Source organism: Oryza brachyantha, chromosome 2 (genome assembly GCF_000231095.2).
Source record: "Oryza brachyantha chromosome 2, ObraRS2, whole genome shotgun sequence".
NCBI lineage: Eukaryota > Viridiplantae > Streptophyta > Magnoliopsida > Poales > Poaceae > Oryza > Oryza brachyantha.
In genome coordinates this window covers 12,396,489-12,457,436 of record NC_023164.2, presented here as the reverse complement: position 1 = coordinate 12,457,436, position 60,948 = coordinate 12,396,489, and the positions used below count along the sequence as shown (strand labels likewise).

The 60,948-nt window shown below is 38.2% G+C and overlaps 1 protein-coding gene across 1 annotated transcript; it reads left to right on the top strand.

Moving 5' to 3' along the window:
* Nucleotides 1–256: 256 nt before the first annotated feature.
* LOC102707936 lies at nt 257–41,124 on the top strand. Its single transcript, XM_015833747.2, has 65 exons — nt 257–489; nt 2,096–2,177; nt 3,712–3,815; nt 4,564–4,659; nt 4,769–4,816; nt 6,869–6,922; nt 7,641–7,744; nt 7,830–7,947; nt 9,253–9,354; nt 9,432–9,620; nt 9,704–9,861; nt 11,277–11,435; nt 11,525–11,617; nt 13,548–13,899; nt 14,483–14,596; nt 14,796–14,891; nt 15,020–15,087; nt 15,655–15,775; nt 15,843–16,046; nt 16,996–17,223; nt 17,321–17,430; nt 18,122–18,218; nt 19,076–19,174; nt 19,269–19,406; nt 19,552–19,617; nt 21,691–22,158; nt 22,345–22,665; nt 23,147–23,278; nt 24,018–24,131; nt 24,210–24,394; nt 24,760–24,868; nt 24,959–25,102; nt 25,740–26,015; nt 26,130–26,747; nt 26,856–27,071; nt 28,140–28,243; nt 28,347–28,642; nt 28,764–28,848; nt 29,081–29,389; nt 29,512–29,898; nt 29,973–30,291; nt 30,365–30,523; nt 30,613–30,776; nt 30,863–31,043; nt 31,130–31,399; nt 31,475–31,675; nt 31,820–31,874; nt 32,030–32,160; nt 32,279–32,788; nt 32,936–33,748; nt 34,018–34,094; nt 34,667–35,132; nt 35,205–35,291; nt 35,717–35,872; nt 35,971–36,155; nt 36,231–36,764; nt 36,877–37,054; nt 37,371–37,513; nt 37,582–37,708; nt 37,887–38,108; nt 38,209–38,565; nt 38,657–38,815; nt 38,890–39,171; nt 39,652–39,874; nt 40,625–41,124. Exons 1-64 carry the CDS (start codon nt 475–477, stop codon nt 39,733–39,735), a joined length of 12,639 nt encoding a protein of 4,212 aa, XP_015689233.1. The 5' UTR covers nt 257–474; the 3' UTR covers nt 39,736–39,874; nt 40,625–41,124.
* Nucleotides 41,125–60,948: the final 19,824 nt, after the last annotated feature.

Below are 60,948 nucleotides of genomic sequence, written 5' to 3'. Positions count from 1 at the left end.
GTGCGTTCCAAAGAAAGCGGCATCCGCATATACCCCCCTCCCTGCCCCTGGGTCGGTGGCCCCTCCCCCTCGTCGTCCCCGCTCCTCTCTCCACGTGTTGACCAGCGCGTGCGGCCGAAGCGTGGCGCACGATACGGTATAGTACGCTGTTGCGGAGCGGAGGTCGGGCCCGATCGACTCCCGACTCCAACTCCCCAAGCCCCACCACCGCCCCGCAACGCCGGCCCCCACCCCCCCTCCTCCTCCTCCTCGTCGTCGTCTTCTCTCGCCACCGCGCCACGGGCCTCTCTCTCCGCCTCGCCTCGCCTCGCCTCGCCCTAGCCCGGGCCCCGTCGATGAAGGCGCCCCCGAGGGATCGTCGAGGCAGCGGATTCTCGCGCGCGGCGTCGCCGCCCTAGACCACTCCACCCCCTCTCCGGCCACCACCACCCCCGCGCTGGGCCCGGCCCGTCCCGTCGCACCTCCGCCTCCGCCATGTTCGAGGGCCACGTATGATGTCTCTCCGCCCTCTCCCTCTCTCCCCCATTTTTTTTATTTATTTTTGTGGTGGCTTCGAGTAGGGCGCGTTTGATCGAGCGGCGGGGCTGTAGGTGCCCACTTTGGCAGGGTTTCGGTGTGGATGTGTGGGTGCAATTGGTGTTGGATGGAACGACGGGGCATTTCGAGGGCGGGGTCTTGATCAGTTCATGGGCTGCATGTAGATTTTTTGTTTAGTGTGGAACGCCCGGTTATTCTTAAATGAGACTGAAGATAGAGTTGGCGACTGCATTTTTCTTTTTGGTTAAGTTCACATTTCCTAGTTTCCCTTGCTTGTGACTTCTAACGATATTTCACCCATAGTTGATACATTTAGCCTTTGGTACTTGCCTCTGAAGCTATGGAAGGAAATGAGAAAGTTCATGCCTGCAGTTCTGCACTGCATCTTATTTGCTTTCCAAGTTCCCAGCTCCTGTTGATGCGTAAGCTACTATGGTCTATCATTACACATCTTGTTCTCATATGAATGCCCTTTCCACACTAGAAGGCTCTCTTCGATGGATTGAGGCGGGTCTGTATGAGGGGAATTTCTCTCTTGCCCACAACCTGTACAACCCTTTGCCCTAGTGATGCTCAGGAGCCTGTGGGTGTTATTAACTGTTTGGAGGTGGTGTTAGGGTAGTACGACTGTGGTTCATTGCTTTCTTGATGGTGTGTGTAGACGTGTGGTGGCGTGCTTCTCTCCTTTTTCCCTGATTATATATAGCCTTCCAGGGCAGTAGTTGTCTAAATTGTAATCTTTTCCTGCCATATCAATATGAAACTTAACACCGTCTGGTGTGGTTCGTTTAAATACGTTACGTTTAATGCTACATATTACTGACTATTGAGAAATATCAGCTAGCAGAGTCTCATATGCAAATTTTAGTCCGACAACAGGGTAACTGCTGCATTAATCTTGGCCGTTTTTGCTTTTTGAGAAGCATCTCCAGTTGCTCGTTTCATTTGCTTGATGTAATAGTGTGCATGGCTTATGATAGGTTATGTGGTAGCATTGCAGTTCTAATTTTTCGAGCTTTACTTTCATGTCAGCATGTTATTATTTACAAAATGCCTTCCACGGGTAGAAGCTGCTCATAACAAAGGATGAAATGGTACAACCACCTCATCCTCTTTTGTTCAAAGCACACCATTATGACATGCACTGGCAATTGGAGATAGATGTGATCTTTATACCGTAGTGGTGGTTTTTGTGTTCATGTGTTGGGGTGGGGGTGGTGATGACTATAGAATTTATCACGGGTGAATTTCAGGTCAACCAACTGTTTCAGCTCAGATTTCCCACACTTAAACTTTACATTGTTCAATATGGCATTACAAAGTTCTTATACAATATTTTGTTATATTCAATTGGATGACTCTTTAAATCTGCTGAGTAGCAGACCTAGCAATTCTTCCGGAGTAGAGAATAATATAGGCTGCGTCGTACATCCTCACGCTCACAGTTCATTATTTTGATTCTCAATTTCCAAAACTTTATCATTTTATTATTTAATAAATTTATCTTGACAGCATTTTGATTCAGTGGAGTAATAAAATTCAACATTTTTAACTGTAGGTTCTGTATTTGCTTCGCAAGTATTTGGGCGAATATGTTGAAGGGCTCTCTGTTGAAGCACTCCGGATAAGTGTCTGGAAAGGTTCATTTCTTTTTAATTGTCTTTTTTCTCCCATCTCCACCATCATCACCTACCAATATACAATTCTTATGGTAGTTAGTATATAGTGTTAAAATGTACTTCTGTCTTGCCAAGCGTTGAATGTGAACGCCTTAATCCTTATACTTTTTTCCTTGTGACCAAAAGATTAATTCTCAATGGCACTAACCATCATGTTTTTTGATAATTAATCTATGGAATAAAAGACTATTGCATTATTTGACATCAGGTTGATGTAGTAAGACCAATAAGATACTTGGCTTGGGTATGCTATCAATACTTTTCTGTTGTGTGATGGATTCAATCCAACTCTTTCTTCTTGTCCTGTTAAGAAAAAATATATAAATTCTCAATTTTATTCAAGGTGCATCTGTTGTGCTTATTGACAACTAATTTATGGGGCAGTGTTGTAGATGATTGACATTGGCTCAAAGTAGGATCTGGTAGGAGAAACAAAACACTTGATCTGAATGGTGCTGTACCAGTGCATCTTTCTTAAGGAATCAAAATAGTTATTGCCCAAATCCAAATGATATCTATTATTCTGTTAACTAAGATTGTAGAATGTGATATTAATATGCATATGTGCTGTAGACTGTAGTTTTAAATTTGCCATTTTTTTATGATGGTCTTGTATCACATGACCCTGTGCTGTTTGGTATTGCTGTGCATCTCTCTTGGATGGACGTTGGTAATTATTGGTTAAATTGATTTCGAATAATGATATCATCTATTCATTTTTTGCACTCCTTTTACTTTTGGTTCATGTGGTAGGTTTCATCTCTAGACTAACCCAACCCTCCTGGGACTGAAAGTCGATGTTGTTGTTTTGTTGTTGATTCTAAATTGGAGTTGCCAGTCAGTTAACATGAAAAATAATATTGTGGAGATGTTTCCATGAAGTCTTTGATGAAGAGACCATTTTGCTGTTTAAACACTGCAAACAACAATCTTTTACCAGCACAGATGGCTGGTGGAGCCCTTGACATCTTTGTGTGGCCCTCCGTTAGTATGCCATAGTTTGATGTTGCTCATTGCATCCTGAGACTGTACCATTAACAGTGATATCTGTGCCCAGCTATCTGTGCTGCAGCCTAGTGTAGCTTGCTTCGATGACATGCACAGTCCTTGGTGATGCAGTGAGGCTATTGTTCAACAGTTTGGCATGCTAAAATTTGTTTCAGTGGCAGCAGAAGCCATTACATGCCGCATGGCAGTATCAAATCATCTGTAATCCACATGCATCATGTAACCTGTATCAACATGCATAACCCATAACTTCTTACAGTGTCTCATTTAGTGATATTCTATTTCTATTCTGTACTTCTCAAGTAAGCACCTTATGTGTTTTAAATAAACAATTATACACTGGATTACTGGATTTTACCTTTATGTAGGAAAACTCATTAGTTAACTGCTTTTTTTGACATAAAGTTAACTGCGCTTTTACACTGAAGCTTTATTGTTATTTTATATGCGTGATGCATTATTCACCCCTCTTTAATTCCATGAAAAGGTGACGTTGTTCTTAAAGACCTAAAATTGAAGGCTGAAGCATTGAATTCTCTTCGGCTTCCAGTAACAGTGAAAGCTGGGTTTGTTGGCACCATAACTTTAAAGGTACTTGTTATTTTCTGTTTGCACCTGAATACCTGACTTATTTGACTTAAATTTTCTGACTTGGAAAAACTAGTAGAATCACTAGCCAGTATGCAATTTAACTAAACATAGCCACAGACAGTTCCCTAAGCTGCTTGAACTAAACATCAGCAAACATCAATAGGAGGTATATGTGAATATGTGCACAAACAACTGAACCTCTAGCATCTTGGTCTCAATGAAGCAGCATCAATTTTCTCCCTGGTAGTAGCTCCTGAGCAAAGAGCCTCAGTGATGGCAACTACCGAACAGTGAGAACAAATGACAGCAGTAAATTTGTGAGGCTTCCTATGGGAGAAAACACAACTGGAATCCATTAGCATAAAAGTTGCAAATTGGCCAGAAAACCTAATGATTCGCAGCAGCAACCTTACATAGTCAATCACTTCTGTTATATAGTTCAAATGGGCCTCAGACCTTAGTACATCTTTATTTAAGGATGAATAAAAGGAACCATCAGCAACTAGATTTATTGATGAATGTACAGTTATATTCTTTTTATCTAATGGTTACATTGGTAAGTATTTTTAAACAAAAAAAAAATATGGGTGTTGATGTGTTGCTGTTTTAGCAGGATGTCAAATGGTGGCATCCTTTGGTTGAGATGATGAACATGATTTTACTGCCTGCAACTTATAGTATTAAGTTTGGTATTTTTTTATCTCGTACGTGTTAATTGTTCACACACACAAATAATGATTTATGATAGGTTCCATGGAAAAGCTTGGGTAAAGAGCCAGTTATTGTTCTTATTGATCGTCTATTTGTTCTTGCTCATCCTGCACCTGATGGACAGACTCTGAAGGTATGTGAATATATTTATTGTTTTCAATTTTATTGGCTATAGCATCTCTATTCTATGTATGTCTTCTTTGTTCCTTTTTCTTAATATCACTTGTTATTTCTTGTGTTAGGAAGAAGATAGAGAGAAACTTTTTGAAGCGAAACTTCAGCAGATTGAGGTTTGTTTTCAACTTCTCTCATGATTGTTTACCCCCCCCCCCCCCCCCCATGTTTGAATACTCAATAGAATGATCTATTACTAGATACAAATTTAAAATCATATGTTAATGTGAACAAGGAGTCAATACCTCTGAAAGTTCACCATGTCTCTTTTTTGAGGAAAATGAACGTTGGTTTTAATTGCTCTATTTCATAAGGTCCCTTGTAGAGGAGGAGATCCAGAAGTATAATTTTTGGAAATATTTATTTTTCAAAATACAATTATACGAATTTCTTATCACCATGTTAATGAAATAAATAATATGTGGGACATTTTGAATTACTTTAGTCTCTACTTCAGTTCAAGAACCTTCCATAAAATTTTTGGTCTAATAGTTGGGCATGATGGAGCTAAAACTCTGATCTTGCTGTCTTTCCATTTGAGACAGTTTTGTTAATTTGAAATAAGTAACCTTAAATTAGATGCATTGTTGCAAGGATCAGATAGTCATGATAATACTGTATGTTTTTGCAGACACTTGTACTTGGTAGTGTTCTCCTTTTAACTTTTTATGTATTTGATCACCTCATTGAAACCAATGTGCCTAAATGATGTAGCAGAGCAGTATTTTCATCATGATATCCTGTAGTCCCTCTGTCCCAAAATGTAAGCTGTCTGGAGTTGGGCATAGTTATTCAGGAAGTAGGTGAAATAAAATAAGGGAAGGTTGTGATTGGTTGAGAAGAGGAAGTAGGTGGAGAAACTAAATGGGGCATGGTTTGGGTGAGATGAGGGGGTAAGATGGAGAAATACCAACATATTGGACAATATTTGAAGTTAGTAATAGCTACATTTTCGGATGGAGGGAGTATCTGTTAGGTGCGTAATGTATGCTATTTATTTTCTGTTCATTCTTTTGTCGTGAGATCATGTTGTTAGTTGGATAGTTTCACAGTTGTTCAACCTATTTTGAACTTGGTTCCACTTGATCAGTACATTTCTACAGCTTCCCTCAAAAGTCCTTCCAAGTACATTTATAAACCATTGCTTTACAAAATATAACTATGGTAGAATTTATTTGAAGAGAAGGAAACAAGTAGTGCATACAAGAGCATATGCTGACTATTCAGTATTAATAGTAAAATGAACTGCTAATACTACTTTTGGGTGGTGGGTTCATGCTGTCTGCAAAGCTTGAGAATTGCTCATTTAAACCACTGAGCTTGGTTAAGTGGTGCACCCTAGGGTAAAGAACCTACCACATGGCTGAAGCATGTGTTCTGGTTCCTTGTAGTTATTTGTGGTAATGGTTACGTAAGGTCAAAAGCATCCACTGTGGATATGTATTTGCAGAACAGAAAGGAAAAAACATTATATCACATTTATTTTCAATATCAATGGAATAGAGAGAAGACAAAGAGAGAGGAGGGTGAATATGTGAGTGGGTGCATAAAGATATGGGCGAGTCAGTGCTACTTGTTTATTCCATTGCCACAGTAATATTTTGAACTGAATGTTCTGCTTAAAACAGAGCAGTAACTAAAGGGAGCAAATGTCAGAATATATGACCTATGTACCCCCACAGTACTACTTTTTGTACCCATGGCTCAATTTATTCTTTATTTAACATGTTTATGCAAAATTTGCAAGTATAGATATTAAATAACTCCTCTGCAAGTGAGATATTACAATTTTTTCAGCTTCCAGGAGCTGGTACAGTATGATGTTGTTTGTAAAAGTAGTATGCAATGTGTGGTTTATTCAAGGGAAGAGTGTGCATCGTTTAGGTTAATTTAGGTCAGATGGGACTGAGATGAGAGCTGACTTTCAACAGTCAAATGCTTTATTGTAATCTGTAATACAATCATGGGAGAGTCACAACTGTTCCACGTATTTGCATTATATGCTTTGAGAATCATATACGTCATTATAGCTTTATGAGCCAGGTTTCTAGTTTTTATTGTTTCCTTGCTTTTATCTTTTGCTTCACCAATTTTTCTCTGTTTCTCCTCAAAGATAATGCTTACAATCATCTTTATGCAAGCTCAACCTCTAGTGGTCTTATTTGCAGACTGCAGAGGCAGCAACTCTTGAAGCAACAAGTAGGAGCTCAAAAGGGGGACCTGTATGATGTTCTTATCCTGTTTGTTTCATATAGCTTTTCTTGTGTTCTATTTCAATATTTTGGCAAGCAATAGTCTGACAGTAGCGAACAGTTATGACATTTGATAACCACTAGCGTCATGCTTTTGCATTGTGGACACTGAAAAGAATGGTGCTATGAAAGTCTGAAGTTTGAAATGCAAAAATAACTTTGCTAAGATCTGAAAAATGGTATATGGCACTACCTAAGATCAATCAATAACTGCCATATATATGCATTTGCAAAGAATACAAATACTTATTCCATCCGTTCCATATTACAAGATGTTTTTGTTCTACCTAGATTCATCCATGGATCAGTGAATATGTTTTTATATATGCGTTCAGATTCATTAACATCCATATGAATGCAGAGAGGTCTAGAACATCTTATAATGTGAAACAGAAGTAGTACAAAAGATCACACAAATGTCACACCCATGCTACATTTATCAAGCCACAGAAAGTCTTTCTAGTGGGGATTGATGTTGAATACACTAGCACCCCATTTTATGAGAGTAAGGATGATGTCAATGAGTGAAATCATATAACGACAAACTTCTTGAGTCACATTATCAAAGCATTTTTAGGTGCCAATAGATGGATCTCATGCTTCTTAAAGTTGTAATATTACATCGAGTATATGTCAGGTGGATGGCTTTTGATATTGATTTCTTTGGTTGATTTGTTGGATACTGCAGGTACCAGGGGGAAATTCGTGGCTATACAATTTAATATCAACAATTATTGGAAATCTTAAAGTCACCATCAGCAATGTGCATATCAGATATGAAGATTCTGTCAGGTTTGCTTAGTCATATGCACAATTTTTGTAGTTTTTATTTTATCCAAGTATTCTGTCATAATTTTTTTCTTTGTTTTTCTGCTAGCAATTCTGGGCATCCATTTGCTTCTGGCTTCACATTGTCAAGACTTGCAGCCGTTACAGTAGATGAGGATGGTAACGAGACATTTGATGCTGGTGTAGCATTAGATAAGCTGCGGAAGGTGAGAACAAATTTATGTGATATATAACTGTATGTTCTGTTATTTTTTAACCTATCGTGATAGGTATCGCATCCATGCAAAAGGTAGTATGTCAATCGACTCTTGATTACATCTGGTCGTAGCATATGATCAGCTCACGAGTTATGTCTTGACTTTCTCCTGTCCCTAAATTAGTGTGGTTTAGAACTCGTACACCTTTTGACTTTCAACCACCAGTGCACAAACTACACACAACCATTTAGTTAAAACTACTGTTATAAATAGTGACTAACATACCACAATGAATAATAATGATCAGAGCTGCACCTGACTTTGTGAACTGCAGGCAAACTTTAAGTAAATGTGTTGAGCTGATTTTCTAGATCTATGTGAACGAATTTGAGTGGCAAAAATCATGGTGGAATTGGCAAATTGTAGCTACAGCTATGAGAATTTAGGGAAGAAAGCCATGTAAAAAAAGTGAAGAAAGGTAACAATTGTACAGTATGTAAGACCTGGATAAAATAAACTTCTTAATGCACAATCACGTTCACTTTCAGCAAATGAACCCAGTTTAATGTTGCACCACTGTAGTGCATGTTCATGTATTAAATTAGTAACAAGACTGAGGTGGATCATCATGCGTAGATGGTAGAATTGTTAAGAACCATATATCAGGGGTCGGTACATGTAATCATCCTAGATCATTATAGCTTCCAAGATATTGCCACTCTTTTTCTTGGTTCTAATTTCAACTGAAACTCCTCTCGAAAAAACCCCTGAACTTAAACTCCAGCTCTGTTATGGCTAGCTTGTTAATGATCCTGAGATAATTGATTATTTTCTGCCCTTTGCATGTTTTTTATAGAGGGCATCTAGACACATGTTTTGTAACATGAACATGGTGGTGTCAAAATTCAACTGCTGATTCATCAAAGTAAAATAAATGTTGCATAAATTTCATTAACATCAAAGTAAAGCCTGTAATACCTCCTTACATGCGTGGTTCAAGTTCTACAGTGATATGGTGTACGTTGAAACTAAATTTGGTTGACCTTTCACCAGGGTTTATGTTTTTCTTAATCATTATTATTGTGCTCTTGGACCAATTTTTTCTTGTGAATACTTGCTTATGTGAGTACTTGTGATATTAATGTTAGCATTCTGTCATTTTTTTGAGCATGTCTGGATAGATTATATCACACATTAATCAATTGGTTTATAAGATCTGATATTCTTTAGTTTATTCCCCATCTGATTATTTTGCTTTATTATTATCTTTATTTATGACCAATGCATTTATGTTCCTTTTTGGCCCTTATTTAGTCGGTCGAACTGCATAGGCTAGCCATCTACCATGACTCTGACAGCAATTCGTGGAAACCTGCTAAGAAATGGGAAGATCTATATCCTACTGAATGGGGCGAGGTTGTACATGTCTTCCACAACACTTTCATTCTTCAGTACCTGTTCGCTGCTTCTTATCCTAGAATCATGTTTCACAGATATTTCAAGATGGCATCGATGATCATTCTGGCAATTCTGTTTGGGCAATGAATAGGAACTATTTAGTTTCCCCTATAAATGGAACTCTTAACTATAAACGACTCGGAAAGCAGGAAAGAGGGGATCCAGATATCCCTGTGGAGAAAGCATCACTTGTTCTCAGTGATGTTTCACTAACCGTTACGGAGGTACCTTGGAAATTGACCTTTTACATCTGTTAATTTTGAAGTTAACAAAGTACTTAGTCTCTTTACACTATTGCATGCACCAGGCCCAGTATTATGATGGCATTAAGCTATTGGAAACATTTTCAAGGTTCAGGACACGTGTTGACGTGTCCCACTTGCGGCCTATTGTACCAGTTAAAGTGGATTGCCGTTCTTGGTGGCGTTACGCCATGCTGGCTGGTCTGCGGCAGAAAAAATTATGGTATTGATCATATTCTAAATTCCGTTTTCCTTTAAAGTCTGGAAGGATTAGAGCAAAAATCAAGAAGTGGCAAGAGAACATGCTCAACTCACAAGTCGTGTGCAAGAATGAGAAAGAGGGAGATAGTGATGTTCTGACTCTTACGTGCATTCTTGACGGGAGATTAATTCTCCATATTATGTAAACACATAATCTAGGATAACTTGGCCCAAAAGTTGAATGATTAGGCAACATGCTGACTCGGACTCTAAGCTAACAACCTGACTGAACTAACTAGAGAGCTAACCTAGCTGAATTAGCAAAACATGTTTTACCTAATTACTTGAGAAATAAGCAAGAGTTCATCTCACTAATTAAGAAGTCATCTAATTTTGTAATTATTGACCCTGAACACATCTTTCTTGGATTCATTGAAATAAATATAATCCTGCAGATCTGGAAGTAGTATAGCATCCTGAAGAACACTACTGCACTACCCACTTTGACCCACATTTTAAATCACCCATGGCCTATGCCCCTGATCCATGTAACCAGGTACCTAGTAAGCTTGGTTATGGCTAATTATTATTCCCCTACTTCAGCAGGGTGGTCCTAATGCCTAGTTAAGCTTGATGGCTACCTAGTGCCTAGAGACTGGCTTCAAAGACGACACCTAGGGCCTAAGTGTTATTGCCTAGGGGAGCTAGATGGCTGTATTATAGTTGCCTAATGCCACTAGTGGTTGGTGTCAGTCAGCTGACAGCAGGTGCAGCTTGCTGTTCATGGTCCCCAGGTATGTGCAGGCGGCATAACATCTCATGGATGCAGCATAGACATTTCTATTCCATCAAGCATCTGTGCTAATCCACAGATTGTTAGTTCCCAGGCAATCCTGTTGTGCTCATTGTCACGGTCAGCTCATCAGCACATGAATTGGCATTGAGGTAGCACAAGTAGGACTACTGAACTCTTGCCCCGGTTGGGGGGTAGGAGGTTTCACTCATCTTATTGCCCTGGTAGATTTTGCGATTAAGAGTGGAGGTCTGGTTTTTGATATTTTTCTTTTAAAATTTCAGTGGAACCAGATATTATGTTCTGTTTAACAGAATTGGCCCTTGTAAGAATGGATTGGAATTACATTGCAAGCTTGACTTTAGGCTCCTAGCAACACCTGAGAACATTTGCTTTTATGTTTTCTCTACAAGCAGGCTACAATTAGTTCTAACTAGTCAGTTGTTATTCATGGTGCCACATTGATATATTTTTGATAAAATCATGTGATTATACCATCATGGATTGTATTGCATTTTTTCTTGCATCTTGGAGGCAATCACTTGAATTGTGATAATATATGCTGATGCAAAGATATATACGTTGTCAACTTTCTTTACTAATTAGAAATTTTCAGTGTGAAATTTGTATTCTTCTTTTTTCAGCTATTTGTTCTCATGGGAGAGAACTCGGCATCTCTGCCAGCTTCGTCGGCGTTATGTTCACTTGTATGCCACGTTATTGCAACAAGCATCTATTGTTGATATGTCTGAAATTCGTGAGATAGAGAAAATTCTGGACACAAAAGTCATAATACTTTGGAGGTGCGGCGCACAACTTGTACATACATTTATGCTTTCAGTTGAGTAACCCTTCATCTTGTTCTGTTATTACTATAATTACATACTTTCAGGTTGTTGGGACATGCTAAAGTTGAGACTGTGAAATCAAAGGAAACATTACATAAGAAGGGGGCATCAAAGAGAAGATGGTGGACTTTTGGATGGTTTGTCTAATAAGTTGATAACGATCTCTGTACCTTTATTCTTCATTGCTTCTGTTTGTTTTTAATATACTACTACCTCTGTTCCAAACTATAAGGTTTTCTGCATGTTTTTTTTAAAATGTATCTGGACAGAGGGACGTCCAAATGCTTTCTGGAAAGTGCATGAATCAAAATATAAGGTGTATTATGTTTCAGACAAGGCTTTGGCCAAAAATTGCTCTATTATGCTCTCATTTTTGTGATACAAAAGCATAATAAAAAAGTACTTTTGAATACAAATCTAATAACATCAATTGTGTCATAAAAGTTACTTCCTCTCTCCATAAAAAACTAATCCCGCATCCCTAAACAAGCTTAGTTGTGAGTCTGAGAGAAATAACAAAATGCCCCTCATTAATTGGAGAGTAGTATTGGTGAGTGGGTAGGTACGGGTCATTGAAGGGATACAGTTTCTGGATTCATGGGCCGAGTGTAGACAAGAAGGTAGGAATTGATTTATTTTGATTCAAAGCTTGAACTCTAGGAATTGATTTATTATCCTAATAGAATAATCATTTGTCAAAGACATGTCCTAACGAAACCTAATATGCCTTATATTTTGAATGCGGAGAGTACTAGTAATTTTTATTTTTTTAACGGTACCATTCTGTATTATGTTCATTGTGTAGTTTGCTTCTTTTCCTGTACTATTCCTCCTTTCATTTGTACTTGATTTATTATCCTAATAGAATAATCATTTGTCAAAGACGTGTCCTAACGAAACCTAATATGCCTTATATTTTGAATGCGGAGAATACTAATATTTTTTATTTTTTTAACGGTACCATTCTGTATTATGTTCATTTGTGTAGTTTGCTTCTTTTCCTGTACTATTCCTCCTTTCATTTGTACTTATCGCCATAGGCAATTGAAGATTTTATTTTTGACTTTGGTTCCCAATCTTGTTGGTATCTTTTGTGCAACTCAAATGGTTTAGATTGTTAGTGGTAGGACTTATGAAAGTTATAGACCAGAGCTTGCCAGCTTTTTTCATTAGTGTTGCACATGGGAACAACATTTATTTTAAGTTTGTAGGAGAATAAAAGTAACAATATATTGAATAAAATTCTACTCACGCTAGCAAAGTAGCAACCAGTATTTTTTTTGGCTAGTGTCAAGTTGCAGGTTTCAAAGTTGCCTTGCAACAAAACAGTAGTAGCCAACTATGTGTAGGTAATCCTTATACCTGTTGTTAGTTTTAGGTGTATAGCAGTGCCTTTATCTCATATATTATATGGGTATTTGTGTCTTTTTACTTGAAAGCCAATTTTACATACTTTGGCCTATTGCCCTGCTGGAATAAAAGGGCCGTTGAAACACCTGCTACTTGTTGGTCAATGGTACTGCATACTGTACCTAATGCTGTTTCTGCATTTTTTTTGCACCATTAGTTTACTGCAGGTTGCAGAATAACTAGGGTTTGAAACAGTCCTTCTACGAAAAATACTAATTTAATTAAATTCCTGCTTATTGCTCCTCTGCATTTAAGCAGTCGATAAACTATCTTGGTACATACATGAAATGAAAGTACTTCATTGTCATGTTGACAAAGACAACTTTGTCTGTAGGACAGGATATCAATTTCTTTGAAAGCTGTTTCTCATTTAGTTTATAACTTCAACCAATCATCTGTATTATTGAGTGTGATATTATATGTCTCTTGTTTTATGACATTAATATGAGCAAATTCTATAGATGGTCAATATGGCCATTGTTCTCTTTTATCAATACATGATGAGAGAATCCAAGAAATACATGATGACATTTCTTGGAATCGGGCACTTGTCAATGGCATTTCTTGGATTTTCTCATAGCATGGTTTATTTCAACTTCATGAGTGCATGAATCATTTTTTTGTCACATCTTAAGTATGCTTGCTTTCTTTTTTAAGGAACTCGGCTGAGTTACCTTCTGAAGAAAATGCCCTTCTAGAACCACAGTTAGATGATGAGGAGAGACTAACGAAAGAAGAGTGGCAGGCTATAAATAAGCTGCTGAGTTATCAGCCAGAAGATGATATATCTTTTCCCCTTGAAAAAGTTGCCCCAAACACAATCCGATTCTTGGTGGATGTGTCTATTGGCCAAGCTGCTGCAAGGATCATCAATATTGACGAGACAGAGGTTTTGTGTGGTAGATTTGAGAAACTTCAAGTGGTCACGAAATTGTATCCCAAGAGTACGCGATGTGATGTTACTTTGAGATATTGTGGTTTGTCTTCTCCTGAAGGTTCTCTTGCTCAGGTCAGTGAACATGATGCAGTTGTTATGTGAATTCCTTGCTGCAAACCTCCTCAGCATTCTAGTCGGTAACCTGAGAAAACGGCACTTCATCTGTAGCATGAAATATATAGTTTATCTATTGAATGTCAGGTGTCGTCAACCATATTCTTTAATTAACAAACTACATTTGGTTCCACACTAGTACATTATTATACAAGGTTCTAGGTGGCTAGCCATCAAACATTCAAACTAGGTGCAAATCTAAGCTTATAAACATTAAAGAATGTTTTTTATTGGAGGGAGGAAACGAACCTGGGTTGGCTAGCCCACCAACCATGCTACTAGCTGCTAGGTCCCTGTAGTTTCCTCAAACCTAAGCTTAGACATTATCGATATCCACTCAATTACTTAGTATTACTCCTTTGCTTTGATTTTTGTTGTCATACTTATTATTAATCAAGTAATCAGTTTTTGTGTTGCATAAGCTATGATGTTGCAAATAAGGAATATTTTTGCCAGCGTTACATTGCTCAACATTTTTCTGATTCCATGAACGCCTTTTATCCCTTGCGTTTATGTTTTGGAATAATATCCATTTTTGCAGAGTGTTGTTAGTGAGGGAAAGAGTAATGCTCTAGATGTCAGTTTTGTGCGTGCACCTATTGGCATGGACCTGGATTGGCAGCTTGTGGCAAAGATATCACCATGCCATGTTACGGTATGTATCTAAACTTATGTGTTCATCATGCTTGTAAGACTAAATCACTTCATCAAGTCCTATTTTGGTAGGATTTTGAGAAAGCTCGAGATGAGTATTGCTATTCCTTAGTGCACATGCTTTATGACGCTATTTCAATTATGTTTTACACATGTACATGGCATTAACATAATGCTTTTCAATTTGTGTTTTTTGATAGGTTTTAAAGGGAAGCTATGAACGTTTTCTAGAGTTTATTAAACGGAGCAAAGCTGTTAGCCCAACAGTGACAATGGAAACAGCAACCGCTCTACAGGCAAATCTACTTTTGAATTTGGATACTCATGACTATGATGTGGAACATCTTATTTGATGTTTCTTGATACTATTTGGACATAATGGGGGCTGTAGTCATACTGATTGCATATATCTTTCGAACTGCAGATGAAGATAGAGCAGGTCACACGTAGAGCTCAGGAGCAGCTTCAGATGGTACTGGAAGAGCAAAGCAGGTACGTGTAGTCTCATTATGCTATGCTCAATCTTAATGGCCTTGACTTCTGGGGGTCATTGTTTTGCTTTTTCAGGGAAATAGCCAAACGGCATATGTGCAAATGAAAAATAGTTTGTGAATAGAACTTTTATGTACTTGTTCTTAGCGATATAAAAGCAAAGGCTGAAAATAAACTACGATGAAGCCTCCTCCCCCCACCCCCCAAAAAAAAAACTCCAAATTTAAGGTTGAAAATTCAAATTTTGGCTTATAAGCATAAGCAGAAGTGAAATGATGAGGCTGCTATACTCTTGTTTAGTGTGTATGCTCTGTTTGAATGTAAATACGTATGAAGGCAAGAGTATAAAGCAATTTACTTATTGATGAATCGTCATGAATAATTTAGCATTTTTGTTTGTCCCCTAAATTAGTTAACATTATGTTATTTTCATTAAGGTTTCTTTTGTTATCCAAGTTGTTAATTTTTCTTGCAATGTTATTTTATTATGATAAAACAATTTCCATAACTTGCTTGTAGTGTCATGATGTCTTTATGTTGGCTGACTGTCTAGTGTTCTGCTTCTAGGTTTGGGCTTGATATTGATTTGGATGCACCAAAAGTTAGGATTCCCTTAACCACTGGTCAATCTTTTCTTGGCAATGAACATTTTGTTCTGGATCTGGGTCATTTTACATTGCATACAAGGGTAAGTTATCTCATGAATTTCTTGATGTAAATGCTGTTTTCTGTAACCTCATTCCCTTGAATTGTAGGACGGGATGGAAAGACAAAGTTTGTATTCACGGTTTTATATTGCTGGGAGGGATATGGCTGCTTTTCTTGTTTGTGATACAGCTGAAGACATATACTCTGTACCAGAAAATCGGAGTCAGCTTGAGCTGTCAGGCCCCTCTGTTGATGCTAATCAGTTCTGTTCTCTTCTTGATCGTTGTGGAATGTCAGTGATAGTTGATCAGGTATCATAAATGGAAGTGCCTTGAAGTACTGAGGATTTGTGGTTCGAAATATCCAATTATTCCTTGTCTTAATGAAGAGTGGGAGTTGTCATATCATCCTCCCCTTGCATGGTCTTCATGGATCTTTTCTTTTTCTCTTTTTGGAATCTTTTTATTGATTCTCTTTTTTACAACTGGTGTGAGCTAATTTCTTCTTTGTACAAACCTTTACTTGTAGGATGCTCAGTTACGTACCATACGCTATAACATTTACTATAGCTTTGTATGACACTGTTTATATACCATATGCTTGATCAGGTTGTTGTAGACTTGTAGTGGACTAGTGAGCCTCACCTTGCTTCTATAGTTCTATTGACATGCCATAGCTGGTTATTCATAACAACTAGATGGATGTACCCATTGAACTTCAACATCTGGATGGTGGCATGCTAAACTGCACATGATGCATGTAGATTTGGGGTACACATGCAATGTACATTTTAGGTATCTAGTTAGGCCTTGGGCTACAATATATTGGAATTCCAACTCTTATCCAATCTGCCCCTTACTACAGTCATCAATGGCTGAAAGTAAGAGATTATATGGCTTCAGCAAAGAAGAGGAAGCACATTATGTAGTTAGAGGGGCTCACTTGTATATTTTTATAGGATGAGTAATCTACATCAGTATTTTTGTTATTGAGAACTATTTGTTGGAGCAGTGCATCATGGTGTTGTTATAGGAACATTTTTTATATTTTTTATGTTTTGTTCCTTTTTTCCTGAGGAAGTAGTGGGAAAAAACTCCACTGAAATAAATTATGTTAAACTCCACTGAAATAAATTATGTTTGCACTTCATATTTTTAATGCTACATAGACACTTAAGGATGCAGCACTGTTAATGTTTTAGTGATTCTGTATGGATGTTATACAATATACCATTGACTTCTATTCTTTGATGGCTTGAAGATCAAAGTTCCACACCCGAGTTATCCATCAACTCGTGTTTCATTTCAAGTTCCGAATCTGGATATTCACTTCTCACCAAAAAGATACTGCAAGATTATAGAACTACTTGGTGTACTTTGCAAGTTGAAGGGAAGCGATATTGAAGATGGTAATAGCTATGGAAACTGTAACCTGGTGCCTTGGTATCCTGCTGATCTAGCTGGTGATGCTAGAACGTTGGTTTGGAAGGTATTGTCTTGTCTTTATTTGCTTGAGTGTTCTTCTCATATGTTTTGTTTGTTGAGTACAGTAACAGAATATCTGTATATTTTATTTTGGATCCAAGGGGCTTGGTTATTCGCTAGCTGAATGGCATATATGCTATGTTGTATTGTCTGGGATGTATCTGTATATTTTGGAGTCTGAAGTGTCCCAGAGTTACCAAAGGTGTTGTAGGTATGTAAAAGAATCTTTTCATGATTATCTTCATATTGAATGAAGCAATAATATGAAATTTACTGTTCTTCTCAGTCTAAACTATGTGCAACTTCATGTCTGTGCACATAGTTTAGGTGTGGACTATATGACTGACATAGTACTCCGTCCCAAAATGTTGCTATCCTGCATTTAAAATTTCTTCCAAAATATAGGTACCACTCCACCCACTGTCTCATCTCAACCAATCGCAACAATCTCCCATTTAATATCTTCACCTATTCCTCATCTCAAATAATCACAACCATTCGTCATTTTATTTTACCTTTCTCCTTAATACCCATGCCCAACTCTAAATGTCCCAACTCTAAATGTTCTTATGTTAAGGATGGGGGAGTAGTATGTAACATTGTTTCTAGATGTGATCATTTGTTGGTATTGATTTTCTTAATCAACGATGAGATTTTTTTTTTCCGAAGAAAGAGAAAGAAGTCATTTTAAGAGAAGTTCCTAATGAAAAAAATAGAGGTAGTAGGAATAATATATTTCCATAGATGTGGGTTGAATTCTCCTTTTTTGTTTCGGGAAAAGACTGAATATACTGGGATAATTTGAAGCATGTACCTTCTATTGTTATGCTATCAAGTTCATTCCCTTTTCTGCATTTGGGAATACTTGCTATTTATGTATTTTTTGATGTTTGATGTTGCAGCATGGCTGGCCGGCAAGTAATTGAGGTTCCATCTACTAGTGTTGGCGGGTCCCTTTACAGTATCGCTGTGTGTTCTAGAGGTTTGGACATGCAAAAGGTATAACATTTAACCTTCCTGGTATTTGTTGTTGCTTTTCTGTTGCCTATGTAATTTTTTTGGCTACTTTGCAAAATTGTTAAGTAGATTGTACATGCAACAGCAAAGAGGAACTACTTAAAGTTTAGTTGTTGTGTCTCCAATTAGTCATGGAATTCAGACAAATTCAATTTGCCTGATATCTTAGTGGATTGCATGTTAATTGTTTGAAAAAAAATTCTTTGTTGCCATTATATTGGCTATTCCATTGTATACCATTATGAAATATTTGTCATACTGTATATTATACTGATGTCCATCCATCATTAATACTAGGTTGTTAGCTAGGTGTAAAAGGACCAGACTGTCCCTATTCTCTCCTCTCTCCCTTACCCTGATCATTGGGTCCCATTTGTTATACAAATAAAGGAGCCCCTTCTCCATATGATAGCAGATGACCAAGACCATAATTCTGAGGAAATGTTGCATCATCCAATGCATGTGTTCAGTCGATTTTGTGGATGTATAGCATGCCACAACACACACAAACAGAGAGAGAGAGAGAGAGAGAGAGAGAGAGAGAGAGAGAGAGAGGGGGGGGGGGGGAAGAGAGAGAAAGGTGCGATGGGTATGGAGTCTAGAGAAGATGAATGAGGGAGGGAGTTGATGAAAAGGTTGGTTAGCCATGGTGCAATATCTATAATAAAACTGTACGGTGTTACAGCGAGCAGTATGCCTATGGAAATTTAACAGCCAAAGCTTGGTTTGGGTACCACTATCTTCAGAGTTTACTGAAGGAATAGTTAGTTCTTGTGAAATGTTGCCATATAACTAGTTCTTTAATTTCCCTTTTGATCTGAGCATTGTTCCTTTTGCAGGCGCTGGAATCAACTAGCACACTGATAGTTGAATTCCATAATGAAATTGAGAAGACCAATTGGATGAAAGCGCTTGTCCAAGCTACTTATCAAGCTTCTGTAGACCTTTCTTCACTTTGTAATATTTAACATTAACATAGGACCTGACGTTTGTACATAGTTCGTCTTATGGTATTTCTCCACATTCTTGTAGGCCCCTCCTGAAGTGAACATATTAGGAGACCCTGTCAGTACTACAGAACCAAGCACTCCAAGGTTGAGCAGCTTGGGATCAGTGGATCTTCTTGTGAATGGTTCTGTGATTGAAACGAAGCTTTCGCTTTATGGAAAGGTATACTTGTAAATTTTTTTTTGAAATGACATCTCGTGTGTGTGGACTAGCCAGTTCTTTAGATAGTTTGTTGTTAATTGAATTGTCATGTTCTATTGATTGCGATGTTTTGTTGACGTAGCCATTATCTATGCATTTATTTCAGTTGGACAGGAAGAAGAAAGATCCAGAAGAGCTTCTAATGTTAGAACTCCTTGGAAGTGGAGGCAAGGTGATTGCTTGAATCCTACTTTTGTTTGCATGTAACAAAACGGATTGACAAAAGGACTGTACATCATTAATTCTTTACCCCTCCATTTTCACTATGAGTGCAATGCAAACCTAATAGGAGTGTAGAAAAATGAGGGGAATGCTCGAGTAGTTAAACCTGATCTCTGAATAAACTTACTTGGTAACTATAATTCCTATAAAATGGATCTATATCATGAAATATTGGGATATTCGACAGTTGCAATCCAGCCGGGGCTTGGAAGAGTAGGTTCAGTTCCCAGAACAGGTTGTTCCAGCACAAGTTTTGATGTTGTTTTGGTTCAGATACTCGATTGGGTTGAAATAATCTCTGGCACAGCTTTTTTGAATTGAAGATGAAAGAACATGCTGGTTTAGTTTGGAGCCAAAAGTGACCTTACCAATTTTTGCGAATGTCAAACTTTGGCATGGCTAATTTTGGTTAGGGAAAATTGCGAATGAATTGAGGCCAAAATAGTCTAAGTTACTATTGAAGTGGACTATTCTTTCTAGGCTTGCCAAATTTTGGTTTTAGCCGAAATAGACACCAAACAATGTTGAAATTACCAAATATTGGTAAGGCCAATTTAGGCCACAAACCAAATCAATCCAACACGCATGTCTTACTCTCCCCTCCCTTATCTTCTCCTCCAACAGTAGAGTTTCTTCCGCCTTTTCTTTTGTTTTCACCAAAACTAACTAAATGCAGACTAACAAAAGGCTTTGCATTTCAATGCCCTAAAATTAACTGTATTCCCAAGCATGATTTTTTAAAGAATCTGTATAGCTTTTCCGGCGTCTAATATGTGTACTTTGTAGATTTGTTCTCGCTCACATCTTGTTCTGAATTATACACATTCCATTCTTGATAAGTTCTGAATCCCAAACATTTGGATCTCATCTGATATATGTTATTTTCCCCCTTATTTTTCCATTTTAATGTCAAATTGATTAGCTTTGTGGCATATATGATATAATACAGTTTTTGAGCTGAATAGGTGTGCTTTTGTACAATATTTTATGAAGTTGGTTGGCGCAATTTAATACTCCCTCTGTCCCCAAAATGAAGCTATTTCTATCACCAACCCTTTGTCCTAAAATGAAGCTATTTCTCGACCTACCTCATCATTTCGACCAATCACAACCTTTCTTCAATCATTCCCACCTACTTTCTTAATCTCTGTGCCTAGCTCTAGAAATGGTTACATTTTGGGAAGGAGGGAGTACAAGAAGTTGTAAACTGAGCAAATCAGTGGGTTGTGCTTGGTTTGCTGCGATAACTGAGGATGTTTGATGTGGATGTTGCAATCTTCATGTGTGCCTCTTGCCAATGTAGCTTATATGCGCTCATGACACATCTTGTGACTAGAAACATACTACCTCCATTTCACAGTGTAAGACTTTTTATCATTAACTAGATTCGTACGGATGTTAATCAATCCATGCATATATACAAACAATATATCTTGATCAATAGATGAGTCTAACCATAGTTAAAATGTCTTACAATATGAAACAGATGAGTACTTGCCAAGTTTTTCCACCACCTCAGGTTGTAATTTATGTTGTAAATCATACCCAGTCACCAAGAATAAGTACCTGCAGCACATTTTACTCTCTTTTGTTAGTGGATAGTGTCCTAGTGTGCCAAAGCATTCTCAAAAACTGTGGAGTGGGTAAAATTTGGTTCTTTTTGTTAAGGGGTGGACTTATCTGAAGTTTCATCGCTTGCAGTTAGTGTTTAGTTGTGGCATAGCCTTTCAGACACCTGATTATCTCTTTGTTACTGCTTGATTGACATGCAACATTTCTTGGAAGTCTTTGTTGTCAGCTTAAGCTTTTGGTTTGAACTGCCTGGGCTGGCACATGCAACTCAACAGATACAAGATCATACTTATTTTCCTTCTATCAAATGTGTGATGCTTGTTTTCTAGATCTGTGTATTGCTGATAGAGTTTATTTTATAGCCTTTTTTTCAGTGCTTGTTATAGGTCGAGATTTTACTGGGCCTTGTCTTCATTTCTTTTATCCAATACTTATCTTTCATATATTGCAGGTTAATGTTGTCCAATCTTCTCGTGGTTTGAGTGTAAAAACAAAACTGCACTCCTTGAAAATAAAGGATGAGCTGCAGGGTCGTCTCTCGACATCTTCGAATTATTTAGCATGCTCTGTTATCAATGACAATTTGGAGACGGTAGATTCTAGTACACCTGATGAGGAGGGTCACCCAAAGTCCTTTTCTGTTGAGGAAGATTCTTTCATGGATGCATTGGCAGATTTCACTCCCGACCAAAGTCCAAATCTTCATGATTTGGAAATTCCATCTAGCTCAATTTCTGATCCAGATGTGCACACTGAATTGAGTTTAAAAGACAGTTTATACTTTGATGGGGATCAGCAGAAAGTGAAGCCAACGGAAGTATTTTATGAGGCACAAGACAATAGTGTTAACGATTTTGTTGTTCTTACATTTTTGACTAGGACTCCTGATTCTTGTCTTTACGATGGTATAGATTCACAGGTAATTTATTATATTCATCTTTACACATACTTTTACATAGATTTATCTTCAAAGAACTATAGAAGCAATATATGTAGTCTTAAAATCACCAAAAATATATTTTTGTTGATATGTGTATCTTTAACTTCCGAGATTTAAATTACCTCTCTGCACAGTTGGATAATTTGCACATCTTGCTCTTTACAGATGAGTATCCGTATGTCTGCACTGGAATTCTACTGTAACAGACCAACTCTTGTTGCTCTAATTGAGTTTGGATTAGATGTTAGCATGGTTAATTCTGTCCCAAAGGGTGACTCTGATACAACACCTGCAGTACACAATGCCAAACCTACAGGGAAGGAAGACAATGCTCACAATTTTGTTAAAGGTTTGCTAGGTTATGGAAAACGCCGAACTATCTTCAACATGAAAATGGATGTGGATCGGGTATCTATGTTTCTTAACAAGGAAGATGGTTCTCAACTTGCAATGTTTGTGCAGGAGAAATTTCTTTTTGACCTGAAGGTGAGGTTAATATACTTGGACCAACTAATGAAATAAACAAATTAATATACTAGAACATCTATTTGGTGATGGAATCTGTAATTAGTTAATGAAAGGTGCAATATCTACAACATTATTAAAGTAATACAAAAACTATGAAATTCCCTAGAAAGTCTTCCATGAACACATAAATCTAGGATATGATGCTGGAATCTGTAATTGATACTGCTAGAATGTCTATCTGGCGTTGGAATATGTGATTAGTTGATGAAAGGTTCAATTTATAGATTATCGCTGAAGTAATACTACAAGAACTATGAACTTGCCCAAAATCATCCATGAATGCAGCAATCTAGGACCTGATTGCTATATTGTTGCAATTTAAAATTGTAGGTTTACTATTTGCCTGTTAAAATTTTATTGTCCGTGCTTCCATTTTTTCATTGTTAACCTGCATGCATGTGTGCAGTTTATATCATTTCTTCTGATTATTATATACCAGGTTCATCCAGGTTCATTTTCAATTGATGGTATGCTGGGTAATATGAGATTTTGTGATATGTCCCTTGGGCCAGATCATCGTTGGGGTTGGCTTTGTGATATACGGAAACCAGGTGTTGAATCTCTTATAAAGGTATTATTGACATAGGCTTGCAATCTTTTATACAGTGTGTTCATTCCCAGATGATGCTATAGTATATTGTAGGCTGTCAGGTGTGCCATTTTGCTATGTTGATGCTTACTGTTTGTTTTGTAAAAATTGCAAGATCAAGAGTAATCATATTTGGTCTTGCGTTTCAAATAATTGTTTTTGCCCGATTATGAAAGCACCGCTGTTGATACTGTATTTTATGCTTGTTCGTTCCATTATTGTAGAGGTGGAGTTGAAATTGTGACAACAAATTATCCCTATAGTTAAGGTTGTTTTTCGTCATTGATATTGAAAAAGAAAGATTTTTAATTAAGTAACTTCCCATTAAAATATTTCTCTAACATGGAACGTCAAACTAAATTTAATCAATCAGTTTAAATCTTCAAGAAACTTTGTTTTTTATGCAAACTAATTTTGCCATTTTAATCTTCTGAAGTGTTAACTACTAGTACTATCACTGTCCCAAAATTAGCGCAGCCTTCTAGTTCAAATTTTGGAACGGAGGGGTACCTCCATTCCAAAATATAAAGTTTTCTGTGTGTTTTAAAACATGTCTGGACAGAGGGATGTCTAGGTGCATTTTGGAAAGCGTGCACTAATCATTATATTTTGGAACAGAGGGAGTATAATTTATTTGGTCGTGGCAGTCAAACTAAACAAGAGTATCTTGTGTTGTGGCCAATGAAATACTGAAGTCCTAATGTTTCCCTTTCTGTTGCAGTTTGCTTTCCAGTCTTACAGCGCTGAAGATGATGACTATGAAGGTTACAACTACAGTCTGATTGGGCAGCTTTCTGCTGTACGAATTGTATTCCTTTACCGTTTTGTTCAGGAGGTATCTGCTACTGGTGCAAGTTTTTTCTTATTATCCATGACCGTGTCTGTCATTCTTAAAGTGTCTTCTATTTTGCAGTTCACCTCTTACTTCATGGAGCTTGCCACACCTCACACTGAAGAAGCAATCAAGTTCATAGACAAAGTTGGAGGTTTTGAGTGGTTAATTCAGAAATATGAAATAGATGGGGCTTCTGCTATAAAGCTGGATCTTTCACTTGACACACCCATAATTATTGTTCCAAAGAATTCCCAGAGTGAAGAGTATGTCCTTGTTTCAACTTACTAGTACATGCCTTTGATTTTGCTTATATTTAGTTGATTTAACTTTTTAGGATCTGGTAGATAAGAAATCTCCTACTTATAGTCTTTCCTCGAAAACATATATAGTCTAATGCTCTAAATCCACACCATATGATGTAGGTGCACCATTCTGAATTGTAGTAGTGGAAGACACATAATTTTGTACTTTGTATGTGCATTTCTATTTTGTAATTGTGGTGTCTACACATACTAATATGTTCATTTTAGTCTGAACATTGTTTGAATTCTGGGTAAGTTTTCAGTGAAGCATAATGATGATCCAATGATACTAGAAAGTGTAACATCACTTTCATGTCCTGTTTCAGCTATATACAACTGGATTTGGGACAACTGAAAATTAGTAATGATTTTAGCTGGCATGGAGGTGAAGAAAGTGATCCTTCTGCTGTACGCCTTGATATTCTTCATGCTGAGGTATGTATTGGGATGGAAATTATATCACTTTACTAATCTCAGTATACTTATCTGGTTTCTTATTCTTCTGGTTCAATGAAACTGAAATAGATTAATGGAATCAACATGGCGGTTGGAGTCAATGGTATTCTAGGGAAGAGTATGATCAGAGAAGGTCATGGCATCAATATAGAAGTGCGACGTAGTTTGCGGGATGTTTTCAAAAGGGTCCCAATACTCTCCATGAAATTTCAGGTGATTATGCATAACATTTTTTTTTGTGACGGTACTCTTTATACTGTTGATTATCTCACCTATTTCATCACCATTGCTTCGTACTTTAGATCTGTCTTAGTTATCTATGCTATGTTCTTTAGTTATTTGGCAGCCTATGCTTATATGCTACCTATATGTTCATTTTTTCATCACTTCAAAGGCCATGATTTTAAAGCTTGACAAAAATATGGGGAATAGCTTTGAAGTGTAGCATTGATCTACACAAAGGTTTTGTTATTGTTTTAAAGTGGGTTGCCTGTGTAAAAAATCTCAAGGATGAAGATAACTACAAAAAAAAAAATGAGAAAGGTATAAATTAACAGATATTTTATCTCAGAAGCATAAACAGTGGATCTTAACAGTTTTTCATATCGATATGAAAAACGTTGTCGCAAAATTATGGATGTTAATGTAAACTATATTATTTGCATAGTTTATCAGTTTTGTTTGTGCATTAGATCTGAAATGTAAGCTTTTCTCTTGACTACACAAGGAGAACTGAGCTGTTAGATCTGTTCTGCATACTGATGCTTTGGCAGTGGTTACATACTCAACTTATACTAGAAAGTCAATTGTCCTGTGTTTTTCTTATAATTCCATATTTTTTCTTCTGCAGATAGGGTTTCTGCATGGTATCATGTCAGATAAGGAATACAATGTGATCACAAGTTGCATTTCGACAAATCTATCAGAGGCTCCCAATCTCCCCCCAAGTTTTCGTGACAATGTAAATCGGACAAAAGATTCAATTCGTCTACTTGCAGATAAAGTTAACCTCAACAACCATTTATTACTTTCACGTACTGTTGTAGTTATGACTGTAGATGTCCAGTATGCTTTGTTTGAGCTTCGCAATGGCCCAGATGCTGAGTCACCTCTGGCAGAGCTTGCGGTGAGCAATATCTTATGCACTTTTAGAGGAAAATGTTTATGCAATTTGTCGCCTTTTTGTTTGTTAGAATAGAATGTTGGTTATTACTGATACTATATATATATTTTTTGATAGGTGGAAGGTTTATGGGTTTCTTATAGGACAACTTCACTATTTGAGATGGACCTTTACTTGTCTATTCTAAATTTTTCGGTCCATGATATCCGTCCTGATACAAAGTCTGAGATGCGCCTCATGCTTGGATCTTATTCTGAGACTTCTAAGCTGAGTTCTCAGGACCCTTCATCTGATGTGGGGATTTCCAACCTCACCATGCTGATACTGGATTATCGATGGCGTTCTTCCTTTCAGTCATTTGTTATAAGAATCCAGCAACCTCGTATACTTGTTGTCCTGGATTTTCTGCTTCCTGTTGTTGAGTTTTTTGTGCCAAATCTAGGCACAATAACTGGCCGTGAGGAAAGTTTAGACCCTAAGAGTGATCCGCTTATTAAATCAGATGACATCATACTTTGTGAGCCTATTTTCTTCCAGAAAGAGAATTTTATCCAACTCTCTCCTGGGAGACAGCTAATAGTTGATGCTTGTGATATTGATGATTTCACTTATGATGGCTGTGGAGGCACCATATCTTTATGTGATGAATATGACAAGAAGGGCCAGCTATACTCTGGGACTATAATTATTTTAGGGCGGGGTAAAAAACTTCGATTCAAAAATGTTAAAATTGAGGTATGTGCTCAGTGAATTTCTGGTTGGTTTTATGTCCTCTTTCCAGTCTCAATATTATTCTTTAGCCAAACTTACACTTCTGGGTATTTCATGTATGTTTCATAAAAGAACGGTGCATTACTGCGGAGGTGTGTATATTTGAATGCTGGAAGCAGCTACTCAATCTCTGCTGAAGATGGTGTTGAAGTTTCAATATTAGAAAATTTGGTAAATGATAATGAAGATGATCGTGCGGAAGACAAAGAATATAAGGGAACTAATGCTCTTCAGTCTGGTGCAGATACTCCCTCAGCCCAAATGTTGAATTTTACATTTGAGGCTCAGGTACATAACTACTACCTCTGTTCCACATTAAGCTCATTTATTATATTCAAAGGACAAATTACTAGTGAAGGGAAATAGCATATATGACCCTCTCACTAAATGAGGAATTGTTGGGAGTGGAAGGATGGTTGAGGGTAAGATGAGTAATTTGAATGAGAGGTGTTTAGAGTGTAAAGTAGTACTCTAGATTCTAGAAGTGCACTTATTGTGGTGCGGAGGTGGTAGATTTTATACAAGTTCCTCTAATGTATATCTGTAATATATTATGAATGACATAGTTTGCTAAACAGTAAATCATCCTTAAATTTGTGTAATTTTAAGACCCACTTTCTTCTATTTATTTAAGAATTATCAACCTGAAAAAAGTTTAGCAATTCAAACCCATTACCCTGGAAACATAAGCCCGAGTGACCAAGTGTTGATCACTAGCATGGTCCATGGACTATCTGGAAGAGCTGCAGAGTTGTAGAATTTCTATGATACATCGGTATAGTGGGTTTTAGAAAAGCAAGTAATGTTTCTTGTGTTAATTCCTACTCCTTCTGTTTCATAATGTAAAATGTTTGACTTTTTTACTTGCAATGTTTGACCATTTGTCTTATTCAAAAAATTATAGAAATATCATTTATTTTGCTTGTGAATTACTTTATTATCAAAAGAACTTTAAGCACAACTTGTTATTTTTTATATTTATACTAAATTTTTGAAAGACGAATGGTCAAACGTTGCAACCAGTCAAACGTTGCAACCAAAAAAGTCAAACATCTTATATTATGAAACGGATGTAATATTTCACAAGAGTATACAAAAGGCAGCTAAAGAATATAAATTGAACAGTTATCTGTAATGTGCCATGTTGCTTCCTTAGTCCACAAACAAGCATGAACAAGTTTCTTCTGCCCCACCAACTGTTGTGTTCATGGAATAAATTCACTTACATCATGTGCAATTCTTCTTTTACTTAGAAAACGTGCTCTCATTAATTTCAGTTTTATGTGTATTGGTTCCAGTCTTATGCATATTTTATGTTGTTGAATGTCTAACACTTCCCATTTCCGGAATATTCAGGTTATATCCCCAGAATTTACTTTTTATGACTGTTCAAAGTTATCAATGGATGATTCCTTGCACATCGAGAAGCTTCTTCGTGCCAAGATGGATTTCAGTTTCATGTTTGTATTACTTTCGTTACCTCTGCTAAGCCATCAATATTTCCATTTGTTGTTACATGGTGGTTTTCTCTGTTAATTGATAAAACCTTGTGCATTTTAACAGGTATGCCTCAAAAGAAAAAGACATCTGGGCTCGATCGGTTGTTAAAGACCTTACGATTGAAGCTGGTTCTGGTCTTCTTGTTCTTGAACCTGTTGATGTTTCGTGGAAATATACTTCTGTCAGTGAAAAGACAAACATAATACTTGCATCCACTGATGTATTCATCCATCTTTCTCTGAGCGTTGCTTCTCTCTTGCTCAAACTGCAAAATCAAACTCTGGCTGCTTTGCAGTTTGGAAATAATAACCCATTGGTTTCTTGTACCAACTTTAAGCGAGTTTGGACATCACCTAATGGTACTATTTGTAATGGCTTCTATTGCAAGTTAGCTTAGCTGCTTTTGTATTATATAGTTCATTGTTTGCTCTTCCTCAAGTGGGTACATCAATTTTTACCATCTTTGATGAAATAATACAGGTGAGCTTCCTGGTTACAATCTCACCTTTTGGAGGCCACAAGCTCCTTCCAATTATGTTATTTTGGGTGATTGTGTGTCTTCAAGGTAATTTTTGCCCCTTGAGAACTTGTGTTGTATAGTTTTTATTGAGTAATGAGTATTATTTCCAGTTATAAGTGGTCATGTGTACTATGTTTGGAATTCCTGGTAAATTCTAGGGCTTGCATCGAATGGAATGCAAATAGTTTTCAAAGATGCTGCCTTTCCTACTCTGAACTATGTTTCTCTTCTACAATCTTTTTATCCTGCTAAATCTGATTTTTTTTTACCTTGTCAGGTGTGTGCCACCTTCTCAGGTTGTGGTTGCTGTAAGTAATACCTACGGTCGTGTACGGAAACCTCTTGGATTTAGGCTTGTTCATGTATTACCTGTATCAGTAGAGCAAATGAATTCATCTCAGGCAGCTGAGGACAATGAGTGTTCTATCTGGGTTCCTGTTCCGCCACCTGGATACTTAGCTCTAGGATGCGTGGTAAATATTGGAAGGCTACCACCTTCAAATCACATAGTATACTGCCTTCGATCAGACCTTGTGACATCTACAGCATTTTCTGATTGTATTCACACTCTCTCGTCTACTCCTGGGTATGGCATCTTCTTTTATTGTTTGGTTGTGCAATAGTCTTTGTTTTTCTGTTTCCCAGGAATGTTTTAATTATAAACACTGAGACATGTAGTTGGTCATCTTGTTTGAATTCTTTCTGCAGATTAATTTCTGGATTTAGTATCTGGCGCATCGACAATGTGATTGCCTCCTTCCATGCACACAATTCTATTGAACAACCCTCTAGAGCTGAAGCTCTTGATTTACACCATATCCTTCTGAGGAATCCCAACTGCTATATTGTTAAAGATATGAATGTGGATTCTTCTGTTCGGAGTAACCAGACTGCTGATCAGTTAACTCATCGAAAGAGTACTTCTGGTTGGGACGCTGTTAGAAATTTGTCGAGGCCAAGCAGCTATTGCATGTCCACTCCACACTTTGAAAGAATATGGTGGGACAAAGGTGGAGATACAAAAAGACCGTGTTCTATATGGCGGCCATTACCTCGTTTTGGGTTTTCCTCTGTTGGTGACTGTATAACTGAAGGGTAATGATTTCTTTATATACATAAAAAGCTACTTCTTTGTTGTACATTTTTAACATTTTCAATGCTTCTTTCAGGTTTGAACCACCTACTCTTGGCATTCTTTTTAAGTGTGACAATGCAATTGTTTCTGAAAGGCCTACTCAATTTAGGAAAGTAGCACAGATTGATAGAAAAGGCTTTGATGAAATATTCTTCTGGTATCCAGTGCCTCCTCCTGGATATGCTTCTCTTGGATGTGTTGCAACAAAAACAGATGAAATGCCAAACAAAGATTTGGTTTGCTGTCCGAAATTGGGTCTGGTAAATCAAGCTAATATTTCAGAGGATCCTATATCCAGGTCCTCTAGCTCGAAGGGACCTAACTGCTGGAGCATTTGGAAAGTTGAAAACCAGGTAATGCATTATACTTGCAACATTCTAACTTATGTAACTGTATAGTAGTCCAATCAATTTGTTGTGCTTTCAGGGATGCACCTTCCTTGCAACATCTGATATGAAAAAACCACCAGCTCAATTGGCATATAGCATAGCAGATCATGCTAAACCAAAGGCACGTGAGAACATTACTGCTGACCTGAAGCTGGGATGTTTGTCAGTTAGCATTCTTGACAGTTCCTGTGGAATGGTGTGTACGCATGCTAATCTTTTGGACAATGAAGATTTTACATTGTTGAAATATTTCTATTTACTTGTTATGTATTTCCAAAAATTTAGGTCACGCCACTTTTTGACACTACAGTTGCAAATATAAATCTTGCAACATATGGAAAGTTTGAAACAATGAATGCTGTATTGATCTGTTCTATTGCTGCATCAACATTCAATAGACACCTGGAAGCATGGGAACCTTTTGTCGAGCCATTTGATGGGATATTCAAGTAAGTTCTGCTTAATTTAACTTACAGTTGCGTTATCTTCTAGATTCTTATGTCACTGAATTAACTTTGTTTAATCATAATTGAAGGTTTGAAACATATGATACCAGTAAACACCCTCCTTCAAAAGTCGGCAAGAGGATTCGTGTTGCTGCCACAAGTCCTCTAAATATCAACCTGAGTTCTGCGAATCTTGATTTGCTTATAGAAACTTTAATTTCATGGAAACGACAAATCAATCTGGAAAAAAAGTCGTCAATAAGGATTGATGTATCAACTTATCCCTCCAGTTGATTCATGATTTATTTCTACACTTTATTGTGATGATTGATAGCATATGTGTATACATTTCACAGGATACAGTTGACAGTACGAAAAAGGCTGATGATTTGTCCTGCTCTGCTTTGGACGAAGATGATTTCCAGAGAATAGTTTTTGAGAACAAATTAGGATGTGATATTTATATTAAGAAACTCGAAGATGATGAAGACATTATTGAGCTGCTACAGAATGAGAATCAAATCTCATTGTTTATGCCACCTCCCAGGTTTTCTGATAAACTAAGTGTACTGTCCAATTCAATGGAATCAAGATATTATGTTGTCATACAGATCTTTGAATCCAAGGTCATAATCAAGTATGCGCTTTGCTTTTGATCTACATACTTTTGATGTGAACTAACTGTTTTTCTTCTCATGTAGGGCTTGCCTATTATGGATGATGGCAATGATCACAGCTACTTCTGTGCTTTGCGCTTACTTATTGGAAGTGATGTTTCTGACCAGTACAAGGTATTCCCACAGAGTGCTAGGACAAGATGTGTAAAACCTGTGAAAACTTCTGAATCACAGACACATCATGCTAAGTGGAACGAACATTTTATATTTGAAGTTCCAGAGCAGGTAATAAGACCTGCCATCTTTGTTCAGGTCTCATAGTATCATGATTTATTATCCCAGTTTACTCTGTTTTCTACTGGACCATAAATATAGCCATTTTGCACGATTGTTAGCAGCATTGCATTATGCATTGCCTTTCCTTTGCAGGCATCCGCTCATTTAGAGATTGAGGTAACAAATCTTGCGTCAAAGGCCGGGAAAGGTAACTTCTTGAGTTATTACGACCTGAATTATTTAAAGCATATAGCATATAAATTTAGATGTTTTATACTGTAATAATAGTATTTTAAGTTTTCACCTGTAATTGTTGATTCAATATTATTAGGGTTTTTTTAACATCTTCCATTCATGTATAAGGTGAAGTACTTGGTTCATTGTCAATTCCTATTGGACGGGGTGCAACAACATTGAAACGAGCTGCTTCTATGAGGATCATTCAGCAAGCTGCTGACGTCAAGCGTGTGCTAACATGTCCTCTTACAAGGAAGGTATTACTTTTGTTTTCTAAACCGCTAACATACAATGTTGTGAGCAAATATCAATGCTGAATTTTAATGTAACTCTGCTTGTCACTTCATATACTGAGCTCATTGCTTCAACCTCTAGGGTCAAGCACTTAAAGATGGTGATGTGAAACACTGTGGTATGTTAGTACTTTCAAGTTCCTATGTAGAAAGATCTACGCAGACAAACTTCCAGAGCGGGAAAGACAGCTTAAGCAATACACAGAGTGGTTTCTGGATAGGGCTTAGCCCAGATGGTCCATGGGAATGTTTTACTGCAGCTTTGCCATTGTCAACCATCCCGAAATCACTTAACAACAGCCATTTTGCACTTGAGGTCACCATGAGGAATGGAAAGAAGCATGCGAGCTTAAGGGCTCTTGCCATTATTGCTAATGGTTCTGACATAAAACTTGAAGTATCTGTCTGTCCTGTAAGCATGCTTAGTAGCTCTGTGTCAAATGCTGGTTCAACCAGTTCCACAATCATTATTGATGAAGTATTTGAGAATCAGTGGTACCGGCCAATTTCAGGGTGGGGGAGTAACCCTGCTGGTGATCAGGGATGTGATGTAGGGCAATGGAGCACAAAGGACTGCTCTTACTCTTCTAAGGTAACTTCTTTCAGACCAATTTTCCAATGAAATATTTTTTCTGTTTGATTAATAGAAGGCTGTTATTTTTGGCTTAATGTGATGCAAAATATTGTTGAATGTATCATAAATGGTTTCATCCTAAGAAACGTGTGAATTGTTTTGAAGGCATTTTTTGAACCTCGTCTTCCACCTGGCTGGAAATGGATGTCACCATGGAAAATTGAAAAATCTAATTCTGTGGATACTGATGGATGGGCATATGCTGCCAATTTGCAAAACTTGAACTGGCCATCTTCCTGGAAATCTTCCAAATCGCCACATGACCTTGTTAGGAGAAGGCGGTGGGTGCGCTCAAGGCAACCTGTGCAAGAACAAAGTGCAGAAATTCCTAGGAAAATAATTGCTGTTATGGAGCCTCATTCATCTACTGCATTGCCTTGGACAGCAATGATCAAAGATATGGATTTATGTTTGCAGGTTCGCCCTTTTCCTGAAAAATCACTGGAATCATACAGTTGGAGTCAGGTTCTTTCACTAGGATCTGAGAGCCTTCCCAAGCAACAACAATCTTCACTTTCAAGACAAAGCACCTTAAAACAATCATCTGTGCCCTCAAAGAGTTCGGTTCTTAGACTGGCTGATCTTGAGAAAAAGGATATGCTTTCATATTGCTATCCTCCTGTGGGCATTAAACAATATTTCTGGCTTAGTGTTGGAATTGATGCCTCCATTGTTCACACGGACTTAAACATGCCTGTTTATGACTGGAAAATCTGTTTTAATTCAATTCTTAGACTTGAAAATAAGCTTCCATATGAAGCTGAGTATGCTATCTGGGAGAAGTCCACAGAAGGTAGTATGGTTGAAAGGCAGCATGGTATCATCTCATCTGGAGGAAGTGCATTTATTTATTCAGCAGATATCAGGAAACCAATTTATCTAACTATGTTTGTTCAAAATGGCTGGATTCTAGAGAAGGTAATGTATCTTAAGCACTGGAAGTTGCCATGGTGCCTGTTGTCATACTGTACCTAGAGTTCTAGACTCGTGTATGTGATGAATCTGCTGGAATGCGCATTGTGCTTTCCTGCTTTATTAATAGTCAGTTCCCATAAATCATACATGTAATTAAAGAGTGCCTTATCTATATGGAAAGGCTCAACATGTTTTCCTTGGCTCAAATTAAATTTCTCAATGGACAAAAGCGATATTTTTAATCTCTAACATTTATTTCTTATTTCATTTAGGACACTGTATTAATACTGGACTTACTGTCCCTGGAACATGTTACTTCATTCTGGATGGTTCAAAATAGAAGCCAGAGGTTTGTACTCTTTAACAGTAGCCTAATGTTTCATTTGCATAATGCAGTTATCTGAACAATTGATATGAATTTCAATTCAACATGGAAGTTTCTAAACACAACAGAAGAGTGCGAACAGACAACCTAATCTTGTCCAACATATTTACCCATCTCATTTTACTGGCATATTTAGGGATAGAACCTATTGCATTTTGTGATCTGTGGCAGTACCGTGCAACTTCAATCTGAACCATTGTGGTATTTAGTATTCAGTCACCATTTTTTCTTGACTTTTCTCCTTTTTTTTCCTCCATCCCTACACTCTATTTGTATTACCGGTTACTTATCTCCTTCCGCATTTTCCCCTCCGCTCTTTCTTATGTGGTGATTTAAAAATTGGTCCTTTTTCAAAACACTCTTGAAGATATAATTTTAATAGGTGTACGATGGTGATCTTGTATATTTGCTAAGACATGATTTTAAAAAAAAAGAGCATTAGTGCTTGGATCTGCTGTTTCATGTTCTCTTGTTAGATGTGATTAGAGTATTGATCTGTCATAATTTCTAATAGTTTTACTTGTGTCAAATAACAGGAGACTTCGTGTTAGTGTTGAACATGACCTGGGAGCAAGTGATGCTGCAACTAAGACACTGAGATTATTTGTTCCATATTGGATAAAAAATAATTCTTCAGTTCCACTATCTTATCGCATCGTTGAGGTGGAACCAACAGAAAACTCAGATGCAGACACACTTACCAGACCAGACTCACTAAGCAGAGCAGCTAAATCTTCAAAATTTTCCCTCAGATATTCTTCAAAGTCTCTTGTCAGAAGAGGCCCAGTGGCACAGAGAAATGTGCATATATTGGAGGCTATAGATCATTGTAGTACAGACTACGTAATGTTGTCACCACAGGATTACATGAACCGCTCTGCAGGTCGGCGGTTTGAATCTCAGGATAGCAATTTCAGCCCAGCACGAGTTGCAATTTGTGTGGCTGTTGGCAGTTGCAAACAATACAGTGTAGGAGTGTCTCTTTCTGAGCTTGAGAACAAGGTATAGTTTGTGGTTATGCATACGTTTGAATCATTGCTTATCTTCTCTTCAAGTGTCATTCATCTGGTGCAGGAGCATGTTGATGTGAAAGCATTTGCTTCTGATGGGTCATATTACTGGTTCTCTGCTCAGCTGAAGATGACTTCAGACAGAACTAAGGTTTTGATTCTTTGTGTCTTCACATTTCCACTAGTTCATAATTGTTTCTGCATGATTATTTTCACAACTAAGGTTGTTTTGCAATTGAATGTTATCTAAAATAATTTAGTAGATGAAACTAGGTTGCCGTATTACAGTGCTGTTTAAAAAAATTAAAAGACCATATTACTTAGCATTTTGACGAATTTCCAGCAAGTTGCAATGGAAGCAAGTAAAGCAATTAATCCTAATATTGTGTTGTTGGGACGTATTTTCAGAGATAACAAGGGAATGGCTTTCGTACAACACTTTAAATTGTTTGTTAAGACTTAAGAGTATTTAGTGCTTGTTCACTGTGCTTAGTTAATTCTGTTATAACATAAAAAGTTTTCTGATGCGCTGTTGGATATGCATATAACACTTCAGAAAAATGTGACTGGTTGCAGGTTATAAATTTTCTTCCACGAGCACTTTTTATCAATAGAATTGGAAGAAGTATTGTTCTAGCTGAGTGTCATAGCGAGACTGAGGAGCATTTACATCCATGTAATCCGCCAAAAGTGTTTCAATGGCGATCAGAATTTGGGAGCGAACTTTTAAAGGTAACTTTTATACTTTAAATTGCTACTTCCTGCTATAATGTAAATGTTTTAGTTTTTATATTTTCTTCTCAACCTCTGTCAATTCTGTGTGCTTGCAGTTGCGGTTGGAGGGATACAAATGGAGTACACCTTTTAGCATTGATGCTAATGGGGTTATGTGTGTGCTCATGAACAGTACCACAGGAAATGATCAAGCTTTGGTGAGAGTAAACATTAGAAGTGGAACAAAAAGTTCACGTTATGAAGTTGTTTTTCAGCTTGCTTGCTGGTCCAGCCCTTACCGGTAAGCTTACTTCTACATGAGATTTACTTTATCATAAATCATGCACATCTAAAGTAATACAATTCATGTAAGCAGGGTAGAGAATCGCTCCATGTTCTTGCCTGTACGGTTTCGGCAAGTTGGTGGTGATGATTATTCATGGCGTAGTCTGCCTCCAAATTCTTCGGCTTCCTTCTTTTGGGAGGATATTGGCAGAAGGCGTCTATTGGAAGTATTAGTTGATGGAAGTGACCCTACAACTTCCATGACATATGACATTGATGTTGTCATGGATCACCAACCACTAGCTACATCAAGTGGGGTTAAGAAGGCTTTGTGTGTCACTGTTCTTAAGGAGGGAAAGTTCCATGTTACTCAAATTAGCGATTGGCTGCCTGATAATAGAACTCGGGAACAGACAACAGAAAGGTTATTATCACCAATCTTTCAGCCATCAGAGGTCGACAGTGGGCAGTCATCTCCAGAGCTGGATAGTGAATTCCATGTTAGTTTGGAATTAACAGAGCTGGGACTTTCCATAATTGACCATATGCCTGAGGAAATTCTTTACCTCTCAGTGCAGCAGGCAATACTTGCCTACTCGTCTGGAATTGGCTCTGGAATCAATAGGTGACAATCATGTGTTTTTGGTTGTTTGCTGTATTTCTGTTTTCCTCTGCTCAAATCATCTGTTTTCACTTTTTTCCATTATTCTTGAATTGGTTGCTTCTTTTAATGGCAGGCTCAAAATGCAGATGCATTGGATTCAAGTGGACAATCAGTTACCTTTCGTTCTTATGCCTGTCCTCTTTTGTCCTCAAAAGATGGAGAATCAATCAGACTATGTCATCAAGTTTTCTATGACAATGCAGACTAATAATTCTCTTGAGTTTTGTGTTTATCCATATCTTGGTGTGCAGGTGATCTGACTAACATGGGTTATTGAGAAATTTTCTTCCTTTCACATAGATATTTTTTTATAAAAAAAAACCCAAGAGAATTGTGTTTTAAAATAAAGCAAAATACAAAATAGGGGAACCAAAGCCCTCCCACATTTTAGTTATGTTGTTTTTTGAGAATGTCTTTTGAGTAGCATAGCTTAATCAAAAACCCTTGTAGTATGTTCTTTTAAAACTTGGTTTTGCTTGTATTTTGTCCATAATAATTTCTTAGGGGAATTTATCATATAGATGTATTTAAATGTGCGTTCCAGTAAAACTTTCTTAATGCTTGTAGGTTCCTGAGAACTGTGTATTTTTTGTCAATATACATGAGCCAATTATTTGGCGCCTCCATGAGATGATTCAGCACCTCAAATTTGATAGGATATCTACCTCGCAGTCTTCAGCTGTCTCTGTGGACCCTATACTGAAGATTGGGTAGGAAAACTACTGCCTTTCTTTTTCTTACAATTTTCCCTTTGTTGGTACTGAACCTTCTGTTGCAGGCTTCTTAATATCTCCGAAATACGATTTAGAGTATCAATGGCAATGTCCCCTACCCAAAGGCCAAGAGGGGTCCTTGGATTCTGGTCATCTTTGATGACTGCACTGGGAAACATGGAACACATGCCGGTAGGGAATCAGTTAAATTTTGTTGACTTGGTCTTTCATGTTTGCAATCACTCCCTCTATTTGGTTTGCACTACAATTAGCTTAAGCAAATTTTCATGCAATTATGCATGTTGTTGATGTATGCTATTCAAGTTATTTTAAGGCTTTAAGTACTGATTCCTTTATCTTAACAATGAAGGTCCGCATAGCTCAAAGGTACCGAGAAGAATTGTGCATGCGACAAAGTGCACTAGTGAGTTCTGCTATATCTAACATTCAAAAAGATATTCTTAGCCAACCACTTCAACTACTTTCTGGCGTTGACATTCTTGGCAATGCAAGTAGCGCGCTGAGTAATATGAGTAAGGGTATAGCAGCACTATCCATGGACAAGAAATTCATTCAGGGCCGAATGAGACAGGTCCATTTCTTTTTATAGTTCCTATGTTTCCATGTATTGAACCGTACAAAATTAATATGTTCTGATAAAATATACTTTGTTATTCTTATTTTTTCTCCAGGATAGCAAAGGAGTGGAAGATTTTGGTGATGTCATAAGAGATGGAGGTGGAGCTCTCGCGAAAGGCATCTTCAGAGGTGTCACAGGCATATTGACAAAGCCCATTGAGGGTGCAAAATCTTCTGGTGTTGAGGGCTTTGTACAAGGTGTCGGAAAAGGTCTAATTGGTGCAGCTGCTCAACCAGTGAGTGGAGTTCTTGATCTTCTCTCGAAAACTACAGAAGGTGCAAATGCTGTAAAAATGAAAATATCATCAGCTATAATGGCCGAGGAACAGTTGCTACGTAGGCGTCTCCCTCGATCCATTGGTGGTGATAGCTTACTCTATCCTTATGATGAACATAAAGCAGCTGGCCAGGTAATTACACTCTCTCCCCCCTCCTCTTCTATGTATATCATAGCATGTATTCCAAATGGTATTCTTTATCCTTTTTGGTGGTGCTATGTAGGTTATCTTACAACTAGCTGAATATGCTACATTTCTTGGCCAAGTTGACCTTTTTAAAGTCCGGGGAAAGTTTGCATCTACTGATGCTTATGAGGATCATTTTATGCTACCTAAGGGTAAAATTCTATTAATTACTCACAGAAGAATACTACTGCTTCAGGTAAGACAAACTTGGACTCTAGTTACAGTATGGCTTCCATTATTCATTCTATTAATCATATGATTGTATTCCAGGTCCCAATGATGACCCAGAGAAAGTTCAATCCTGCAAAGGATCCGTGCTCTGTAATCTGGGATGTATTGTGGGATGATCTGGTGACTGTAGAAATGACCCATGGGAAAAAAGATGCTCCAGGTTCCTTACCTTCAAAGCTTATTTTGTACCTGAAAGCTAAGCCAACAAATTGTAGGGAAGTTGTTCGTTCGGTCAAATGTAATCGTGGGTCTGATCAAGCTACACAGGTTTACTCATCAATTGAAAGAGCGCGTAAGGCTTATGGTCCAAATTCAACAAAGGTAAACAGACTTCTCGTGAGTAGGAACGTGTAAATGGTATACTTGTACTGTTCTACATATAATATCATGACATGCCTACTTTTTTATCAAGTGCAAAGTGGCTAAACTGTGTGTTATCATTTATCAAGGTATTTGTCTTGTATAGAGGAATATCATTTTTTTTCTTTTAGGCCCTGTTCTTTTTCAGCTTATTCACTGGATTATTGAAACAAAGTATTTGTTCCATGCTTCAAAAAAAAAACGTTTTGTTAAAAACCTTTTTCTACTGCATTGCTTTGGCCACATGTTTTAAAGTATTTGTTGGATTTATATTTCTTGACATATTTAATCTCTCCTTATAAGCAAGCAATAATTTGCTTAATATTCTAAATCAAACCGGGCTCAAGTCATCCGGATATGGATACATGTTCAGCTACTAGTTATTATTAAGCAACTTTCAGCTCTTGTTTGGCTAATCTGAAGGATTCTGTCAACATTCAGGAATTACTGAGATGGAAGGTACCAAGACCATATGCCCCTCGCAACACTAGTGTTCGCACTGGTCAAGACATATCATTTGGTTAGATGGCAAATGCTCGTTGAAGGATCGACAGATAGATACAGTGATACACTTGCATGATGATGCCTCAGAAAATTATTTTTTGAATTAATATTTGCGGTTGATCATGATACAATCAATGCCGTGCTACTTACTAGTGCAAAGGTATGAATACACCTATCAATGACGTGCTACCTATCATTTGGTTAGATGGGTTTATACCAACGTTTAGCTAGCATTTCAAAACTTTTCTAGACCATCTGAGCTGAGCGACATTTGTTTTTGTTTTGGCAACTCCCCCCACCCCCCCACCCCACCAAAAAAGAGTTCTGTTTGGTGGTCTTCTATGAAAAGCGTACACCCCTCATCTTTTGACTTTGGCTTATGCTTATAAGCCAAACTTTAAATTTTCAACCTTAAATTTAGAGTTAATTTTGAGGGTTTTCGTTGTAGTTTATTTTCAGTTTTAACTTTTAGATCGATATGAATACATATATAAAAGTTTTATTTGCAACTTATTTTCCTTTTGTAAACTTGCTGTTTGAAATTTTCTTTTAAGAGCCCAAAAGATGATGGGTGAAAGCCACGTTTTCTCCCCAATCGTGGTGTAAGCCTCTTTAACTGCAGTAGTACTCCTGGGGATGAGTTAAATACAAGTGAATGCTTATTGTTTGACTGAATCGTGATTGATTTTGCAACTCAATTTTTGCTGGTACTCCATCCGTTTTATGTTTTAAAACTTTTTAACCTTATACAGATTCATCCATTGATGTAAGTATATAGTTTGTTGTTTATATATATTAGTACCCATAAGAATTTAGTTAAGGCTAAAAAGTCTTACATTAATGAAAGAAGTAATAAATAATAATAATAATAATAGATTGTGTAGCTGTTCATTTGGCTTACGTTTTGCAGGTGTTGGTTGGATCAAGCTCTCCTTGACTAGTTGGTACTTGGCATTCAAGAGAGCCGATTTGTTTGTATGGATATTTCAGAACGTCAAGCCACGTACGTGTGGTTCCTATTGTCGTGCATTGCATGTATAGCCTTTTAGGCGGACCGAATTCAGTGTTGTAAATTTTGATGCTATATGTGAAATTTTGGGATAGAGCAGTAGTTTAACGCAACAGAGCTTTGAGAGGTCTGGTATATGTGAAATTTTGTAGATATTATTTTTATAATACAAGTGCGTAACTAGATGTTTTAGATGTGGTCTTTATGAAGTCCACATGGGGAAATAATGATGTCATATATAATACTATTAATAAACAAATACAAAATAAATTAAAAACAAAAGATATTACAAACTACAGGTCAACTTGTATACCGTTTCTCTCTTCCATATAGATAGCTACCAAGGATGACGTAATTAAAAACTAAGAGTATGGCCAATAGAATCCTTATATGAAACCAAATCCCAAAAAAAATAGTTTTTTTTCCAAAAAAATGCTCTCCAACATTCCTATATAAATGTCTAAAAATTGGAATCCCACAGCCCATCAATCTTGCTCTCAAAAACAACCCATCTATCCAGTTTTGCGTGGGAGTACAGCGCCACAGCGGAGTGGAGGGAGTGACGCTCGTTCATGCATATGAACATATGCTTGTCATAGCCCAAGTTTTTCCCTTAAGTTAAATCATATAAGAAATTATTTTTACTTAATTCAAGAGTTAATTAAGTGAAAATAAATCGCCTTTCCTTTTATTTCATTTTTCCTCTTCTTTCTTTTTACCAGTTGTGCCGCCCGTGCGTCGCCTCCCCCCTCACCTAAGTCAGACTCCTTAACCTCCCTCTCCACCACAATTCTCCTATTTTCTATCTTTAAATATAGTTCCTTTAGGACTACTAATGTGTCCATATCGGAGTTCCAATCTAATCTCACTTAGGTCGTGTTTGTTTCCCTTATTTTATTCGTACAAAATGGTTTGTATACTTGCCTTCATCTTTATTCTTTTTGACATGCAGGCATCTATAATATGGAATTGGGGATACAAATTTATCTTCAAAGTCTGTGTTGAAGCAACATTTCTAGCTGTAATAGAATTTTGTTATCTGAAGGAGACTAATGTTTTAACGTGTCGTTACTAGTGTGCTGAATATTTGGATTAGTGTGCTGAATATTTGGATGGGTTGTAAAACATGATGGATTGATTTATTATTAATACTCTATTTTGTGAAAGATTTTGGTTACATTACCAATTTAATATTCTTATAATAATCACAACATAAATATTTCTAGTTAGGCGATAATTGAGTATTGCCATGACCATGGTGTTATAATGCTACATTTGGTCGTTATAACGCTATATAATGATGACTAATATTTGGTTGTAATTGCCTTTAAAATATAGCAACACCTTCTAGTTCGTTGTCATTCGTGTCTATGTATGTAGCCTCAAATTCATATAAGTTGCCACAAAACGGTGTGCATACCGCGATGACTCCTATTTCGTTGTGTTACGCTTCATGTCTATAGCGACGCCCACAAACCTCATTGCGATTTCATTTCGTCATTTAGCGACGACCACAACCTCGTTGCGATACCCCTAACGCATATATCAACAACTCACCTTCGTTGTGATAGCCACTAAGGCTATTGTAATACTATGGCTGTAATAGCTACCAACAGATAGCATGGCGATAATTGGTATTACTACCACACGCGTGTATTGTAATAGTACGTGATTGCCACCACTTGGTGTAACAACAACTATAGCCATGACGACTATGGTTGCTAATGCCACTCCTACAACACCAACGATCGTTGCTTTTTGAAAGCATTGCCACACTAAATGTCGTTGCGAAACCTAATATGTATTGCAACTTTACACAATAGCGATGTGATATGCTATTGCAACGGTCGCACTTGCAACCCCTCCCAACGCCATGACTGTTGCGCTTGCTCAATATTGCAACGAAATTACCCTTATTGCAACGTTACCGTGCCGTTGTGCTAGCCGGGAAATCTTGTAGTTAAAGACATATTTGGCATTCTAATTCCATTCCATTGTATTTCTATCAATGCTATCTATTGTAACTTTTTCTTTATGAGATCTATTTTATCTTTTTGTTTTTGAGAGATCAACGGCTCAAGTCAATGTCGTCTCACCTCCTTGTATCTACTGCTTGTACCTCGCAAACATTTTGAAATCCTTCTATTTTTAATTTAGCGTAGCATCGTACAAGTTACACTCTGACCGCTGTGATATCGTCGATTGGCACTATTTATTTTTGGAAAAAGTCTAGATCACCCCTGAGGTTTGGCACCCTGGTTAATCCACCCCTTGAGCTTTAAAACCGTCTGAACAACAACATAAAATTTACAAAACCGTTTAAAATACCCCTGGACGGTTTTGGGGCGGTTTTGCTCAGCCAAAAAAATCCCCTCCCTCTCACACTCTCCGCCGGCCTTTCTAAGTACCGTTAAAACACATCTTTCTTAGTTCTAATTCTATTGGCAGCAGTTTAAGAATTTTCCAAAACGTACGTTGCAGAAGCATACATGGTGAACATGGTCATGGTTTTTGTATTAGGATTAGTTCTTTACGAATTTCGTTTAGTGCTTGGTTCCATGTCGCTGCCATAAATATGTAGTATGCGTGTGTTTTATTCATCTCCGTTGAAAATTACAGAAGTGATGTATTCGTGGATATTTCGTTTGGTTTTTTCCTTGTCTTTTACTCTTTACTCTTAGGACTGGGATAGTCATTTTTCTGTATTTTGGTTAAAGAAGAGTTGTCAATTTCAAGATCATGTATCTTTTATGCTAGTAAGAGTTAAGAATTAAAGAAGGAGGGGAAGGTGTTCTGCTAGTAGTTTTCAATTTTAGGTTGCTTCATAATTTTCAGGCTTTTTTCTTGTCTGTTTTTATTTTTCCATCTTGTCAAATATTCTTTTCACTTTTGTGTCACGACTTGCGTCTAATTTATATAGCTATGCACCGGTGAGGGCTGACAAAGGGAGATGATTTTTGTGGGCCCTCTCACCCGATAGCCGTCTGAACAAAACCACCCAAAAAACCACCCAGGGATAAATTAAACCGCCTCCAAAACAGGCCAGGGTTTTTTCTAACGGTTTTATAAAGTTTAGGGCATTGTTTAGACGGTTTTAAAACATATGGGTGGATTACCCAGGGTGTCAAACCTCAGGGGATGATTAGACTTTTTTCATTTAGAGCCTGTTTAGTTCCCAAAAATTTTCATCCAAAAACATTATATCGAATCTTTAGACACCTAAATATAGTATTAAACATAAATTAAATGAAAAACTAATTGCACAGTTATGTGAGAAATCGTGAGATGGAATTTTTTAGCCTAATTAGTCTATGATTAGCCATAAGTGCTACATTAGCCCACATGCAGTAATGACGGATTAATTAGGCTCAAAAGATTCGTCTCGCGGTTTACAGGCGAGCCATAAAACTCGTTTTTTTTATTTCTTGTCTGAAAACCCGTTCCGACACTCAGTCAAACGTGTGATGTGACACCTATAAATTTTGATTTGACCAACTAAAACACCCCCTTATTTTTAAGCAAACTGGAAACGTACTAACCGGAAAAATTTAACTATCTTACAAATATACCCCTGGAGAGAAGGTAGCTCCTAATTTTTGCCACCTTTTGCTGAGTTGGCATGCCACGTCAGTGATAGCGTGAAGGGAAAAGAAGATGATACAACTTGCTAAGTGCTTCTTCGCAGATGTAAACCTCATCAGCAATTTCCAGAAAGAAAATACAGTTTCTACTTTCTTTTTCTTCAGTAGCAGTCTAATAGATGATCAGTAAAGCTGTCGAACCACTGATGGGAAGAAAACACATGAATTTCCTCCCTAAACCGAATGATATTGGGATGCCGAAGTGACCTATAATTGATGATCTCCCTCTGCACATTTTCATCAATCTACACACAGAGCAAACCAACCATCCAGCAATCAAAAGAATTCATCCAACAGCCAACATGCTTCCAGAACAATGAACTGTTGATAAATCATCAATCCAAACCCGCTATCATCCATTCCGACGCAAGAAACTAATCACAGAAGAAAACCAAGACAACGACGGACGGAGGGGAGGCAGACCTTCTTGCCCCTCTCGGTGTCCCTGACCAACCTAGCCACCCCGAAGTTGCCGGGGCCGAGCTCCTTCAACGCCTCGTACCGCTCCCCCATCCCACGGGAGGTCGCCGCCCTCTCCTTTATCTCCTCCTCTTCTTCCATTTTCATTTTCAGTAGTTTTTTTTTTATTTTCACAGGGGTACTATTGTAATTTCGTGTTCCCTCTCAAAGCTGGCGGGCTGATGTGACATGCCAAACTTAGCAAAAATGGCAAAAAAAAAAAAGCTAACTTTTCTCCAGTGACATCTTCCCTAATATTTATATGTTAAAAGTTCACTAAATTTAATTTGAAATTTATTTTTAAAAATTAAATATTTTTTTGCAATATGTGGTCAAAATATTTCATCATGGTTTTTCTTCCAATGAACCGTTTTTCAGTTCAAGAGGTTCCTTTTCAAATCTAATGTAGAGCTTGATTATTTTTGTGGCAAAATTTCAATAAAATTGTGTCTTATTTTTTATATTCACTGGAAAAAGTGCATGTGCGTTGCACCGGATAAAGTTAATTTTAATTGTGTAAACAAAAAGTTTTGAAAACAAATTGCATTATCACCAACATATAATTTATTTGAGAAGCGTATGTTGCATTAGAAAGCTTGTAATTGAGAATAGTAAGTTGTGTTTAACATTGAAAATAAATTAAATAAGGTAGGTAGTCTTTGGCGGCCATGGGGGAAAATTATTTTCTGCCTCCGCTCCCGTAGGGGTGGGTCTTTAGCATATCCTCGGTCTTGGCGAGGATTTTCCCAATCTTATGGAACGGTGAATTGAAATTAAATTGGACGTGAATTTAACATCCTATTCCGGTTAGACGCTGCTTGGTTTCTTTTTTAAAAAAAATAGGAATGAAATCATAGAGCTATTGTAATTATATTTTTATTGTTAATTGTACTTCTACTTACATTTGAAGAATAAAAGTAAATTGCTCCATGTGCCGTCATTCCCCGGAAAATTGCGCCGTGCGTTGTGAAACTCCCATGAGAAAAGATCACGCTGGCTATGAGAAATTTGCCAACCTTACTTATATATCATGTAAGGGTAAATTTTTACATCCCATATAGGTGAACATCTGCTTGGTTCCGGTTAAAAAAAAGGAAAATCCTAGCGACAATGTGATTTTATTTTTAATGTTAATTGTATTTTTATTTGAATTTTTTTAAAAAGTTAAACTGCTTTCGTCGTCATCAGGCCCACGCAAGAAAAGATCAGGCTAATTGCATGAATTTCACGTTCTATTCAAGCGAAACGTCTAATAAAAAGTAGAAACGAAACCATAGCACTTTTGCGTTTCTATTTTTGTTGTTTCTATTTCTACTTATAGATTTTAAAAAATAAAAGTAAATTGTTTTGTGTGTAGTCAGGCCCGCAAGGAAAGTTTGTGACGCAAAGTAAGGGGAAAAAGGGAAATTAACCCCATCCCCCCGAGCCAACGCTGGCTAGCGCGCGAAAAAGAAAGGAAATGAACAGGCACAAAAATGGGAAAAAAAATTAACCAGGGCCCGGGAGCCGACCAAAAGAGAGATGAAAATTAACCCCGCGAGAGTAGAAAAGAACTCAAAAACGTGCTGTAGAACCCGGAACCCAACAACTCCCGGTGTAGCGGCTTGACCATTGGACCACAAAGCGTTTTCTGTATAACCTATTGAGCTTGAGCATAGGTAGGATTTATTAACCGAACGGCCCGACGGATGACGGGCGACAGAATCACTATTGGCTTTTATAATAGGTATAGATATAGATAATGAACTGTCAGTAATTTATCCCTTGCTGTTCTTCTGGATCCAAATAATTTGTGCAAAAAAAAAGTTATAACTTTTACCGATATCCTGAGCGAAATGAGATAGTTTCCTTTAAAACTAATAGTTAAAATGATTATCAACTAACCGACAGGCGTGTAATTGATTCAAATGAAAACTAGAGGTATAAAAAGGATCAACCAAATCTGAAGGTCATAGAACTGACCGAGTAAAACTTCGCTGGCACACAAGGAAAGGAATTGACTCAACTCAATACGACTGAGAAATTGAAAATTCGGAGCTCTGCAATTCAGGACTGAGGAGTGCTGGCTCTCAGAAACACCATCCCACAAGTGATTTTATCCCACGCAACGCAAACCCCATCGAACACTCATCACCGGATAGCGGCTGCGGCTCCGGGCAGATCATGCTAACATAACCAGACTGAATTAGTTATGGAATTTATAAGCATGACGAACATGTATGTGCACTCAAGCCTAAATGGTTGTGCTCTGATTTTCTATTCTTCCGGGTAGACAAACTGCATTAGTTATGCAGGTGCGTAGTTATCCATGATCATGAAAACAATTCAGCAAAGATCATGCTAACATAACCAGGCAAATCATTTGAAGTATCACTCACAGCAATACTCGATGACCAACAGTCCTCCATAACTGCATAGCTTGCCACACATATATTAGACACACTGACTAGTCTCAGATCACCCAACTAGCATTTATCTAAAAACAGAACAACTTAGATGTTCATTGTTAAGCAGTGGTAAATATTGTGGATGATCTGACAGACAACAAAATCTCAGATGGCAGTAGGTGAACAAGCAAAATCCGCAATCCACATCATTTGCAACCCCTGCCTTGAACATTAACATGAACGCCGTCCTTCACCTGAAATAAACTTATGCGTTATCAATCATGAAATCCTCCATAAGTGAAGAAGATAAGCAGGTAGCCAGTGTTAATTGACTTCATTACATAATAATCGAGGAGATGCATGGTGTTCCAAAATATTCAATGGTGCTCAGAGAAAAAAAATAGATCCATCATTTAACCACCCTCTTCAGTTGGCAGTTCTCATGTATTTGTACATGGGTTGCAGTAAAAAGAGAGTATAGTCAGATTAACGATATAAACAAATTTGAATGGCATATACTTAACGCCTTGCAGCTAAGACACCCTAAGGTTATTCTTAACTACACCATTTGATATATCCAAATGGTGAATCTGAGTACTTACAACAGCAACAAAATAGCCAAATTTCAGCTGGCATTGTCAGGTACGATATTGCCACCAAATGTTCGATAAAATTGCAAGTATCCACAGAGACAGTCAGTCATTGAACAATGAAAGAAAGGAAAACATGGCATGCCTTTCTATCTTCTGTTCTGACAAGATGAATGAAGAATACAGGAAGCAGCAATTTTCACCTGGTGGTCACGGAAGAAGACCATGGGGTCCAGCAGATACGGCCGCGCTAGGCCATTGCAGGTGAACTCCGCCTCCACCTCGAGGTTCTTGAGCCGGAACGCCACGTGGGGAAGGTGAGACGACAAGCTGGTGAAGCTGAGGAGCACGACGCCGCCGGCGACGGCGCAGACCTGGCGCACCTTGCCGCGCGACACGGAGGTAGGGCGCAGCCTCAGCGGCACGTCTCGCTCCAGCACCCACGGCTGGACTTCTTCGTCGTCGACGCCGTGCAGCCACACCTGCAGCCGGGGGTACCCGCCGTCGGGATGGCCGTGCGCGTGCGCGACGTGGACGAGGCAGCACGCCCCGTCGTCCGTCTCCCCGACGGCGTAGGGTGAGCGCGACGTCACGCCCGGCGGTGCGAGGAGGTGGTGGAACCGCATCGCCTTGGTGTCGAGCGCGAGGAGGATGGGCTCGGTGCGGTTCTTCCAGTAGATGCGTCCCGCCGCGTGCATCGCCTGGAAGAACTGGTTGCCCTTGCTCCTGGCCAGCTGCAGCGCCGTCCCCGTAACCGGGTGGATGCTCCAGGATTTGGTGCCGGAGTCGAACACCTCGGCTCGAACCACATGCCAGTGTTGCCGCAGGGAAATGATGCGGAAGGATGCCGCCTCTGCGCCGCCGGTCGTCAAGTCCGGCAGCAAGCAGAAGGTGTGGGCGGCGTAGCCGTGGTCCGGGAAGCCGCGCTGACGTGCGCGCTGGATGGGGACTAAATGGTGTCGCATGGGATCGGAGATGATAAGCTCGGTCCTGGTGGAGAAGAGGAGCAGGCCGCCATTGCAGTCCTCCAGTGTGCAGAGCCCGAAATCTTCGAGCCGGGTAAGCAAGAAGTCGCCGCAGCGGACCATGGCGGACAGGACGGAGTCGGGGTGGAGGCGCGTGGGATGGAAGATAGGGAGCGGGGAGTTTTCCTGGGCGGCGAAGTGGCCGAGGAGTAGCGGGGAGGTGTGGACGGCGCGGAGACGGCGGAGGAAGCCCGTGTAGCAGGCGAGGCGCCACCAGTGCCGGCAGGCGAAGAAGGCGCGGGCGATGGCGGTGGCGGATGGCAGGCGGAGCAGAATATCGGCGACGATGTCGTCGGGGAGGGAGACGATGGTGGTTGGTGGAGGAGACGGCTGCGTCGTCGCCGCCGCCGCCGCCGAGGCGGTGATCTTCATCTTCTTCCCCTTCATCTCGGGAATCGGAACGCCGGGCGGAGGTGTCGAGTGCGCTTCCAGTTTGCTTAAAAAATGACAGAATCAATCAAATACGGTTGACAAACGCTTAATTTGAAAAAATTCCGTCCACGAGTATGAGTTCTAATGAATGTCACTGTATAAACGAATTTATCTAAAAATTCATCGCTGTTAGGGTTCCGTTAACTTTTTTTTTCTGTTAAGTGCTATAGAACAATGTTTTTAACGGGGGAAATGGACGGAAACCTAACGGCGATGGTATTTCTCGCATAAATTCGTTTGTACGATGGTATTTCTTAGAGTTCGCATTCGTTAATGGAATTTCTTAGACTTAACGTTTGTCAATGGTATTTTTTTAGATTTTCTCTTAAAAATAAGGGGGTGTTTTAGGCCGCGTTCGGCGGTATAGGAGGAGGGAATTAGTTATCCAACACGAAAAACATAGTAATAGATTGGGGTTATTTCGTTTATATCCCTCTTTTAGGTTCTAATACTGATTTTGCACTTCCTTTTTAGGGTTTTTGATTTTGCCCTTACTTTTTTAATTGAACGAACCAGTTGCCCACTTTTTTGAATTGAACGAACCAGTTGTCCCTCCTTTAGATGGAAAGACTAACGGTGTTAAATGAGATGTTAAAGGACTATTTTACCTCTCATTTTTATTTTTTTAGTCATTTGTGTTGTTACCTCGGTTCAAAATCATACAAATATAAAAAACAATATATTATTAATTCAAATGACATGTCTAAGAACTTGTAATTTTTAAAAATATTTGACAGAGCTTCAAAACTATGTCAGTTTTTTTAAAAAATAATATAAGTTTCATAAAATATACAAAAGCAATATATTATTAATTCAAATGACATGTTTAAAAACTTATAATTTTTAAACAGGTGTAATTTCGTCATTAATTATTTTGGGAATTAAATATTTTATTTTTTAAACTAAATATATTTGTCAGCTAACAATCAACATAACTTCCATACAAAATATGGGCAAACGGTTCATTCTGTTAAAAAAACAGGGGCAAGAACAAAAACCCTAAAAAGGAGGGGCGAAATCAATATTAGACTTGAAAATCAGGGCATGAACCAAATTGTCCCTAATAGATTAGTACATGTTAATTATTAAAAAATATAAAATAGATTAATATGATTTTTTAAAACAACTTTCCTATAGAAATTTTTTATAAAAAATACACCATTTAACGGTTCGAGAAATGTGCGCGTGAAAAATGAGACAAGTCAGTTATCTTACCGAGGTTTGCCGAACACGGGCTTAGGTGGTCGCATCAAAATTTCTGGGTGTCACGTCACACGTTTGACCGAGTATCGGAACATGTTTTCGGACCCGAATGAAAAAACGAGTTTCACATCTCGCCTGTAAACCGCGAGACGAATCTTTTGAGCCTAATTAATATGCCATTAGTGCATGTGGGGCTACTGTAGCACTTATGGCTAATCCTGGACTAATTAGGCTCAAAATTTTTGTCTCACGTTTTCTCACATAACTGTGCAATTAGTTTTTCGTTTAATTTATGTTTATGTTAACACCAAAATTTGGTAAATTTTCGTATTGGATTCGGATAAGGAAAGCTGCAATCGCCGATAGAAATTTTATCCGGAAGAGTTCAAATCCGACAGGGAATCGTGAAGACCAAGGCTTGGCAGCTTAAATTTATCTGTTAATTAGAGTTAGTTAGGATTTTATTTTATTTCTAAGAGATTAGAGTCCGATCGGGACTTGTGTGTGTTTTATCTAGTAGGAGTTAGAGATAGAGTCCGCATAGAACTAGTTTGTTAAACTTTTTTTTATCTATTAGGAGTTGTGTGTCGTATCCAACACGGCCTAGCCTCAACCCGAGGGTATAAATATGTATGCCCGGGGTCATTGTTTTTCATCTACACATCAATTAGATCAACTTCTTTCGGCGCATTTCAACTCCGGCGGCACTTGGCTCCTGACGTGAGGTTGCATCGTCTCGATCTCCGATAGAGGGGTAAGTCCAACGTTCCGCCGGGCCACGGTAATCGTTCGACTAGATTAGAATTGTCTTGGTTCAGTTCGATCTTCTAATCTAGTTGCACGATTGCTAGTTATCGTATCAGTTTCAACTTAGATCACTTTCGTGTTTTGAGTTGATCTGGTCGACCACTTTAAGCGATCTATGTTGGTTTGATATTCGCTATTTGACATATTCAATCTAGTACTGTCTCAGTTAGATTTGATCTAGTAGATTGCGTTTGTCAGATGGTTTATATTAGAGTGATGTATTTTACTCATTGTTTTATCGGGGTACCAGCCGATAAGTTATCAATCATCGGCTCATTGGCTTGATAGCAATCTAGATCTGTTTAGTATCTATCCTGACATTGCTAGGTTTAATCTTAAACTGTCTCGGTTGGGTTCGATCTTCTATTCTTAGCAATCTGGGCTAGGTATTTTATAGATCTAGGTTGTTTGTCCGTCGTCTATAGCCAATGATTTTTGTCGATCTACATGCTTATCATATTTACATCAATAGAGTAGCCGATTGTTTTACTGCATTATTTTTATGCCAATCGGCTTGCTTTAGATTAGATTGGCAGTTATTCATGTTACATCGGCTTATGAGAATTACATGCGAGTTGAGTTTAGCCGATCGTAATACATGATTCATTGTTTATTCCAAGTAATTCGTCTGTTTATTTATTAACTATATCGATCTTCATGTTTCATATAATCATATCGTGCTCGACTGCATACTGTCTTGGTTAAGTCCAATCTCTGTATGTCTAGTTCGATCTGGCTATAAGGGCTCGTCCGATCGACTAAGATTAATAAGTAACTTGACGGGTTTCGTTGGTCTAATATTTAATTTAAGTCAATTTCTATTAAGTATCTAGCCGATCCAAGCTTTTTACAGCCGATCGTTCATCCTATCGGCTAACCGTTGCAGCATTAACGTCTGATCAGCTAGATTATTAGTTACATATCGGCTCGATAACCGATCAGCTTGTTTTTTACTGTTCATCTTGTCAGTTGTAGGATTAAACTGACTGGCACGCCCGTGCATCATTCTAAGAATTTAGGTCCTGCACTGGAGCTGTCTAAGATTGACTCCCAGGCCTTCGTGTGTGACACATCAGATCATATTTTTGACGTCAACAGTTTAATACTATATTTAGGTGCCCAACGATTCGATGTGATGTTTTTTGATGAAAATTTTTGGAAACTAAACAGGCCCTAAATGGAAAAAGTCTAGATCATCCCCTGAGGTTTGGCACCCTGGGTAATCCACCCTTGAGTTTTAAAACTGTCTAAACAACACGCTAAACTTTATAAAACCGTTAAAAAAACCCTAGCCTGTTTTGGAGGCGGTTTAATTTATCCTGGGTGGTTTTGTTCAGATGGCCTGTTAAACGGTTTTGTAAAGTTTAGGGTGTTGTTCAGATGGTTTTAAAGCTAAAGGGGTGGATTAACCAGGTGCCAAACCTCAGGGGTGATCTAGACTTTTTCCAAAAATAAATAGTGCCAATCAACGGTATCAGAGCGGTCAGAGTGTAACTTGTACGATGCTACGTCGCTAAATTAGAAATAGAGGGATTTCGACATGTTTGCGAGGTACAAGTAATAGAGGTGAGACGACATCGACATGAGCTGTTGATCTCTTAAAAAGAAAAAGATACAATAGATCTGATAAAGAAAAAGTTATAATAGATAGCATTGATATAAATATGATGGAATTAGAATGCTAAATATATCTTTCATAGAGATATGAAAAGGTATGACACGTATTATAATGTTGCGTTGATAAGTTCGTTTTAACGCCTGGATTTGGATTTAGCCGTTGGAGACAAAAGCAGGAAGAATAACTGATCGAACATAACCCAATATTCTCTCGTTTTCCACGCGCACGCTTCCCGAACTGCTAAACGGTACGTTTTTTTGAAAATTTTCTACAGTAAAATTGTTTAGAAAATTCAAATTAATCCATTTTCTATTTTTATATAATTAATAATTAATTAATCATATACCGAACACGTTTTTGTGCCGGTTAACAACCATACACCCGAACACAGAGCATCTCCGATAGAGGGCTAAAAAATAAGTCCTAAAAATCATGTATTGGAGGCCTTCTAAAAAGTTATGGCCTAAAAATTACTCCCTACTCCAATATAAGACTAAAAATTAGATCCTAAAAATAGTTAGTTGACCAAATAAACTAAATTGGTTAAGATCTTTTTCATTTTTTTCTCCTTTGCTCACGACGTTCTCTTCTTTTTACTAGCAACAACTAGACAGAGTATAGCCTTTTCTCTATTAAAAAACCAGTCATTGCATAAACTTTTTCTCATGCACCTTGTATGCTGCAGGCTTTGCACTGCATGGTGCTACTATGATGCAGCTTTAGCTGTAGCAGTGATGGTGCATGGGCTCGAGACAGAGTATAGTCACTGCACGAGTGTGGCTAATTACTCCTACTACAACAATATATATATATATATATATATATATATATATATATATATATATATATATATATATATATATATAAAAATAAGAGTTCCAACTTCCTCTGCACTGTGGAGCAGGAGCATTACTGTAGACTGTTTGTGAACAGTGCAAGGTTTGGACCAAGTAGAGTACACAAGGAGTATAAATAAATCATAGTTTCACTTTACCAGGTAATTAAGGACAAAACCAATTAACAAGCAGGTAGCAAATCGTACTAAACTCAGCCCATTGAATAAGCCAAGCAGGAGTTAGGGGGTGTCTGGGATAAGGGCTAAACTTTAGCTCCTTATCCTATCGAATATTTGGACACTTGTTATAAATAGTAAACGTAGACTATTAATTAAACACATCCATAATCTTAGGCTAATTCACGAGACGAATCTAATGAGCCTAATTAATCCATGATTAGACTATGTGATGCTACAGTAAATATACTCTAATTATGGATTAATTAGGCTTAAAAAATTCGTCTCGCGGATTAGCGCTCATTTATGAAATTAATTTTTTTATTAGTCTATATTTAATACTTTAAATTAGTGTCAAACATCCGATGTGACATGGGGCTATAAAGTTTAGCCCCATCTAAACAACCCCTTAAGCTGATATGGCAATGCACTATCTAGAAAAAGAAGAGGGAGCTGGGACCTGCAGACTGGAGCAGAGGGAGAGAGACCTGCTGCAGCCTTCATTGGAGCGTGCGGTGCCGGTGGGCTGCGGCGGAAGGGCGGCGGTCGGTGGCACCGGCACCAGCGCCGGCGGCCTTCGGTGGAGCGGGCACCGACGGCCGCGGGCTGCGCCGGAGAGGGTAGCATCGGTGGCGGACTGTGGCGGAGGGGGCGACAGCAGCCTTCGGCGGAGTAGGCGCCGGCGAACGTGAGCTGTGCCGGAAAGGCAGTCAGGGTGCGACGGGCTTTGGCGGAGAGGGCAGTGCTGGCGACGGGTTGTGGCAGAGGGGGCGGCGGCAGCCTTTGGCGGAGCAGACACCGGCAAACGCGGGCTGCACCGGAGAGGCCGTTGGATTCGGCGGGCTTTGGTGGAGGGGGCAGCGACGGCCACAGGCAGCACCGGAGGGGACGGCGCCGGTGACGAACTCCGGAGATAGGGGCGGACCTGGCGGCGATGAACTTCGGTGGAGATGGCGCGAGGCCAGCGAAAAAAGCACCACTGACTCTTCCCGTGCGATCGTTGAGCGCATTGCGTTCTTAGATTTACGCTAGTTTTAGGCTGGGATTGGGAGCACAGTTATTTTACGAACGTTTTAGGAGGTGTGTTGGACCTCTATTTTTTATGCAAAACCAAAAATAGTTGTGGGGACATGTTTGGTCCATTGTTGGAGACCCTTGGGTTCCATTTTTTCGCACAACCACCGACTGCCTCCTCCATGCATGCACCAGCCTCCACCCTGCTGTGCACGCCTATCTGCGTTGCTCCCGTCGCCAGCCACTGCCACCAGCCGTGTGCCCAAGTTGATGCCCTAGCCGTCAGCCGCCTTTGCCTGCTAGTGCTGCGGTTTATCGTTGCATCATTCAGCCAAACGCGTATTTTGCACATTGTTTTATCGTTATTAGTTGTTGCAGTTCGCTATGAGTCATAGCCTTGTCATTGTAGTATAAAGCTAGTATTCGTGTGCAGTTCCATGGTTTTGTCGGTCTGCAAACAACAGGTCTTTGCTTGCCCTTTTACCTTTGTCGTCGAGATTCGTACCATGACAATCAAAAGTCATTTTCCCGATAGACTCACTAATGGCTCGTCTCATCGTTAGGGTAAAGTTTCGTTATCCTTTCCTTTTTCCTTGTTTCATTCAATGGTGGTCGCGCTTTTAATCATACTAGTAATCATGCACGTGCAAGCCATATGACACTGCATATGAATAAACTGTGAAAAATTATTATATCTTGAAACTACATTCATATAACAATGAAAACATTCAAGCACATAAGTAGTGACAGTAAAGGAATTATAGCTGATGCAACCCATTGAAATTTTGAACTCAAGCAAAATGACCATTATAAACAATAATAAACTAAATTTAATAATGTAATTATAAATAAATATAATTATGCATTAAATTATATGAAGAGCAGCTATTATGGAAGTTCACTTTTAGTTTACTTTTGCAACTGTTCTTTAACACATAGGGATCAATATCTTATTTTTAGCAATGTGATTGAATCTTGATGGCCCGGTTAGGCATGAAAACATAATGGAGGTACTAAGCTATGTGTTTCCAAGCCTTTTAGGCATAACACCGTATGTGCACAGTGGCACGATGAATGGAGTAAAAAAAAGGACAAAACCATTATCTGGTTTCTCGCACCAGCATTGAAATGGGAAGAGAAGCTGAGCCTATTATGTTTAATCATGTGTCTATATTTTATCTTTATGAAAGCCATATAATTGTAGTATCATAATCTAAATAAATAAACAAAAAAAAGATACTGCAATGTGATCATTAGATAATATACACTGAAGTATGTTCATCTTTTTATATGTTGACTAAAACAAGCTATATGTGTATGATAGTCTACCGATTGATGGTGATCTTTATTTATACTTACTCTAGGTATTTACAGTCCATCGTCCATCCATGAATGAGTTCCATGACACTACTTTTCTACTGCAAATTCTCGAGCCCAAGGAATCAACCAATCCATCCATTCCACCCAACAACGGACAAGATTGTCACAGCAAAATTAACCAAGCTACCCAATCTTTCGATTAATCAATCAATCAATCATGCAAACCTTGCAAGAAGGATTACCAAGGAGTGACCAGTAGCACCAACACCAATATCTTCATGGCCCACTTGACAATATTTAATTCAAAGCTGAAACTAAAAGGCATAAAAGATAGTTAATGGATCTATTCTGAAGCTGAAAATAAGGTTTAGGTTCATATCGTAGGTTGCATTTGGTTATCCTTGCAGCCAATTTTGATGCAGAGCTTCTTGCGTTGTCTAATGAAGTAGGCCACGGTGAGCAGATTATTGCCCCGAATTACAATCAGTGTTACAACTAGCAGTCGATTAATAATGTTAGCATTGAAAATTTGTATTGACTATTGAGCCATAGTTCAAGTAATACCATAATTTGTACATAACTCTTAAATTATAAAATAAAATAGTGCATCAAAACTCCAGATTTATACTGGATGTTAGATGGAGGAATTTTGGAGTCATGACAATGTTCACTGGGATACATTTGGACATAAATATGCGGGAAAAAATTAAAGCAATGAGAAGAGAACTTTCCTGTCTTCTCAAAAGCCTGCAGGAGTATGATCCATTTCTTGCAATAACGATTTTACATTGCTCCATTCTGCAACTTAAAATAGTATTCAAATTAGCACATAACATTTTATTTGTGAAAATAACATACTCCATGTAAGTTTGTAAGCTGAGAATACCACTAACTAAAATGAACGTCATCAAGCATTTCAAATTAATGGCAAGCATCAAGCATGTGAGATGATTTTAACCAAGTAAAAGGTATATGGAGTGGCTTAGTTCAAGCAAGGTAAGGGAAATGACTCCATATTAATTATTCTGGGGTGTGTGTTAGATGTAAGTCATATATAATGAAAGTTACCAAAACCGCATAAAAATAAAAGAAAACCGTGCGACAAATAAATTAGGGAGATTACTTTGGTGCAATCGAAGCGTTTTTTTGGGGGCATGTATAGACTCCACAACACAAGCCTGATACACAAAACACAATTTACTTCACATGGGAGTTTCATCGAACACCTAGATAGCACAAATTTGTTCATAACATTACATGAAGAGTCTGAGGAAGAAGGCAAGCCAAACAGATGATCAGCGGCAAGAAATAGAAGTGCGCACTTGGTAGTTAGCGAGCTAGAGATTAGTAACCTGATTTTAGTCTGATATTGCAGCAACATGGATCACATAAAAAAAAACCACTGCAGCAGCCCCTAATTATTTCCTATTCTTGCACAGATGGCCACTGGCCAGTTAGGAGTACAGAAACCAAAGTAAAGTAAAAAGGAAGAAATCAGGTGGCTTACCTGGTGCATGGTACGCTTTTGTTGGGCTGGAAGCCGGCGTTGACGCCAGAGTTAAAGCTGGCGAGAGGATGGTCATCTTTGGGGACAGTGGCGCAGCACGGGCCATTCCAAGGATCAGGGACACCATGAAACGGTAATGGCAGTTGACGATGACACCTAGATTCTTCGAGGTGCAGTGTAGAGGTGGTCTGGGCGTGGCTGTCACAGGGCGGAGATGCTACCGTCGACGTTGGGGTGGGAGCAGGCGGCGTCCGTAGGCGTGGGCGCGACCGGCGGCGAATGGGAGCGTACCGTGCAGCCGACAGTGGACGTCACCGTGTCGGAGTGGGGGCGAGAGCCTGCCCTACGGCGGCGACGGCTAACGAAGGCACGGACCATGGGGGAGAGAGCCTGCACTGGTCGGCACCACGCGTGCGGCGGCGTCCGGGAGCGCGTGGGGCGGCTTGCGCCCCGCGTCCGAGATCGTGGGCGATTTTGGTGGAGGGCAACGGAGCTGAGGCACGTAATTAGGGGGGATGTGTCCTGTGAAGAATTGCAAGAGACAGATGTTTCAGATCATTTTAGGTCATTGGATATGTACATCTAACGATAGAAAATAGATCGAGTCAATCTTGTGTACATTTGTTGGTGTGGCCATAAAAAAATTACAACTCATCCTTTTTATATTAGTATAGATATAGATATAGATTTACGATCTCGGGTTTCATTCGACATTGTTGGTTAATAAATCGTTAAAATCAATTTTCAAGTTTTAGATAGAAAACAACATAACTTCTGAAATTAATAACTAATTCATTTGAAGCCTGTTTAAGCCCATTCAAATTTTGGCTGATCAATAAAATTGTCAAGAATCAAATGAAAATAATTTATTTCATGTTTGTACTATCCAATCTACTGTTTTGAGTGTTTATACTTGTATGTTCTAGATTTTGAAGTTTTCGATGCGCCAACCTAGGATAACCCAAAGCCTCAATGGAAGTTGCACCGTCTTCAGAACATGTTGATTCCTATTTTAAAATTATTTGTGTATTGTTTTGCAATTACACACTTGTTGAGTTGTGAGCTCATGTTGATGGATACTCTTTTACTAAATCAACTAAGAGAAAATTTAATAATGCCATTGACAAATATCTAAGTCTAAGAAATACCCTTAACGAATGCGAGTTCTAGGAAATGTCATTGTACAAACAAATATGTCTGAGAAATGCTATTGTCGTTAGGGTTTCATCCATTTTTGTCGTTAAATACACTGTTCACCCTATAGAACTTAACGAAGAAATGCTGATGAAACCCTAACGGCAATGACATTTTTCAGGCAAATTCATTTGTACGATGACATTTTATAGAACTTGCACTCGTCGATGGTATTTCTTAGAATTAAGTGTTTGTCAATGGCATTTGTTAAACTTTCTCATCAACTAGTGGACTATGAGTGCATGGTTTTACAAGTCGTGCTCATGATAATTAAGGACCGGTTCATAGTAAATTCTTGTGAGAATAATCGTACTTACTGCAAGCTAGTGTTGGCAACGACTAGATTTAAAATATAGCTTTCTCCTCTCCTAGTCATTGATGTGAGAGTAGGTGGGATGGAGTTGAGTTAGCTCGAGGAAAGTTTGATCAACTGACGGATCTACCATGCCGCAAGGGTAGCTTGTCTGGTAGGGCTTTACCAATGCAAGAAGCACAACATCGGCGTAGTGTGAATGGTTAGGAGTGGGTTACATTGAAGGTTCTATCATAGCCTCTAATCGGGTTGCTGTGGTGGCATACTGGCATATGGGTGTGTACGTTGGGGACAATGTCTTATGAATAAAGATGTACACATATGATCAGTAATTTGTTTAAACAATCGTGCCCGTGATTATGGGTGATTGACCAAGCTCGAATGTGATTAATGTAAACTTTTTCAAAAAAAATAATATGATTAATAATTTGCTAGCATAGAATGGTAAAGCTAGTACTGTGTGGTTTAGCATGGTATTATTGGATGGTTGGGTCTGGTACAGTGTGGTGTAACGCTGACTAGTGGTTGGTTAAGTTTTTAATAATTATTAAAGTTTTGCCTTTGCCAAATAAAAGTTTGAAAATGATGGTTTATGCAAAATATTCCTAAGTCATTCCATTGTAAAGATATAGCAAAATAGTACCAAATTAGATATATTCTAGTGCAACAAATTAGTTACACCTAAAATCATTCATGCAACAATATATATGTTACATATGTGTCTAGATTCATTAGCTTATAAAATCTAGGCAATACCAAAAAATCTTATAACATGAAAGAGAGAAAATATACTGATAGCGGTACTTTGTCAGTATATTTTTGTCATATGTGTCTACATTAGCTTGTTTGTCTATTTTTTTACCGGATCCGACCCAGGCCTCGAGCCATTGGCAACTGCTAGCAGAGAGTGTCCATCAGGGTTCCCATTACCGCGGTAACCATCGCGGTTACCGCGGTAACCGGGCCCTCCGCGGGGGCGCGGTATGTATGTGGTTTTGAGTTTAAATTTGATGAGGATTTAAAATTTTTAAGGAAATTTAATGAAAAAAATATATGTTGTATAAGTTGGTATATAGTATAGTTTTGTCAAAGAAATTCATGAAAAAGTGTATTTTTGGCGTAATTAAAAATCATAACCGAGAATTCTGGAGAAAAAAAATAAAAAATAGCTTATTGCAAATAATATTTCGTAAGAAGATGGTTAAGAATAATTTATTGTTGAGTCATTATTAATTTGCACTAGACACATGTTGTACATAATGTTCGAATACAAATATACAAGAATGGATATAGGAAAAATATGTGTGGAGGAAAATTATATGCGCATGTTAGTACATACATAATAGTTTTGTTTGTAATAATGAGCAGTAGGTATATTTGTGACGCAACAATTAAAATAAAGTTGTTGTTACTCGTTATTGATATGAATTATTTGGTGAATGGTGATATGATGGTGTATGTTTGTACGTTGCAATGTCAAGAATTTAGATAAGTTCATGTCAAAATTTTCTTACTTTCCATATAACATGTCCTAAATGTCACAAATATAGTCACAAAATATTTTTCTTGTTATGGGATATCTATACTGAGGGTATCCATAGACCACATGATTACGTATGGCCAAAGGATACCGAATTAAAAGTAGATTATATCTTTATGATAATGCCTACGAGTTTGGTAACTAGCAGATGGTATGCCATATG

What these genes read in the sequence shown, in the direction of transcription:
- LOC102707936 (XM_015833747.2), top strand. An exon ending in AGATATGAAGATTCTGTCAG is followed by an intron (nt 7,745 to 7,829) that starts GTTTGCTTAGTC and finishes TTTTTCTGCTAG; the next exon opens with CAATTCTGGGCATCCATTTG. An exon ending in GGTGATTGTGTGTCTTCAAG is followed by an intron (nt 28,849 to 29,080) that starts GTAATTTTTGCC and finishes TTACCTTGTCAG; the next exon opens with GTGTGTGCCACCTTCTCAGG.